This window comes from Daucus carota, chromosome 1, assembly GCF_001625215.2.
Source record: "Daucus carota subsp. sativus chromosome 1, DH1 v3.0, whole genome shotgun sequence".
NCBI lineage: Eukaryota > Viridiplantae > Streptophyta > Magnoliopsida > Apiales > Apiaceae > Daucus > Daucus carota.
This window is the reverse complement of record NC_030381.2, coordinates 26,409,260-26,470,207: the sequence shown is the minus strand read 5'-3', so window position 1 is coordinate 26,470,207 and position 60,948 is coordinate 26,409,260. Positions and strand designations below refer to the sequence as shown.

General features: G+C 33.5%; 11 protein-coding genes and 1 long non-coding RNA gene across 14 annotated transcripts in view; 9 read left to right on the top strand and 3 right to left on the bottom strand.

The window, feature by feature from the left end:
• Positions 1 to 562: 562 nt before the first annotated feature.
• LOC108198205 (uncharacterized) lies at positions 563 to 3,615 on the top strand. The gene is made up of 7 exons (XM_017365971.2): positions 563 to 623; positions 768 to 943; positions 1,482 to 1,612; positions 1,708 to 1,804; positions 2,064 to 2,280; positions 2,416 to 2,522; positions 2,879 to 3,615. Exons 1-7 carry the CDS (start codon positions 620 to 622, stop codon positions 3,320 to 3,322), a joined length of 1,176 nt encoding a protein of 391 aa, XP_017221460.2. The 5' UTR covers positions 563 to 619; the 3' UTR covers positions 3,323 to 3,615.
• A 130-nt stretch (positions 3,616 to 3,745) lies between these two features.
• On the bottom strand, positions 3,746 to 8,172 carry LOC108208584 (dicarboxylate transporter 2.1, chloroplastic). Its single transcript, XM_017379118.2, has 4 exons — positions 7,292 to 8,172; positions 6,571 to 6,884; positions 4,381 to 4,829; positions 3,746 to 4,083 (listed from the first exon to the last, which is right to left on the bottom strand). Exons 1-4 carry the CDS (start codon positions 8,072 to 8,074, stop codon positions 3,968 to 3,970), a joined length of 1,662 nt encoding a protein of 553 aa, XP_017234607.1. The 5' UTR covers positions 8,075 to 8,172; the 3' UTR covers positions 3,746 to 3,967.
• Positions 8,173 to 13,773: 5,601 nt separating this feature from the next.
• On the top strand, positions 13,774 to 21,126 carry LOC108205355 (bifunctional riboflavin biosynthesis protein RIBA 1, chloroplastic). The gene is made up of 7 exons (XM_017375290.2): positions 13,774 to 14,091; positions 16,570 to 16,951; positions 17,386 to 17,607; positions 17,821 to 18,143; positions 18,936 to 19,065; positions 19,240 to 19,536; positions 20,396 to 21,126. Exons 1-7 carry the CDS (start codon positions 14,042 to 14,044, stop codon positions 20,651 to 20,653), a joined length of 1,662 nt encoding a protein of 553 aa, XP_017230779.1. The 5' UTR covers positions 13,774 to 14,041; the 3' UTR covers positions 20,654 to 21,126.
• A 2,003-nt stretch (positions 21,127 to 23,129) lies between these two features.
• Positions 23,130 to 23,534, top strand: LOC108220042 (anther-specific proline-rich protein APG). The gene has a single exon (XM_017393686.1). The coding sequence runs from the start codon at positions 23,130 to 23,132 to the stop codon at positions 23,532 to 23,534; it is 405 nt and encodes a 134-aa protein (XP_017249175.1).
• A 273-nt stretch (positions 23,535 to 23,807) lies between these two features.
• On the bottom strand, positions 23,808 to 28,231 carry LOC108206272 (serine carboxypeptidase-like 12). Its single transcript, XM_017376554.2, has 14 exons — positions 28,007 to 28,231; positions 27,791 to 27,936; positions 27,281 to 27,357; positions 26,389 to 26,511; positions 26,187 to 26,289; positions 26,063 to 26,100; positions 25,697 to 25,795; positions 25,523 to 25,609; positions 25,292 to 25,435; positions 24,695 to 24,766; positions 24,511 to 24,632; positions 24,326 to 24,439; positions 24,175 to 24,220; positions 23,808 to 24,058 (listed from the first exon to the last, which is right to left on the bottom strand). The coding sequence occupies exons 1-14, from the start codon at positions 28,150 to 28,152 to the stop codon at positions 23,975 to 23,977; spliced, it is 1,401 nt and encodes a 466-aa protein (XP_017232043.1). The 5' UTR covers positions 28,153 to 28,231; the 3' UTR covers positions 23,808 to 23,974.
• Positions 28,232 to 29,415: 1,184 nt separating this feature from the next.
• On the top strand, positions 29,416 to 31,682 carry LOC108220032 (purine permease 3-like). The gene is made up of 3 exons (XM_017393674.2): positions 29,416 to 29,641; positions 29,983 to 30,758; positions 31,101 to 31,682. The coding sequence occupies exons 2-3, from the start codon at positions 30,009 to 30,011 to the stop codon at positions 31,500 to 31,502; spliced, it is 1,152 nt and encodes a 383-aa protein (XP_017249163.1). The 5' UTR covers positions 29,416 to 29,641; positions 29,983 to 30,008; the 3' UTR covers positions 31,503 to 31,682.
• A 1,270-nt stretch (positions 31,683 to 32,952) lies between these two features.
• LOC108220025 (purine permease 3-like) lies at positions 32,953 to 34,355 on the top strand. Its single transcript, XM_017393661.1, has 2 exons — positions 32,953 to 33,666; positions 33,859 to 34,355. The coding sequence occupies exons 1-2, from the start codon at positions 32,953 to 32,955 to the stop codon at positions 34,246 to 34,248; spliced, it is 1,104 nt and encodes a 367-aa protein (XP_017249150.1). The 3' UTR covers positions 34,249 to 34,355.
• A 904-nt stretch (positions 34,356 to 35,259) lies between these two features.
• On the top strand, positions 35,260 to 37,118 carry LOC108207444 (purine permease 3). The gene is made up of 3 exons (XM_017377894.2): positions 35,260 to 35,413; positions 35,610 to 36,387; positions 36,569 to 37,118. Exons 2-3 carry the CDS (start codon positions 35,644 to 35,646, stop codon positions 36,893 to 36,895), a joined length of 1,071 nt encoding a protein of 356 aa, XP_017233383.1. The 5' UTR covers positions 35,260 to 35,413; positions 35,610 to 35,643; the 3' UTR covers positions 36,896 to 37,118.
• A 644-nt stretch (positions 37,119 to 37,762) lies between these two features.
• LOC108207454 (purine permease 3) lies at positions 37,763 to 39,855 on the top strand. The gene is made up of 2 exons (XM_017377901.2): positions 37,763 to 38,324; positions 38,518 to 39,855. Exons 1-2 carry the CDS (start codon positions 38,118 to 38,120, stop codon positions 38,905 to 38,907), a joined length of 597 nt encoding a protein of 198 aa, XP_017233390.1. The 5' UTR covers positions 37,763 to 38,117; the 3' UTR covers positions 38,908 to 39,855.
• A 2,970-nt stretch (positions 39,856 to 42,825) lies between these two features.
• Positions 42,826 to 45,608, bottom strand: LOC108205814 (protein NSP-INTERACTING KINASE 1). Of its 2 annotated transcripts, XR_001804021.2 has the most exons (4): positions 45,249 to 45,608; positions 45,074 to 45,144; positions 43,343 to 43,475; positions 42,826 to 43,155 (listed from the first exon to the last, which is right to left on the bottom strand). XR_001804021.2 is itself a non-coding variant. In XM_017375902.2 (3 exons), the coding sequence occupies exons 1-3, from the start codon at positions 43,657 to 43,659 to the stop codon at positions 43,020 to 43,022; spliced, it is 417 nt and encodes a 138-aa protein (XP_017231391.1). In that variant the 5' UTR covers positions 43,660 to 45,061; the 3' UTR covers positions 42,826 to 43,019. The 2 variants fall into 2 exon arrangements, 1 of the variants encoding a protein (XP_017231391.1); XM_017375902.2 differs by lacking the exons at positions 45,074 to 45,144; positions 45,249 to 45,608 and adding an exon at positions 43,512 to 45,061.
• A 5,656-nt stretch (positions 45,609 to 51,264) lies between these two features.
• LOC108220015 (uncharacterized) lies at positions 51,265 to 52,473 on the top strand. Its single transcript, XM_017393650.1, has one exon. It carries the CDS (start codon positions 51,265 to 51,267, stop codon positions 52,471 to 52,473), a length of 1,209 nt encoding a protein of 402 aa, XP_017249139.1.
• Positions 52,474 to 55,549: 3,076 nt separating this feature from the next.
• LOC135152918 (uncharacterized) overlaps positions 55,550 to 60,948 on the top strand; it is a 13,580-nt gene continuing 8,181 nt past the window's right edge. The window contains exons 1-2 of one of the 2 annotated variants that reach the window (XR_010292206.1): positions 55,550 to 56,687; positions 58,013 to 58,271. This is a non-coding gene — a long non-coding RNA (uncharacterized LOC135152918). Of the gene's footprint in view, positions 56,688 to 58,012; positions 60,457 to 60,948 lie in introns of both variants that reach the window. The other variant, XR_010292205.1, reaches the window with a different exon arrangement.

Below are 60,948 nucleotides of genomic sequence, written 5' to 3'. Positions count from 1 at the left end.
GTATGTGCTATCTGAAGTGATCAACTAGTTTTGTGGTTGCATACACTCTTATCCTTTTAGTTACTTCTCTACTAACTCGCATAACAATTTACTTAAGTCTTGTATGTGTGTTCTTATCACGTTACAATTTACTTATTCTTGGAATCATTTGTTCACAGCGAATACATAAGTTCTGTAACAGAAGCTCTTGAGCTGGAAGACACTTTAAAGAATTATGAACACCGTGATTCAACTGGATGGTTTGCTCTTAACCCAGTCATTTCTTTTTCGTTTTATGGGTATTACCTAATTACTGTAATTATGAATCATTCATGGAGGGACTTTTAATTTTCCAACAAATAAATCTTCCGCAAATGTGAATATTTTCTTTTTACATCCCTACACTTTTGGCCCAATTAAACATTACACATGTTCGAATTATTTGGAAAATATTCTGAATTTTGTAAGCATCTCAAAATCTTCGACTTGTGCTTGCAATGTTAGCCAGTAATGTGTCTAATTATCTTTATTTTATTGTATTATTTGGTTTCTAAGTCGATTATCATCATAAATTTTCAGGAAATACGTTTCAAGCTTTAGGGTTCAGAGATCTGGAACCTTTGGGTCTTTCTTAGATATTATGGGTATCTTAAACTACGCATTTTTTTCCTACTACATTTGTGACAGATTAATTCTAAAAAAATAAATGAAATATTAAGTTTGCAATTTAACCAGGAAATTGCATATATGACCAATGTGTAAAAAATCATTGTGGTAATTTGGTGCAGAGTTGGTCTGGCGGTGCATCCTGCAAAAACAACTTGATAGACTTTTCTCTATCATTCTTGGCTTCTTGTCAGCTTCTATTCTTTTAGCCGAGGCCACTATACTGCCTAGCGGAGTAGACTTGTCTCTGTTTTCGAATCTTATAAAATTGGTTGGGAAACATGAGGTGCTTGTGCAGGTAATTCTTCCCACAATATGTTGATTAAGGCTACAGTTTTTATAAGTTCTATTAAGGCTTTAGTTCTCCTTAAGTCGACTAACCAAATGCCTAACTACGAGCTTAGTACCTAAACAACCTGCCGTAGCAGTTTATCATGATCGACCCTATAAATTTTGGTCCTTTTAAAGAATATAAAACAGAGAAATATGAGGATTTGTCTTTTATTTTAAGCCTCGCTTTTTCTACATGATCATTTTCTGGTGTCTGGGGCTATATATTTAACGTAATTTTCTTCCATTTTATACTATGTTTCATATCGGTAGTAACTACTAAAATGTCACCGCAGTAGCACTGGCTAAAATCATCGAATTGAAAATTGTCTTAGTTTAAGTACTTGTGTAGATTCAAATATTCACATTTGAACATTTTGCTGATATCATGATTGGTTAGACGTAAAATTAGTCCTTCGAAGCTTCTTACTTGGGGAGTTGGCATATTATGAATTTATGACTGGAATCTTAAAAATTGTCTCCTCATTTTGCTTTTACTTTTGCAGGGGTTTGCTTTTACTCCTCTCGTGTATATGTGTGTCTGCACATACTACTCTCTGTTCAAATTTGGAACATTAACGTTTTTCTCATTTACACCGAGACAAACAAGCTCAGTTAGCTTGCTTAGGATATGTGGGTAGGTATATTCCTTGTTGCATTTTGTCCAATACAGTACTCAGATTGCTACTTATTCTGTGCTTTTTTTACCATCTCACTCCATATGAATACCAGGCAGGTTGCAAGATATGCAGCTCCTATTTCATACAATTTTCTCAATCTTATCCGGCTTCCTAAAAGTGTCAAAACCCGCAAGACAGTTTTTGAAAAGGTTATATGTTCTTGTAGTTTCTAATTTCCGCATATATAACTGTTCTTATTTTTATTTCTTTTGGAAACATCAGCATGTCTCTTTTAATTTTGCTTCAACTGCTGGTACTTAACAAAGGCAAATTAATGTTGATATTATTACATAATATATAAGGTTCTCAGAATCATGTCATTTACAAGGTCATTGACATTCTTTCATCTAGGTACTGATTATAACATTTGGTATGTGAATACTGATTAAAATCTTATAACAAGCACAGAGAATGGGGAACATCGATGATGCTGTGCCCTTCTTTGGTAGACGATTCAATAAAATATATCCGCTTATCATGGTTACGTACACCATATTGATCACCAGCAACTTTTTTGACCGCATTGTGAGTTATCTTGGAAATTGGAAAATATTTAGTTACCAAAGTGAAGCTGCTGAAATTTTAGACGGGTATGATCCCTCTGGAGTAATCATATTGAGGAAAGGTTAGTTTTAATTTCTGAGCTTTCTCTGCAGAAGTACTGTGGTACAACTGCATATCCAAGCTACTTAAATTTGGATATGCTTATTTCTCTCAAGTCGACATATTGTCAAATTGAAACATTTCCCTGTCTTCTCAGAACGGACTTGGCTTCAGCAAGGACATAAAGTTGGCGAGCTTGTCATTCCATTGGCAAGGATCATTTACGACGCAAATTCAGATATTGAATCTGCCAGTAACAGCACGGTATATACCAACTTATCTGCGAAAAATTGTTATATATGTTTAACAAACCAAGTACTTTCACTTAGTTGTACACTGCAACCACCATATTTGAAATTCCAATTATCTTTCTGGAACATTTTATATGCCTCATCTGGGGATGAATTAAATCTGTTAGTAATCAACATCATAACTATTTGTGTGTGTGTGTGTGGACTCTTGCAGTTTTCTCAGGATGTTTATGCCTATTGCAGAAGCAGTGTTTTATTGCATTGTTCAATTTGCTTCTTTTTTTTTTTTTGCTCTTTGCCCATATTGATCAGAAGAGAAGGTGAACTGGGTAATTTATCTCACTGACATGTTATCCATGTCTTGACAAGGTTGCGGTTGATAAGAAATCAAATGCCAGTTCGAGTGGGGATGGCGAAATCATTGGAAAGAAGTATAAAGCTGTAAGATCACATCAGAAGGAAGATGAGATGGACCCAAGTTCATCAGTGAACAGACCTTCTGTAGAAAGTTCAAATGATGGAGGTGACACTAGTAACACCACAAGCACATCGCAGTCTAGGGTTACAGCAACCTGGGAAACCATGAAGACAGGTTTCCAAAGTATTAAGACCAATATTGAAGCCAAAAAATTCCTATATCTACGTGAATCGGATGAAAATAACCTCAAAGAGTCCCCAGAGGCCTCCAAAACTGAGTCCCTGGATGAAATATTTGATAATCTGAAACGGCCTGCTCGAGACCGTAGAAAGTATAGCAGTCACATTGATTTTGATGATTATGGAATGGATATCGACAAACAAATTCCAAGATAGTGATAGCCTAAAACCAATCAGACACATACATATGTATGACTATGAGCACTAGTAAACTAATTGTAAATATATCAAATACAGATGAACAGAGATCAGAGTGCCACTATGCGTTAAATATCAAGACTGAAGTGCATGAGGATTATCAGCATTTGATCAACATACAGACAGATTACACAGAAATATGTCAGTCAAGAATCGGGATGAGTTGAAATTTTTTCTTATGCACCTGCTAGAAATGCTATCGCGAAATTATCATGATCTTTTGTACTACATAAAAACTGGTGATCAATTGGCATTGATGAAAACCAGTGTTGTATTGTAAAAATGCCTTCCATATAATGTAATTTTTGCCCTATAGGACACAAGCATTTCAAAGATTGATATTGCAGAAAAGGAAAAACAATGGCCTCGGCCTCACAACAATGAGTGTATCAGATCTTTATACCAGAGGCAGCAAATACTTCACTATATCTTCATAAAATATAGTTATACAAAATTTACAAATTAGTGGAACTTCCTACTACACCAGACTAATGACTTAGAGAGCTCGGATCAATATAAAAAAGCTAAAACTGTGACAGTTTTCCGAGCTTTAGGATTCCACACAGGTCTACAAAAGAATATTTACTGCTGTGCAACTTGAAATTAATATAAACCCAAAAATTTCCACCAAAAGGTCCCAACACCACCCCAAATCAAGACATTAACAAGGGCCATTAGCAGACCTATCTTGAATATATCAGGGAGCTCTATATAGCCAGCTGTTGACAACAAAATATAGACATAATAATTAGACTAAATAAAAGAACATAACACAGAATATTTTTAAAGTATCAATCACAAACAAATCATGCAAATGACAGAATCGACTGATACTTTGGTGGCTGCAAGATAGAATGGGCTCATTTATTATGAAGAAAATGTTTTTATACATGCTATCCTCTAGCCTTTAGGACTTGAGAGATTAATATTTATCATTTATGTATGTACTTTAAAAGTACTGAGAAGAATCAAAGTGTCCAAAGAGAATGATATGAGGAGGTTAACCGTTAACATACCTCCAAAGTAAACAGCAGCCTGACCACTGCTATAATGTGTTATAGCGCCGAATAGACTAGTGTTAAAAGCTAAAGCAAGAGCTGACAACATCCCAGGTGCCCCAGATGCCAAGTGCATAGCGAGGAAAGCAGAGTATAAAGCTCCCACATGACCAGTTTGACTCGCAAATAAATAGTGAATCACGAAGTAAGCTGTCTGAAGAATCACAAATGCCACAGGCCAGCTCAAAGAAAGAGCTTGAAGTGATTGTGATACACTACCAGACATCCAGGCCACAATTCCAAGATCTGTCAATTGACCTGCCATTCCTACAAGTACTGCAAACCAAGCCAAAGTATCCCAGGCTGATTTTTCGCTTAAACAGTCATCCCAATCAAGCACCCGCAAGAACAAAAGTATAGACAAGGCAATCATAGCAGCAACAACACTTGATATACCTATAGCTTCACTAAATAATAAATATTAGTTTATGAACTGGTATTACAAATAAAATAAAACAGTAGTCATGCAAGTCTTGAATTACTTTTGTGCTCAGACAATAAACTCTGCTTTGAAAAAATAGTTTAATCATTTGAAGCAATGTTTTATATTAGTTCACAAAACAACGAATCCCCAAAAATTTATAGCACACTTTCACAATGTAATGTCTCATAATATGATACTGTAAATTTTTTGGGTCTTGACTTGGATTGATGAGCTAAAGTAATAATTTTGCTACATGCATTAAGCAATAAAACCAATTGAATACTTAATTACTCAATAAAAATCTAATAAGATTTCATTGGAACTAAGACCAAAATCTTTTGGTCAGTTAACAATGCCTCTAAATATCCATACAAACTTTGCATGCAACAACGTTGTGGATTTTTGGCCTACGTGGATTCTCTTCCACTCAGGTGCGGTGCGGATCTAGTAAGGGGGCGGATCTGGTAAGGGACATTTGTGGGGGGGGGGGGGGGGGGGTGTTCCCCTTTAAAAAAAAATTCATTCATTGTTATAAATCTTATAAAATTATAGAAGTGCCCCTGTAATATTTGAAATTATAAGGGCGAATTCCGAAAATTTGCCTAGTGCCCCCTCAAATAATCATTTTAGATCCGCCCCTGCTCCCACTCATGTGCATTTCTCGTTCTATCTAGTTAAAATTGATTTTTACTTTATCCATTCAATAAGTACTTGTTTTCAAAATGTGACTTCCTAACATCTTCTTCAAAATTACTAAACACTTTCATTTATTACATACTCGAACTTTATTGTTATAGACATCAAGTTTTAGTTAACTTTTTGACTCTACCTAGATTTTAAACATGATTTCATCTACCACTTAAAACATATAAATTTTAAATCAAAACCTTTATCTAAACTAATAAAAACATTATACGAGAAACAAACATACTATTCATTTACTAAAAAATAAATAACCTCGCTATTGTATATTTGTTTCTTGTCCCTAGTAAGAATGTTTAACTGCATAAAATAAAAATTCATTTAATTTTGGTTTATGACCTCCATCCCGCCACTAATATATGCCTGGATCTACCCTCATTGGATTAATATTTACTGGTCACACAGCTATCCAAGAATTTGTGCTCAATCTCTCCATTACAGTGGGATTGAGAATTAAAACGTCACATGTTTTAACTTTTTCTCAAGATATCTTACTTAGAAGATCTTTTCTACTAAAGCATCAGATGTAAATTAGTTAGTCCGCTAATACAAGATAATTGTCAGGTCCTCCGGTCTAGCCGATAGAATTTATATAAACATTTGGGACTCTTATCAAACTTAATTTTTGATTATATGGGTATTTTTGTTTTGGTTTATAGAACTCTATTGTTGTGTTTGGTTGGGGAGAATGAAATGGAATGGAATGAAATGACTAAAAATAAATGAAAATAATAGAGGTAGGAGGGAAAGTTTGGAAAAAAATTGAGTGAGTGCAAAATTGTTATGATGTGATTTAAAAAGAAATTGAGAATAGTCGGGAATGCAGCATTCCTTCCCAAATTGGGGGTGTGATATCTAATATTGGGTGGAAGGAATGGAATGGAGGAAGGAATGAAATTTATAAACAAATGTACAAAACATAGTTCAAATATCATTCCATTCCTTCCATATTCATTCACCCCAACCAAATACAACATAAAGCATCAAATGAAAATTAATGTGAAGTGAGAAATATTACATACCCAAATATCCACAAGGAGACTGCAAGAGCCATTGTACCAATCATAACCCATTCGTTCTTTGAGACTGGACCCATAAGCTCCAGCTTCGTAGTTGCCATAGCAGGGGCCTCTGGCGTATCTTTTATTTCAGGAGGATAAAGTTTGTACAAGATCAAAGGAGTTGCTAAAAGAGATACAAATGCGGGCAAGCTAGCAGCCTCGAACCAAGCAACCCATGGATTTGAAACAATCACGCCAAGTTCCTCGGCTAGTTTGAGGCATAATAAGTTTTGAGCCGCAGCAGTCAGGAAAAGTGCACTAGAATTACCAGAAGACTGTTATCCATCAGAAACGGTGGATTATAAGCCTCAAATATACTAGCAATTACAGAACTGAATACTTTCGAACCAACAGCCATTACTTGCTATATATACTCTATGATCCTTTTCTATACCGCCAAAAGCAATTAGATAATAACTACTATACCAATGATTATAATGGCTTGCAAATACATTTCAGTACCAACAAATTTCAACATCCATCAAAAAATCTAGTATTATATATGTTAGAACAATAGACTCAACCAAATTTACAACACTTCTACATCATATGATTTTATAAACAAAAATCCGTGGCATCGTTCACTCACACGGATGGGCACTATGACAAAGGCTTAAATTTTGCAAAAATAAATAAAAGAATTCAATGTTTAACCACAAATTCAGACACCTGAAAAGCTCACCTGAAACTGAGACTGCACAAGGTAAGACCCCAGCTTTCTCGCAGAAGGATCATTAGGCTTACTCCCCGCGGACAACGACAACGACTTAATAATAGGCAAAAACACCCCTCCGGCTCTCGCAGTAGTACTAGGCATAGCAGGAGCAATCAAAGCCTCGCTCAATGTCAAACCATAAGACAATCCCAGAGTACTTTTCCCCAACCACTTAACAAAATAAGTAGCAACCCTGTCTCCTAATCCAGTCTTTACGAAACCTCGAGCAAAAAAGAATGAGATCACAATCAACCAGATAACTTCATTAGTAAAAGCATGAAATGCAGTAGAAAAAGTAGTGGTTTTTGTAACAATGCTGGTAGTTAAGCCCAAAAAAGCCCATGCTCCAACAGGCAAAGGGCTTAAGACTAAGCCAGCAATAGTGGATACAAAGATTGAGAGTAGTTGCCATGCTTGTAATGTAAGTTCATGGGGTTTTGGGATCAAGAACCTTAAGAATAACCCAACTGAGATTGAGAAAATCAAGGGTATTAGCTTGGATTGTTCTTGAGGGGTTGGATCAGTGAGTTGGTTCTGCTCAGGGGATGATGAAATGGGTCGGATCCGGGTCTGGGTTTTTGTGGGTTTGGGCTGGGAGCAACAGAGAGTGTGGGGAGAGATTGAGTGGATGGTTGATATTGAGTGTGGGGAGATATTGAGTGAATGGGGAGTTGGTCGGAGATGCGTTGGGATGCGTGAGGAGTGGAATAAGACGGCGGCGGTGGTGGAGGAATTTGTGAGGGTGTGCATTGTAGTTGAGTTTGGTCTGTGTTCATGCAGAGAGACGGGTGAATCTTGGAGAGGACATGGACATGTGTCAGAGTATGATTGTTTGGAATCTGTGGGGAAGATATGGTTCATACATTCTTGAAAAATATTATTAATATTTATTTATCAGAAAAATATCTAAACAATAATAAAGAATCTCTACTTAAACACCGACAATTTAAAATCTCAAGATGTTAGAAAAAATTTCAAATGAATATTATGTTATATTTTAAGAGGAAAGTTCCATGGAGATCACAATTTCATCAGAGACCACGTATGTTCTGCAATCAAAACACTATAAAATACATTTTTTGTGAAGTATGTTCTACAAATATCATGTATTTATGAAATTGTTGAAGATCGTCTATGTTTAATAAGTAAATAATGTATGTTTTGCAAATTCAACAAATGTTCCGCCAGCTAAACATATTTTGTAGAATAAAACATTTTGTAATGTTCTACATGTAAAATTTATATGATATTCAAGATTTAAAATGAAATAATAATTTTGTACAACATGATTTGTAATAATATACGTTTTGCAATATTTTTATGCAATGTTTTACTTGCTGAACATAAGTGATCTCCACGGTCTTTAAAAAAAAGTGATCTTCATAGAACTTAACTCTATATTTCAATAAGATAAATTTAAAAAAGTTTTTTAATAGAGATGTTTCTCAAAGTAAGTTCAATAGTGTTATATTTCTTTTGGAAATGTTAAAATAGATTTCACAAATATGTCCTCAATAGCGTTATCTTTCTTTCATAACCCTTGTGATAAATTTTACAAATGAGCCACTTAAAAATATTACATGTCATTGTTATTGCCGACCAAACAGGTTGTTCAAACTTATCATGCCGGTTTACGGTTCAGATGCGATGGGCCCAACTCTCATCCATTTTTTTCAAAACCAAGACTTCTATTATAACACAAATAACTATTTATTGTATTTATTATAAGAAGGTATAACATGTGGCGCTTCCATCAAAAGGAGTGCTTTGACCTGTAGAAAGATGATACGAGGTAAAGTAGCTTTCGTCTCTCAGCGTCAGTGTCGGCCGAACCGAGCCATACATGTTTCATCCGGGCAAGGAACCACTATTACTGGAAGGCGTGTCAGGTCATACCGGGTTACGAGGGACGGATCTAGAAATTCACTTAAATGGGGGCAAGAATTACACGAAAAAACTCTTTTTTGAGGTCAAACTTTAACTCAATCAAAAGTGACTTAAATTAATTGATTATATCAATATATAAGTTTGTGATAAGAAATATACAATATATCAAAACAAAACTACTGAGATTTGAACCCACACTCAAATGATTATGAACGACATGCATTAATCATGAAAGTAAGAATAGAATATTAAATTATAAAATATACCAAAATTTTGAAACAAGTGGGGGCAACTGCCCCTAAAAGCTATAAGGTACCTCCGTCCCACCGGGTTACTAACCAAAAAATGATAATTCGTGACCGACACGACGAGTCAAGCGGTGCGGATTAACGGGTTAACATTGTATGCACAATATTATTGGGCAAAGTTGACCATGATGATATTAGTACCAGTACTAGCGGTATAGAGGTTAATGATGTTATTTGTTATGTTAGAGCACTTCTGGCACATGGACATTTTGCTTGATGGAAACTGTTCACCAACCACAGATGGATATGTTTTGTTTTGTTATCTAACCAATCCATCTTTCACCCTTGAAATAGATAATCAACGGTCAGATTAAAACTAAAAAAATTCTGAACCTACGCTATATTATAGAGAGTAAGTACAGAATTTGTGCTTAGTTTGTACTTAGTTTTTTGTTTAAAACTAAAAATTTCTGAACTTACTCTATATAATATAGGGTAAGTTCGGAACCAAAATTGATGAACTATCAACATATAATACGACCATCTCCTAAATTTCAAGAAGCCAACAACTTTCAAAATACTGACAAACTTGACCACATAAATCTGCAATCGAGTTCATAGTAAATTAATTGAAAAAATAGGTTTGTTCATACATATTGAATCAAAGCTCTATAACATACAAATCAAACTCCATATACTCGGTCACATATAAATTAAAATACATACACTTTATAAAACACATCAAATTGAACAAGAGTTTTTCAAGACATATAGAATATAGATACATATGTACACAATAATACATACATATACACACACAAGCTTCGAATTTCAAGTTGCAAACAATAATTGATTTATGTATGACAAAGATTTATGTATGGTGTTGTGTTTGAGATTGATTTATGTTGGATAAAGATTTATTGAGTGTGCTGGGTTCGTAAACTCTGAATATGATGTGCAGAATGTGGTAGTCTTGTTTTGTCTTGGGAGATATATAATATAGCGTAAGTCTTCTTGAGGTAGACGCTTACTCTCTATTATATAGCGTACGTACGCTATATAATACAGAGTAAGCATAATTGTTTTTCAATTCCTACCCGTTGATTACTATTTTGAATGGTTAAACATGAGTTGGTTGGATAAGCCAACATATCCAACTATGGTTGTAGAACAGCTCCCTTGCTGGATTAGGCCTTGTAAAGTAACCTTGTTATGCTTTTTCTTGTATGTGTTGCATTGTATAAACATGATACAAAGTGAATCCGTTAATGATGTTATTTGTTATGTTAGAGCATGTCCAATGCATGACCATTTTATTATCCAGACCTTGCAAAGCGACCTAGGCATACTTTTACTTATATATGTAATATTGTGCATGATATAAAGTGGGTTTGGCAGGCTTGCTGGTCGTGTCCACTTGCTTTTTTTTCATTTTTTAATCATAAGTTTTAATTTTGTGCTGCATCATTCTACTATTAAATATTAGTAAACCATATATAGCTAAACATTGAAATTGTACTTAATCTACCGTTTAACAAATATTTAGTGGGAAGAATTTCTTAATGTATATTACATAAGAAAAAAAATAATTTTTGGATGAATCTTTTGACAATCAAATGATTCTCCAAATAGTAGAGTTTGGGAATCTATAAGAACATGTTGAATTTAATATTGTCGAGCATCTGTATGTGGAGAATATATTCTAGCCTAAAATTCATTACAAATTATCAACCCATCTCAATGTTATAGTCGAGAATGAATTCTCTAATTCTTCCAACTTTAATAAATCATATTATTTCAATTCTCTTGACATATATCCGACTAGTTGTCACTAGGTTGCCACATGCTCAAGAAATTTTTATCAGTTCTTGTTTTACTTTTGAGATTAGATATAAAATAAATGATCTTATTGATTTGGAATCACTATTTTGTATTTGACCGTGACAACATCATTAGATTTTTTTTTTTAAATTTAAAGAGCATCTTTATTCATAAATAATATACCCACCTTCATTTCACTTGTGCGTGTGTATTATAATATTTATATTTTATAATTGTATTCTTCACGTCTCTTGATTAATTGTTTGGACACCTATTAAGACACTTGAATGATGATTATCATTCGGTTCTGTAGGTCTCAATAAATAGTTTGTTCATCCCATAAGAAGCATGATATGTAAACTAGCGTTTTACCCGTGCTACGCACCGAACGATTATTTAAAATTACTTAAAGTAAATCTCAAATTCTATTATGATCTATTTAGATGATTTCTAATTAGATAATGAAAAGAAGTCTAGTTATATGAGTTATAATCATATAACGAAAAGGAGTTGATTAATTATATTGTATAATAAAAAATTATATTGGTTAAAATAATTCTTATTTTTTGATTGGTTAACTACGTAAGGTGGTAGAAGGAAAGTTGAAGAATGATTATGATTGGTCTAAAATTTAGGAATGGTTTCTGATTAGTCCTTGGAAAATTTCTATTTTCTGATTGGTTTACTGCATAAGGCGATCGAATGAAAGTTGAAAAATTAATATGATTGGTCTAAAATTTAGGAATGGCTTCTGATTGGTTTTAGAATAATTTTTAATTTCTGATTGGTTAACTGCATACTGTGGTGGACTGGAAAGTTGATAAATGAATATGATTGGTCTAAAATTTATGAATGACTTCTGATTGATCCTAAAATAATTCTTCTTTTCTGATTGGTTATAATTAAAAGGAGTTAGATTAATTATATTGTATAATAAAAAATTGTATTGGTTAAAACAATTCTTATTTTCTGAATGGTTAACTAGATGAGGTGGTAGAAGGAAAGTTGAAGAATGATTATGATTGGACTAAAATTTAGGAATGATTTCTGATTGGTCCTTGGAAAATTCCTATTTTCTGATTGGTTAACTGCATTAGGTGATAGAAGGAAAGTTGAAGAATAAATATGATTGATTCTAAAATTTAGTAATGGTTTCTGATTCGTCCCAGAATAATTTCTATTTTCTGATTGGTTAACTGTGTGGTAGACTGGAAAGTTGATAAATGAATATGATTGGTCTAAAATTTAGGAATGACTTCTGATTGGCCCTAAAATAATTCCTCTTTTCTGATTGGTTAACTGGATAGTGTAGTAGACTCAGGTATTATAATAAAGGATATTTGATATGATACGTGTACAATAATGTTATTTAAGAGTTATTTAATAATTAAACGGTGTTTTTGTTTTTTGTCCTTCTATCATTCTACTAATAAAACTCTAATACATTTACAATCCATTTGTAATCTTAAAATTTCACAAAATCGATGATAATTATTATGCTCCATTTATTGTTTCTACTACTTAGACTTTTATTTCATATAAATAATTCTCTTATTAAAATTTGAACACATAACTTTTCGTATTTTCAACTTATTTTTCGGATATGACTGTCTTTCTAATAAGAAATTATATTGGATATTTCTCAAATTATTTTTTTTTGATACAAATAAATTATGTGAAATAAAAAAATATGATAAGTTGTTCGAATATATTTGGACAGATAATAGCACTTATTCTAGAGTCTATAAATTATAAGTTCTTTTTTTGATAAATCTATAAATTATAAGTTATAACACATTTTCAAATTATCTTTTCATGTTAATTATTACATTTATTGTGAAGTGTACAAAATTTATTCAAACGCTAATATTTTAGATGAGAATTCTAATTCTATTTTTATTTGATTCATTACATATCTTTTTGTATTTAATTTTATTATTAATAAATACTATATATTCAAAATAATATTAGAGATAGAGTACTGGCATACGTTTAGTATCACAAAAATTAATAACCGATGCTAATTAATGAAATAATTTTGTAACAGTTGAACTGAACATGATCAATAAAATATCATAATAATTATCGACTAATCGAATATTAATATTTAGTATATTAAACTTACTTAGATAATTTATTTCTAATGTCTATGCGTTCAACTACCAACTGTCTACATTACTAATTTGGCTTGCTGTGATGAATAAGCTTTGTTGTGATTTGTTGTGATGGAGAAGATGAGTCACAGGTGTTGTACATAAAGTTTGCTGGCTAACTGCATGGTACTGTATTATGTATTATAACGTCAACCGTTAGTATCTTAACGGAGAAACACAGCTGGGGTGTATGTTGTTTAATATTTATAAGCTGAGGGGGGCATAGTGCCAACATTATAAATACGTTACCAAATCGCCAAAACCACCTAAGTTAGGGGATGCAAACTGTGAATTACTCAATAAATAATAATATTTCAAAAAATGAAGAGTATTTTATGTTGCTGATCAAAAGATTTTTTTATTTAGAAATGAGTTTCTTTTTCAGGGATGAATTGTTATTGCTTTTCATTTCCCCAATCTGAATAGACAAGGGGGTAGATTGGATAAAATTGGTTGGTGGCGCGGCTGCATGACCCACAAGTTTCTTCCTCCAGTTTGTGGGCTGTTCCAAACTCTTCTTCCTTGTACACAGAGAAATCCTTAAAAAACCAGTCAACTGTTTTTACAATCCACCAAGATTCTGAAACCTCAAAATTAATATCAATAAAATGGCTTCTCTCAACATGTCCTGCCCATCACCATCTTTGCCCAGATTACAGTAAGCTCATTTTCCCATCTTTTATTGTTGCAAATGCTTATGTTGTCTTTGTGTAATAATCCCTTTTGTTCATTTTGACAATCTTCATTTTGGGTTCTCGAATTTGTGATAAGTGCCTTGATTCTCATCCTCTTGTTTTGTTTAATTGGATTTATGAATATTAGATTGGTGTTTAATGTATGGTTTTCGATAGAATGTGCTGTAGTTTAGATTTCAGCTGGGGAAATTGTTGTATTAGTTTGTTGCGGATAACATATAGGTGAGAGTTTGGGAATCAGAGGTTCTGCTAAACAAAATTTGCAGAACCACTATACTCGAGGAAGACAGCTAATTACCTGTGTTTTTCTGGAAAAAATGTAGAATCGTCGGTTCTGGGGTTCTCACCTGAGTTTTAACTAGTATATCCTGATTGTTTTATGTGTTAAAAGCTATTAGACAATGTGAGTAGTGAAAAAGCCAAAAAGGTGTGTGGAGGAATACAAAAAGTGAGAGTCTTGTATCAGAGGGAGGTGATTGTATTCGATAGTGCTGAGTCGGAGAGCGCCTCCATTATTGAATTAAATTCATATTTAAGGGATTTGTGGTTTTTCCCTTCATTTAGAAGTTTTGAATTAAAGTTTATGTTATTTAACTTTGTGTTTGTCATTGTGATTTATCATAAATTTGAGACGTATTACTCACTCCCTCCATCCCCCTAGTTGTTTACATTGGTGGACAGAGACTCGACACACACTTTAAGACTCTTATAAAATATAGTTTGATAAATTATTTTAAACTCTTTTTTCTTGTGAATAAAATTTTAATGTTTAAATTTTTATACAGAACAAGAATAATTTAAAAAAATTGTAAACCTATACTTTATATGCACCTTAAAATGTGTGTCTAAGCAGTTGAAAAAAGTGTAAAGAAATGAGAGGGACAGAGAGAGAATTATTTATGTATGTCGTTTTTACCTGTATTTACATTATAATTTCTACTAGCTTATGACCCATGCAAAGCACAAGTTAAATTTTTTATTTTTAAAATATACAGTATTATTTATCATAATTATAACGTCTTTTTATTTGATTAATTATCATCTTCTTAATATATGTATTTACATTATCATCGTTTAGATATAAAACTTTCTATGTATTGACATTTGATCAAATTTTAAATTTTGATTTTTTTCCTGAAAAATTCATTGTCAAATACATGTTATGATATGATTTATTTTAGAATGATATGTTTTATTTTGGTAAAATCATTATATTGTTTATGATTTCTAAAGAGATGAAAAAAATATCCAGCAACAACAAATTTTAAATTGGCTTGTAAGGTCTTTAATCTTTTGTAAAATTTTAATATTTTAGTTTATAATTGTTTTAGAAGTCTAATAGGTAAATGTAATGTGTAATGCTAGTTGGAATTCTTGTAGGTGTAGTAATGGTAGTAGTTTCAATAGTAGTTTGACAAATTAATCTGGAAGTATAACATAGCTTTAGGTTAAATAACTTTAATTTAAAACTAATTTGTTATAAAAAAATTTTAATGATGTCTTGTGTTTCGATCTTTTTACTATATGTTGTAACATGAACAATTGTTCTAATGGTTATAGTGACATCACATCATTATCGAGGGAGTTTGCGTTTTAATGATAATGTTACCACCACGGCACCACCTTCTTCTTCTTTATCGCAATCTTGTGAATGACGGACTTGAAGTAAATTTTGTATTAATATGGACTTTGCTAATAATTCAATATGGACTACTTTTTATTTTATAACTAAAACATGATATGAATTCTATTGAGTTTTTCATATATTAAATTGTTTGAGTTTTAAAGGTCAAAACGAATAGTTTTATTAGCAATATAATTCTGTTGGTGGGATAGTCATTACATTACTAAATTCTGATCAACATGGAAGTCTTTTTATAGTACTGTAATAATAATTATTATTAAATAGAAAACATTATATGATGATGACCAAATTTTGTTTTTTTGGCATTCGGACTTCTGATGTTCCATTGAAAGGGGGTTTCGCTTGATAATAAAGGGTATAGATTAGTTGTGCTGGCTTGTGAAAGGTTAACTATTTTCTTTCAATTGCTTTAAGGTTCAAGTGGAGACTTGAACATGTATTATTCAAGCAATTTTAGGTATAAATTTATCTCTGTTCATCTGTTGTTGCCGTGTAATTCATGACTGTAGTTTTAGTTGGATATTTGAGGTAATAAACCTAGAATACCACTTTTTCTATGCAGAATACTTCAGGTGGATGTTGTTTGTTCCAAATTGACCCCATAAATGGTCAGAATCATTTGCTTTTTTATTCATAGGTAGAAGTCCACCCATATAAGGCTGTCAGAATTCGTTTGTTTTCTTATTTTAATAATTAGCTGTAATAATATTATTCACCACCGTTTTAACATGCTTGATCAACGAGTCGTCATCCATTGTTGTACTATCATATGTTCTGATAAGTATTTCATGTACAGGACAGTAAATGGCCTGTCTTTGTCCAATGGTGTTCAGTTAGTGAATCTGTTTAATTCAAATGGATTTACATCAGAATCTTCTTGTCGGATGGGTGGTAGATTGGGCTTTAGTATGAAAGCTGATGGCAAAGTCAAATCAACATTACTGCCTGTAAATGGAAGCTTATTTCTTGTGAAGAAAAGCAGGAAAAATGCTCTCCATAGTTCATCCTCATCTGGTATTAAGGTACAGTCTGATGCAGTATCTCTAGGAACACTCTCAGCAGAAACTACTCCGTCTGGCACCAATTTCCCTACTGATAGTGATGAGTATGACTTGGATCATCCCACAGCGGGGTTCTCGTCCATTCCAGAGGCCATTGAAGACATACGTCAAGGAAAGGTTGGTTCTTTTACACTTGCCCTTTTGGGCACTTGTTTTACTATATATTTATATATAGGCTCGAATAGGAACCAATTGAATGAGAGATGAATTGGAATCAATAAGATTCCTCGTATCAAAGATATGGCATCTCTATTAGTATGATTATTCTTCTCAAGGGCCACCATCTTAACCTTGGGTACAAATTATTTTTATATTTCACCTTGTTAATATACTAACTTCACTTAAGGGTGCATAAAACTAAAATAGGGAATGGTAACTCTTGTTTATACAAAGATTTGAATGTTCAACCTATTAGATCTCTGTGTTTCCTATTCTTTCTTTTTTTTTTTTGAAAAATCAGGGGTTCCTATTTAGTTCTCATCTAGTGGTTTGTACCAGAGTATGTCCCGACTCACGAACACATATATATCCTTTATTATGATATATTGCAGATGGTGGTGGTCGTAGATGATGAAGACCGAGAAAATGAAGGGGATCTAATTATGGCGGCATCAAAGGTTACGCCCGAGGCTATGGCTTTCATTGTGAAGCACGGAACTGGAATTGTTTGTGTGAGCATGAAAGAGCAAGACTTGGAGAGATTGCAGCTTCCTCAGATGGTTACTCATAAAGATAACGAGGAGAAACTTACTACTGCATTTACAGTGTCCGTTGTATGTAATCCCTTTTTTCTGTGTCTATAACTAATATTAGATTGCCATAAGTAGTTTGAATTTTCTATTATGATGCTTCACAAAATATTAACATTATACTTGAAGTCACATCCACTTTGAACCTTGACACATGATGATCAATCGTAACAAATATATTGAAGTCAAGATTAATGCTGCTTAGACTTATTTACCTGTATCAATATAATCCTGTAGGATGCAAAAAGGGGTACAACTACAGGGGTGTCAGCTCGTGATAGGGCAACAACAATACTAACTCTTGCATCCAAAGATTCAAAACCACAGGATTTTAATCGCCCAGGACATATATTTCCATTGAGATACAGAGAGGGAGGTGTTTTGAAACGAGCAGGTCACACAGAAGCATCAGTTGATCTCACTATGCTGGCTGGACTTGAGCCGGTTTCTGTTTTATGTGAGATTGTGGATGAAGATGGATCAATGGCTCGATTACCAAAGCTTCGGGAATTTGCAAAAGCGGAGAACTTAAAAATTGTTTCCATCGCTGATCTTATCAGGTAGGACTTGAAATTTGTCATAGCACAAGAACATGCTCGTATATATTTTTATTATTGCATTTTTTTGAGTCTATGTATTAAATTTTCATGAATATGATATCCTCTTTAGTTGATGTCTTAAAATTATCTTGTATGATTTCAATTTGTCTGCCTTTATCATTTATGTAGAATCCAGTAATTTTGTAGAATCTGGTAGTCCGTCCCTATGTATAACCATCAGAACAGCATTTGAGTATCACCAATGTAAGTAGATTGATCGGCTATCTACCTCCATAAGTTAAGTAAGTGTTTTTACCTTGGTTTTCATTTTCTAAAAATGGTAATCGTTAGATATGAAATAGTGCTAACATGAGAGGCAGAGCACTTAATGTCCACAAAATTTATTACTTAAGATGAACCCATATCACTTTTTCATCTTATAAAAGAAAATTACATTTGCTATGTGCTTTTTCTACAGGATAGGAGTAGATTAGTAGAATCATATTTATTCATAGAGGAAGGGATGTCTCTAAACCACATTTTTGTTATTAGTTAGATTGTTACATCTCTCTTTTGATTTCTTTATGTTTTTTTTTATGGTTGAATTTTTTTAGCCTAAAATTATAAGCCAGATCAAGTGTGTACCCTGATGAACTTCTAGTTCTTTTGGTATTACTATCTGGTCTTTTTGCATCTTCAGCTTCTCCATATCTACCTTGAGAAGATACTTTTTTTTTTTCTGTGACAACCTTGGTGCATGTAATTGCATTAGGTTGCATTATATTAACACAAGTCATGTTTAATAATTTGCAGATATAGAAGGAAGAGGGATCACCTAGTGGAACGTTCTTCAGCTGCAAGAATACCTACCATGTGGGGACCCTTTACAGCCTACTGTTATCGGTCAATCATCGATGGGATTGAACATATCGCAATGGTCAAGGTGGGTTATATTCAAGATTTCCAGGAGTTTCTCTAATTTCTTTAACGCACTTTTATGTAATGCACACAGCTCTTTCACATTTTAAATACTATAATTAGGATAATTATTTCCATTTTGTTTCCAGTAATTTTAATTTTTAATTTTGGGTCTATTTACAATGTTTGTTTTGAACAGGGTGAAGTAGGGGAGGGGTTAGATATTCTTGTCAGGGTACACTCAGAATGCCTCACAGGAGATATATTTGGTTCGGCAAGATGCGATTGCGGAAATCAGCTCGGGCTGGCAATGAAACAGATTGAAGCGGCAGGAAAGGGTGTACTTGTATACCTCCGTGGTCATGAAGGAAGAGGAATTGGTTTGGGACACAAGCTTCGTGCTTATAACCTGCAAGATGATGGACGTGACACTGTGGAGGCCAACGAAGAATTGGGTTTGCCTGTTGATTCAAGAGAGTATGGTATTGGTGCTCAGGTATTTCCTAATAATTTGCTTCATTATATTAACTAAACGGGTTAATTATCTAGTTGGTCACTGAAGTGGGCTTAATGTATCAAATTGGTCACTGAACTCGAAACGGTATCAAGATGGTCACTGAAGTGTACATAAATATCAAACAAGTACCTTCAAATATAAATTCAAGCAGTAAAAATATTATTTATAAAGTTTCACACATTATTTTTGAATTTTACCAAAACCAAGTAAAAGGTTATGACTTCTAGTATTTAAAATAATATATTTATATTTTATCAATTTTATTTATTATTTATATTTTATTATATAGTTATTTTTTTTGTTTTAATTAAAAATAAATAATAAATAAGCTTGATAAAATCTAAATATATTATCATAAATATTAGAAGTCATAACTTTTTTGTTGGTTGTGGTAACATTTAAAAATAATGTGTAAAACTTTATAAATAATATTTTTACTGTTTGAACTTATATTTCAAGGTACCTGTTTGATATTTATGGCCACTTCAGTGACCATCTTGACACTGTTTTGAGTTTAGTGACCAACTTGATACATTAAGCCCACTTCAGTGACAACTTGATAATTAACTCTTAACTAAACTAAACCCGGCTGTGGTTGTTACTGGAGACTAATTGAAATTGGAATAGATGTTCACATTTGAATATAAAACAGAATCACAATTGAAAATTTAGTTACATAATTTCTTAACTTCAAATGTTACAAGTTCAGAATTTAATCTTTAAGAGGACCATGATTGATCTTAATATGTGAAATCATCCAATTGTTGCCATTGATTTCTCTTCTCACAGATTCTGTACTGTTAATTATATGAGATATTTACCTCCGTGATAATGGCAGATACTAAGAGATCTTGGGGTCCGAACGATGAAACTGATGACAAACAACCCTTCAAAATATGTGGGACTCAAGGGTTATGGTTTAGCAGTGTCAGGAAGAGTTCCTCTGGTAACCCTTATTACAAAGGAAAACAAGAGATATTTAGAAACAAAACGGGCAAAAATGGGTCATGTTTATGGCCAAGGGTATAATAGCAATGCCAGCAATATCATCCCTGAAAATGGTAAACCAAGTACAGAAGAGACATCAGAGTCATAGTGTGCTTGCTCCTCATTCAGAAAATGGCCACGACTGAGATGTTTAGATAGTGTTTTCTGCAATGTCTATCCAAAGGTAATATAATCTCAATTTCATTGATTAAACTCAATAAGATCGTATTCATGAGAGGAGAATTTTTTTACGATATAATGCCCAGAAACATCATTGTTTTACCCAAAGGGGACATTATTGTTTTTCACAGAGGAGATCTTGTCCATGACATATTGGCATGGATTTATGGTTGTAACTGAATTTGGACGACAGTGTGAAACCTAGTACAACTGACCTTACTATCTTTAGCTACATGAAATTCCCATTTCTGACGTGGAATCTGTAAGATGTGTATGTTCAGGGGATAGAATGGCTTACACAGTTAAGCTGTGTAAGCGGCATGACTTAGAATTCCATACGGGAAAAACTTGCGTTGTTCCAACTTCTCAGGATTTATGGGTATAGTATCGTTATTTGTAGTTTATGCTGCTTTAGAAATTTTTGTAGTTATATTTCTTGCTTAGCTAAGGTAATGGATATTAAGTTGAAAGATGTATTTTGTGTAAAAAGTCAGACTTAGACCGAAAAAAATAGCCGGAGGCAGAAGTTAGCATGTTCAAGTAGGTGATCACTCAAATAAATCTTTACTATTACATTCTTACACTACACAACTATGAATCTATTGAATCTGGTTTTACTATGTTACTATTTTATAGTCACCGGTATTCTATCTCCTGGGGCAACTTCAACAGTGGCTTATTCCAAATTTGGACTTATTTTGCTATCGCCTAACGTATTGTTTGTGTTGTTTTTGCAGACAACAATATATTTTTTCCTGAAAAACAGGCCTAAAATTGTATGGTGAATCGAAGCAGCTTTTAGCTGAAAAACTGATTTTTAGAAAAAGTAGGCCCTTTTGGAAAAAGCTATTTTTCAACTTTTGTAGAAAGTTGTCATAGATTTCATTATCAAACTTCGTCAAAAACATTATTTTTTATATTATAACTCAAAATAAGCAAATATCAAAAATTACCAAACAATTATTTAACTTTTAAAAAATATACTTTTTGTGACAGTACAATCATTTTTAACAGCACACCACCCTAAATTTAGACTTGCAATGTTCACCAACCTATATCACCAGAGCCAATTGAAATGTTAAATTCTAAAAGATTTCAACAATTTCTTAGATGATATCAAAAAATAAAAAAGCTCATATATTTTGAGATGTATTAATCGAGCATGGGAACAATATTTATTCGGAATAGTTTTGATTATTTATAATTTTTATTTTAGTTGATTAAATAAATTGTTAAATTTTCTTTTATTTTCTTTGTTTCAATGTAATGTTTTTCTGATTAATAAATTTATTAAGTTTATATTAATAAGAAATCTTATAGTTTGAAGAATAAAATATTGATGTATGAATTTTGACCAAAATTTAGATCAAACTCTTAGAATGAAAAGATGATTTTAATTTAAACTAAAATTTAAATCAAAAATTACTTCTATTATTGGACATAGGCACATAGCCTTAAAAAAGTGCGAGGGAACCAAAATTATCAAAACTGTCTTAATACTTCATCGGAATAATTTTTCTAATAATATAATGGAGATAATAATTATTTCCCCTTTGTATGCAAGTGTGTATAAATTACAATAATTTGTCATAGAAAACTAATTTTAGAATGTTTTTAATATTCGTCAAGTAACTTAATTGTAAGGAATGATTTAACAGCTATATGTTTACGCGTTTATTTAGTTTTGATTATAAGTGTGGATGCAATATGATTTTTAATAATAAATTATTAATTTCTTTTTTTAAAAAAAACATTATTTTTGGGACACATAGTGGGAGGATAATCTTCAATTTCTTGGATTTTCAGATATATATGTTGCATTCCTTTTGAATTTTAAACATGCGTATCAAAATCTTATAGTATCATATGTGATATTCAATAATGATTTCATAATCACTTAATAATTATTTTATATTATAATAAACATCTAATTTTTATATAAAATCCTTCATAATTTGAAGCATCTCAGTAGTATATCATATGTTGTAATCGGCAAAATTTGGTTAAAATCTCCGAGATTTTGAAAAATCTATAATGAATATTACTCCATAAAAATCTGATAACCAGCTGGCATCTAGTTCTTATGACTTTATTAGCAAAATTTGCCTAATCTTTTATTCCATAAGATCCCACCATACACATTTCTTCTAAAATACAGTATCTTTTTTCTGCTTTTCGAAAAAAGATAAAATTACAATAATAATATACCAGCATACAAGATTTTATGAGGATACTGATAAGTATCTAAAATACCAGTTTTCATCATAAATCTCAAAATCTGTTGAAAACACTAACAAATTCCCAATCAATACTTATCAAATTGTTATTTATAGGCTGCTAATCCTGACAACTCATATCTTATAGAGTCCATAACATTCTCTGCATTCTGTGAAATTCTTCTGAAAATGGCAGCCTACAACAATGTGATCATCCTGATGCTGGCCTCACTCCTGTTAAGATCAGTGGTCTCCGATTCTCCGGCCCCATCGCCTTTCTCTCCGGTGCCTCAGCCGCCTTCGAGTATCGATAGTCCAGCCCCCTCTCCAGGTGACAAGGCTCCTGCTGAGGCTCCAGTGCCAGCAGTTAAATCTCCGCCTCCTGCACCAGGACCAGGCCCTGTTCAGCATCTGGCTCCAACCCCTGCTGAATCTCCGAAAGCAAGTGCACCAGGGGCGCAGTCTCCTGAGCCTTCACCGTCGATATGGACCCCGCCTGCTGAAGCCCCGGCCCCGGAAAGCAATGATGGAGTGAAGAGAGTGGCTGGTGGATTGGTCTGTTTTGGGGCTTTTGTTGTTGGTTTTATGGCTTAGGTCTGTTTTGCATGCTAGTGTTTCTCAGTCAATTACATGAAGTTTTTTTAATTCCTTACTTGTTATTTAGACGAATTTGATTGAGATTTTTTTAATTATCTGCGATTTTGATAAACATTTGATCATTTTTCGTTAAAGCAGTCAATTTTTAATGATTTTGAGGAGTTATTTGCTTGTTTAAGGTTGATAGTTCAGAGTTCTGGTTAACAGAGAGCCCAATTTTATTATTTCTGAAAACTCGTTGAATTATTAAAGATTCATTGTTACAAAATGGAATGGAAAAATACGAATCAACATAGTAAATCTTACACATATTTAGTACATAGAGCATTTCATGTTTAGTAGGAGAATTATTAGAATATGATCTGATACAATGAACATGGAGACATTCCTTATCAGCATATCTGAGTTATTGAAACAAACTTGTATCGGAAGAGTGTTTACAGAGATTGGTCTGATATCCATCTTTCAAAGAGAACATAAGTTTCTAGAGGATTGTATTGTGAAGTTGTGTGACCTCCTCCCTGGAAACAAGAAAAAATAGACAATATAATAATCAAAAACGATAAGAGAAAGTAATTCTCAACTGAGAAGAATCTGAAGTATTGATTGAATGGACTAATGCAGAGTAGTGTTTTACCTTCACAGTAACAAATGTCATTTTGTTGGAGTAAGTCCTTGTGTAACTGCAAAGCCAAAAAGAAAGAAAGACAGGTATAGAGGATGAATTATATTTTTGAGGTGTCCTCAGTATTGATGCATAGAATATTGTATGTACAAGTGAAACTCACCCGGCATATTGGCCATCTACAATCCACGGCCGCCAGTCATCGATGATAGAGTAGTTTAGATTTCTTATCCAAGCTTGGGTGGATTGAAATGGAATTATAAAATCATGGTCACCACTGTGATCACCAAAAGTCGAGGTTCACTTTAGTTTTTGGTCTATTTTGTGCTATATATCGTGTGAAGTTACCTGAATATGAGAGATTTATAACCCTTTGTGCTGAGATTTGCATGATATGGTTTAACGTCCGTAATTAGAATTTCATATGCCAAATTGTCCTGGTTGCATCTTACCCAGGTGCCTATGGTTCCCTGTATAGAAGTTGCTGTTTACACTTTATCTTCTTTCACTGGAAATGTACTATGGTAAATACCTTTCTGATACGCAGTGCTTCTTGTACACTCTCATCATTAAACCAGTAACCATAAAGCGAGAGTGCAGCAACCTGCAATATCATTGTTTATGCAAAATTTTAATGTCTTCATTTTCTGCTAGATGGCAGATGGAAGTAAGTGAATTTTCATCAGTTGTGAGAAAAATCTTAAATGGATCCGCTATAATAAAAATATATGCTACAATGTACATAGATATAATTCTTTTCGCCTCATTTTGTTGGTTGTTATATTTCAGTTGCAATAGTTTTGATCTTCAACTAGTTTATAAAAGCTTGCTGCAGAATGAACCGACGATTATTTAATGAGATAATAGCTTCTAAAATATTTGTTCACCAGTTTACTGGTTTAGGTTTACCCTATCACCCATGACTTACATCTTCTTTCTTCCCAGGTGCTATTTGAAAGGGCTAATGAGATAGACTTGCAGCTTTTATAACACTGGTTCATGTCCACTACTTATGGTTTACGAATCATAATAATTCCTTTTACTTGAATCCAACTCAGTTGCCCAGTCATTCTTTACAAATTAAATTTGAAAAAAAGCCAACGGAAAATACAAATCAAGGAGGACATACAGGACATTCCAACGCAGAAAGTGATGACTCTCCAGATCTATCTATAGCAGCTCTTTTGTCAACAGACAGTGATCTGCGCAGCTGAGGTTCATGTCGGTCACATTTTTTCTCCAAAATATTGTACTGATTAAGTCCACTGGTGCACTGAGAATATATAATGAATATTGAATAACCAAGTAAAATTGAAAATCAAAAAAAGGAAATATCTACAAAACTTGCATGAATAGCAACCTGCTCGTAAACCTCTAGACTTTGTGAACATTCAGCACTGTCAGGATCTGATTTCTGATGATAGAGCCCACAACTTCTCCTCAGTGACTGATAAACCAATCAGTAAAACTGTTAAAAGGCTCTTGACACTGTTAGTTATCCAAGAATTTAGAGATCATGTAAAATAGAACTGACCTCGTATAGTTCATCTGATATAATTCCCATTCCATGTGAAAATAGGATTGAAAAGTTTGAGTCAGCATAAGATGTTAAAGGATTTCCAGCTAGGTAACCCTGAAATTGCATTCCCTTAGTACATGTTGGGAAGTTTGTGGATGGGTTCCAGTTAAAACTACAAATTTGAGGCTTAATTTTCTTCACATCCATTAGAGAACTTTTATATTTATGAAAACCTACTAATTTTAAGGAATATACAAAGTGGATAAATATCAGCTACAACTCTAAGTTCTAAGTCACAAATTTTTAGTTATTAACCACAGCTGGTCTCATCAGTTCTATAAACAGATTAATATATCATAATATATTTTAATATCGACAAACCTTAAGATTAATAGACGGTTCAATAGCTGCTTCATTTTCTGCATTAACATAGTTACATAATTTATTAGAAAATATTCCTGAATTCATACGACCCTTTTAAGTAAGCATAAAGCAGCTGGCTTACCATTTGAGATGATTTGAGTGACAATTGGAACAAATATTCCCGCGTAAGAGTCTCCACCAACGTAGAAGGGATTTGAAAGGAATTTAGGATGACTAAGTAACCACTGTGAACTATTTCTATCAGGAAGCATACTTTGTAAATGAAGTTTTCATATACTCTTTAATAAGAGAAGACTCAAGCTTTCCACAAATAGATTCCTTACCTTCCTTAAGAACTGGACAGCTTGAGCACAAGCTTGGCTGTCATTGGAGCTAGAAGCTACAGATGTCCTTCCGTAAGAGAAACCAGTACCGACTGGCAAGTCCAAAAATATCATACTAGCTATCTACAAACAATGTGCATTGCCAGTCTCATATCATTAAAAAATTAAAAAAGCATGTATACTATTAGGCATTAGTTATAACATTTCAATTTTATTTATAATATTTGTAAATTCAATATCAACATTGTAAAATGCAATCTTGAAAGAAAGAAGGTTTTATGACTTATTTGAATGTCAGTGCACAATGCTTTTTCCAGGCTTGCATAAATAAACAAGGATATTTCCAGGATTTGAATCCTGCGCTTCTCAGGGTCATCTGAGGTTAGAGCAACTCCATCTAACAAAAGACTCCTGCTACTGTGATTTGGCGGATAGAAAGTGCACCAAGCATGACTATGAAAACTTAATGTGTTTGGTTGGGGTGATTGAAAATGGAGGGAAGGGAATGAGATTTGAACTATTCCATTCCTATCACCCTTAACCATTCCATTCCTATCACCCTTAACCAAAGCTCAAACCCTCCATTTTGTGAAGGAATGCTCCATTCCTTATCATACCTATTTTCAACCCAAATCTTATCATACAAAATTTGCACTCACTCATTTTTTTCAAAGTCCTCCCTCCTACACTCATTCTTTTATTTATACTCATTCCATTCCATTCAACCCAACCAAACACAACATTAAATTACTAAATCCTGTAAATTAACAACGTGAATTAAAAACATTATCAGAAATTTAATTCACAAACCAAAAGTTTTATTATTCCCCCCCAAGTTCATGTCACTAGATTTTGAGGAAGAAAATATAAACTATTACATAAAGAGACACACCTTTGTCCATGTGTTATGATTTGAATACAGGGTAGGCAAAGTCCCATTGTACCTCTCTTCCCTAAAATATAGTGGACCTGCAATTATGCATTATCCGAACATAATAATATCAGGCACTACGCATTATAAGCTAGATTGATATAACAGAACAAGAGTGTTGGGCGCACAAGCAATTTGAAACTCCTAGTTTAGGATAGCATTAATTTAATGTCATGTGTTGTTTGTGTTGAGTGGGTGTCAACCCAAGTCCCGCATCGAAAAGATAAAAGAAGATTTATCTTGTATATAAGCAGCCGAACAACTCCATAAGTATGAGGCCTTTTGGGAAGAGCCCAGAAACAAATCCGTGGAGTTAAATGTGGTACAGTCAAATGCAAATGTAGTTCACATAATCATTGGAGCATGAGTTCTATTTTAGTACCAAAAACTACTTTTTGGTGTCAAATTATAACAATAGACTTGCCATCTTAACAAGTCATACATTTCAAATAATAAGCCATAGACACATACCTATTCCATTAGCAAGAGCAGTGAAGCCAGAACAACCAGGGCCTCCTGTCAACCACAGAATAAGAGGATCCACCATCGGATTTCTCTCCGACTCAACAAAATAATAGAACAACTGCACATCCTCTGATTCATCTACCCCCACATACCTGTCAATACAAAAAATACCTCTGTCATACACAGCAGCATGCAAGCCAAAAAACACACACAGTACCTTACCCAGTCTGAAGATTAAAAGGAAGGGGTCCTCTGAAACCAGGGAGGAATTTAACTGCTGAATGAGAGTCTTCAACCACCTGGTTTGACACAAAGGCCAGGACTCCAATAAGAAGCAGCAGAAAATACATTTTATACACACTGCCCATTCCACTTGGATTTGGCTGCTGCTATTTTCATAAAACAATATTCTAACTTCCCTATCTGTCTCTCCATATAATAGTGGCTGTGCTTTGCCCTCATATTCTAAATATTGCAACTTTATCAGCCCCAGATATTTTTGTGGGTTACATTCAATGTTTTCCTCAAGGTTAAATAAGATTTTTAAGCAAACTATATAATGGAAACAAATAAATAAATATTGGCAAAAAATGTAAAAGATAAATAGTAAAATACTGAACTTTAGAAACAATATTACATCTTAAGTATTTATATATATGTAATAAATGGAAAGGTATTTTTGAATCCACAATAATACTTGTGAAATTAAAAAAATTGTAGTGGGAGATAGTGATAGGAAAAAATGTTAAGAAGAGAGAATTAATCGAAAAAATATAATTATATCTATTTATACTATGTATTATATATATTATAATATGGTAATTGAAATCAAAATTTTGATGCATACTATTATATTATAATATAATAATTGAGGGTTATAATTACACATACAGTGGTATAACAATTGAAACCTCTATTTATGATAACCGTTTGTACCATAACAATAGAATCATCGGTCTTTTTCGTTGTTGTTTTTTGTGTGTTTGTGTGTCTCGCTTTGTTCGATGAATTTTGCTTTATGCGATGTGTTGGTTATGTTGAAAATGAGTTTTACGGTGTATGGGAAATTTGTAAATATCGCATCAACGACACTTTTGGTGTATCTATATTTGGTATGCAGCAGGTTGATATTTAAGGTGCGTTTGGAACGGTAGTGAAAGTCACATGCTCACTTCTCACAAAATAATATGTTTATAACTTAAAGCCTATAACCTCAGTTTTTGTAAGTGGATCCTCTATCCATGAAATTACTGCAAAGGTCAATTGTGAATTTGTTATTTTCAGGAGTGATGAAGCCTAGATAGCTCGGAAAATCATTATCTTCATTTTTATTTTTAATTTTCAGAATATTTGTATTCAGTTAGTTCAGCAATCCTGAAATAAAGTTACTAATTATTTAGTTTTGTTCATTTATTTTTCAATCTGGTTGCAAATCGACTAGGGGTTGTCTAGATTGAGTTTCTTTCAAAATATTAATGAAATTCGCTCTAAATTTGACGAAGAATAAAAATAAAAATAGCTGTAGAATCATCTATTCAAATATTAACCCGTAAAATTGAGATAATTTGGCCAGGAACAAGATTAGGACGTATCAAAGTTACAAGAAAAGTGGTTTGTTTAAAAAAAAGCACATCCATTCAAAAAACACAAAAAGTGGGAACATTACAGGAAATCATCTGTAGTATCTGTAACCTGTGTTTGCTTCTGTTACATACATATGTTTGAATCAAATTTCATGCTTAAGAAATAAAGAGTACAAAATTCTTCTTCTGACAAGCATTTTTTTCAGCATTTCTATTCGTAAATGGAAGGAAGTTGATAACTTTTCGAATCTTGATTAGTCTTCGATTCTGAAATGTGGGTTTCTAACCATTGACATAAATTTCTCGCCTCATAATTTATAAATGTCTGTATATAGGAATGCATGGATGTGTTAATATATCTGTTTGTCAATAGATTTTTTCCTTTTAGTTTCTTGTTTGGATCTTGTCTATTCTGCAGGTAAAATATTCGCAACATTTCAGAATTTTTATTGAGGACGTTTGTGTTCTATGAACATTGATTTATTAAATTTATAAAATTATTGCCGACTCTTGTAAAGAAATTATTCAATTTCTTGCTTCTTCAATATCTGATGATCTTGTAGCAAATTTATGGATCCCTTGTGCTAATTAATCCATTTTATACTGCTGATTTAGCAAGTGAATTAACTAGCCTTACCTGGATGGAGGAAGGTGTAGTTTCAGGCACCCGGTCGCCTCGACCAGAGGCAGAAGGCATGAGCAAAAGAATGAAAAAGTTTCTGCTAGTGTCAAACTGTGTGATGTTAGGCATAGGCAACTGCCTTGCTCCTATGACGAACCGCCTCTATTCTATCAAAGGTGGAGACAGAATTTGGTTAATGTGTGCTCTGGAAACCGCGGGTTTCCCATTTCTCTTGATTCCAATGACAATTTCTTACCTTTATCGTCGAAGAGAGGGAGGTCCAGAAACTAAATTCATTTCAATGTCACCTGCCCTCGTTCTTCCTTGTATAGTCATTGGTATTCTCACTGGTGCAGATGATTATATGGACTCTGCTGGTGTTTCGCGTCTTCCTGTCTCTACTTATTCGCTTGTATTAGCCAGCCAATTAGGATTTACGGCTTTCTTTGCCTGGGTTCTCGTCAAGCAGAAGTTCACTTTTTTACATATTAATGCCATCTTATTATTGACTGCTGGAGCTGTAGTCCTAGCATTTCATTCTGGTTCGGATATGCCAGAGGGTGAATCCAGAGGAGACTACATTTTGGGATTTCTAATGACGCTTGGAGCTGCAATTCTTTACGGATTTGTTTTGCCAATAATAGAGCTCTTGTACCAAAAGGCTAAGCAAGCTATCACTTACTCTCTTGTCATGGAGATGCAGTTTGTTATGGCTTTGGCTGCTACTGTCTTTTGTGTTATTGGGATGCTAATTAATAAAGATTTTCAGGTCAGAATCTCTTCTAAACTCTTTACCACCACGATATAAGTAACTTTTATCAGTACGATATAAGTAACTTTTTTAGGATTTAGATAACTAAAAAGTAGAAAACAGAAAATAATGTTGTAGTTTCTAAAAACAAAAAAAATATACTTATATTACCCGGACTCTTCAATTTCCTTTAAGTGTCCTTGTCAGACGCTTACATGGTCATGAACACTTTGACACTTATATTAAGTCAAAAATATGTAAAAAAATTAAAATATTGGCAAGTCTGACAATTGAACACGTATCATCTGATACTTTTAGCTGAGTGTGGGTAAGGTATCATGATACTTGTTAAATATGCAGGCGATGGGCAGAGAGGCAGATAATTTCGAGATTGGCAAAGCCATGTACTACTTAGTACTAATAGCAGATGCATTTCTTTGGCAACTATTTTTCCTGGGGGCCGTTGGAGTCATATTTTGTCACAGCTCTTTGCTCTCCGGTATACTAATATCGGGTCTGCTACCTGTCACGGAAATCTTGGCTGTATTTTTCTTCGACGAGTCGTTCACAGTTGAAAAGGGAATGTCACTGTTTCTTGCATGCTGGGGCTCTATATCTTACTTCTTTGAAGAGATTCAAATAGAAAAGAAAAAGAAGCTCGCTGCTGAAAGCAGAGATCAGCCCGGAGAAATATTGCAAGATGTGAAGCAGAAGTGTGTCGCCCCAGAAGATGAGTTCATGGAGGTAAAGCTTGATAAATAGTGTTCCAGCATTACAGTAACAAAAATAAGGTAGGGTTGTTAGTCGGCTCTCTCATTTTTCAAAAAATCGGATAAATACATTGTTGTCAGATTGTTGTATTTTATTTTATTTTTACTTTGTAAAGGTTTATAAATTTTGGAGTAAATCATACTTTGCACAACTATCTTTGGGTCGTTTTGCGATTTGGGTCTTATTGGTTAGAACTTTTGCAGGTTGCATTCAGAAGTTTTAATTTGTAACGTTTTGCACCCACTTAACGGATCATTTATAGTGGTCAATTTTAACCTGGTCGGTTTTGACAGTTTGATCGTGTTTAAGGCATAGAACCGACCACCAACATGGTCAGTTTTACCAGTTGCAAAAACTCGCTAAAACGGCCGCTACGTTGCCACGTGGTTGCTAGTGCCACGTGTGAAAGTATAACCGACCGTCGACATATGATTAAGATTTAAAGTGTTGGTTAGAATTTTTATAGAAAGATAGTAAAAGAGTAAATATAATTGATTTAAATTTAAATTCTGAAAGAATAAATATGAGTGGAGTAAAATTAACTTGTTTTCTCTAAATATGACTGGTCTAAAATTAAGTTGTCAAAGAATTAATATGATTGGTTTGTAATTTAGTTGCGAAAGAATTAATATGGTTGATTTAAATTTTAGGTACTTTTAATTGGTTAAAAATAAATTAAAATTCACTGGGTACATTGATTATACTTCTTGAGTCAAATAATAAATATATGGGAAATGTTATGTACCCAAAAAGTTATTTCAAATTTTTTCTCCAAACCATGAAGTCTGATTGGCTTCATTTACTCCAATATTAATGAGACTCCTTTATATACATTAAGCACCCAATCACAATTCACTTATCTGCCACGTCATATAAATTTAGAAAAAGAATTTGAGTGCGTTAAAAATTTAGCATTGATATGTGATTGGTCAAAACTAGTTCGGAAATCATTGATGGGTTAATTCCATGGCAATGATGCCATAATGCTTAGGTGGTAGAATTCATAATCACTCTCGGATTTGTGACTAGAGAGCGGGAACATAGTATTCTAGTTCGAATACAAGTCCAAGTCCCCTTCTCCATGCACATATATAATGTTGATGCCATGCAATCGTTGTTACTTCAACATCTCTTCATATCTCGTGTTTTTATAACAAGGTCTGAATAACAGTAATCTGTACTTCCTATTATCATCCATTGAGGTACTATCTCGATCTCAATCTGTTCTATGGTTTAGTGTGTTACATTGTTATGTTAACTTTGTTGCATCGAATTCGAACTTGTTTGGTTTTTTTGTCGAGGTGTATTTTGCTGTAATTCGGAAGATTTATCGTTGTTTGTTTTTCCGCAATTTGTTCTTATTCTGCTCTGCAGCAAATTCAGTATGCTGAACTCTATTATTTTCGATTAGTGAGTACGCTAGCTGATCGGCCTTTCAAGGATGGAGGAAAAGGCAATGAGCAAAAACATGAAACTACTAGTACTCGTGATCAACTGCTTGATGCTGGGAATAGGCAATTGTATTGCTCCTATTACGAACCGCCTCTATTCTGTCAAGGGTGGGAAGAGAATCTGGTTAATGTGTGCTTTAGAAACAGCTGGTTTCCCTTTTCTCTTCATTCCATATTTAGTCTATTACATCTATCGTCGAAGGAAGTATGGTCCGGAGACTAAACTTCTGACAATGTCGTCGTGGAAGATTGCCTTTTACTGTGTGGTCATTGGCATTCTCACTGGCCTAGATGATTTAATGGATGCTGCTGGTGTTTCTAAACTTCCTGTCTCCACTTACTCTCTTGTATTGGCCAGCCAGTTGGGGTTTACCGCCTTGTTTGCCCGAATTCTAGTGAAGCAGAAGTTCACTTTCTTACACATTAATGCTATTATTCTGTTGACTGCTGGAGCTGCAGTTCTTGCATTTAATTCGGGTTCTGATGTTCCGACAAATGAATCTAGAGGGACTTATGTGATTGGATTCCTGATGACCCTAGGAGTTGCAGTTTTGTATGGATTTGTCTTGCCATCGGTTGAGCTCATATATAAGAAAGCGAAACAGACCATCACTTATTCTTTAGTCATCGAGATGCAGATCATTATATCTCTTTCTGCTACAATCCTCTGCGTCGTTGGGATGGTAATCAATAATGATTTCCAGGTCAGTATCTAGCACGACTAAATATTTTCTTCACTTGCACGTATTTAGTAGATTATGGACTTGAAAAAGTTTGTGAAGTATTTTTCTAAAGGTTCAGATTTCCTAAATTCACTGTTATAGGCTATTTAAATCAGATGTAAATCAAGAATTGGAGAGCTACTTGTTACTAATTGCATTGACTTATTCTTGCAGGCGATCCCTAGAGAAGCTGCGAGTTTTGAGCTTGGACAAACGATGTATTATTTAGTACTAGCAGCAGATGCATTTCTTTGGCAGCTGTTTTTCTTGGGAGCCATTGGAGTGATTTTCTGCAACAACTCAATACTCTCTGGTATACTAATTTCGGCTCTGCTACCTGTTTCTGAGATCCTGGCTGTATTTATGTTCGGTGAGAAATTTACACCTGAAAAGGGAATATCTCTTTTTCTTGCTCTTTGGGGCTCTGTATCCTACTTCTATGAAGAGGCTAAACAAGACAAGGAAAAGAAACGCATTGCAGAACACGAAGAAAAGGAACTGGAGCGTATTGCACAAGATGAATATCAGTTTACGGATATTACTCAGATAGTATTGCAGAAGTAAAACTAGCGAAAACAATGTAGTCTTGTTAGTTTTTTATTTTTCTAGTAGCTGTAGCTAATTATGAGTTATGAAAATTTCTGGAATCTATTGAAATTATGGTTCATGAATTCGAGAGCATAAACTGTTACGACACCCCCCCCCCCCCCCAAAAAAAAAAAAAAAAAAAACACCAGTGGCAAAGAGGTTATTGGTGTCACCAGAAACTTATCAGAGTTATTGGTGTCACCAGAACCTTATCAGAGATGAAACTTATTTTCATTAGAAAATTTACCAACCTAGTAATGATTATTATGGAAAAAAAAGTAAGCGCATTACAAAAAGCAATGAAACTACATCCGTTTGGTAAACATTTACATCAAACTTTTAGATCATCTCGAGTTGAGTTCCTTTCAAAGTGCTTGAATTCTCTATTTGAGTTTGGGGTTTGGTAGGAAACAATTGCTCACTAACTTTTGCAGATTGATTGGGGCTTAGAATAACTTTCTTATGAATATCGAATGTAAATCATTTTCTGGTGCAAACAATTCTACATTCAAACTCTACGAGCCAGTAACTGTAATTCCTTATTCATGTACAAATCACAGATATTCTCATTTAAAAGGTTTTTCTTGCTAATTTCAAAAAGTTTGATGCTTTCTTTTTTCCGATGGGTAACAGGTGGTTGGCAATTAAAGAGATTTTGATCCTAATTTTTTTGTTGCAGTATCAATCTGAGTGTTTATGCAGCAGGTACTATCTAAACTTTTAACCAGACACATCTCGAGTACTTGACCACCAGTTAGTTAGAAAGATCTCTTACATCCAAAATTATAAGCTTCCAATTTTTATTTTACATCCTACGCGAATAGATAATTAAAAGGGAAACTCCTTAAAGTTGTACTTCAACTGCCCCTGCAACAAAGCAGGACTCAAAGTGCGCTGATAACAACAATCTTATCAGGTTTATGTGGGGCTAAGGATATTGCAGTCTCCACCTCTGCTTTCCGCTGTAGCTGATTTAGTTGCGCGAATACCTTTTAATTAGTGGTAGGATGATTAGTACCACTATGAGTAGACATTTTCATGTCTCCAAAGAATAACAAAACAGAGGTGCAGTACATATAGTTAAACCGTAGAGACGTAGATGTTACCTTCTGAGGATATTGAGTTTGTGACAGCCTGACAGGTAGGCTTTCGGAGTCCTGTAGAATTATCTTGATCAAGCTCTGGTATACGATGCACTCTTCACATTTGTTTGTGAAGACTGTGGCACCAAGTATACTGTGATTGAAATAATTACTAGTTATGTTTACTTCAGCATTAAGTTTTTGCGAGTCCAGCTCCATATGTACTAAACATATATAATTCTCTGTGTATTGCAGGTTTTGCGAGTTGACAGGATAATCAGTTAATGCAATGGCTATTCCAGTTGCAAACGATATACTAGACTATAATGAGCACGGAATGAGCAAATCCATGAAGAGGCTCCTCCTCGTCTTAAATTGCATGATGTTAGGCTTAGGGAATTGCGGTGGTCCTCAAGTGCAGCGATTGTACTTTGTCAAAGGGGGGAAGCGAGTTTGGTTGTCAAGCTGTCTAGAAACCGCTGGCTGGCCTTTTCTCTTTTTTCCAATCATAATCTCTTATCTGTATCGTCGGAGGAAGGGAAGTCCAGGGAACAAGCTCGTATCCATCAAACCGGCTCTCATCATTCCGTGTGCAATTATTGGCATTCTCACCGGGGCTGATGACTACATGTATTCCTATGGTGTGGCTCGCCTTCCTGTATCAACCTCTGCTCTTATAATTGCTACTCAGTTGGCTTTTACGGCTGGATTTGCATTTCTTCTGGTTAGGCAAAAGTTTACAAGCTTCACCATCAATGCTGTCTTTTTGTTATGTATTGGAGCTGTAGTTCTTGCATTTCATACTAGCTCTGATCGTCCTGCTGATGAGTCCAACAAGCAATACTTTTTAGGCTTCTTTATGACTCTTGGAGCAGCCGCATTGTATGGATTTATACTACCAGCGATTGAGTTGATGTGCAAGAAGGCTAAACAGCCCATAAACTATTCTGTGGTCATGGAGATGCAGGTGGTTATGTCATTCTTCGCCACCGTTGTTTGTGCAATAGGCATGCTGGTAAACCATGACTTCACGGTAAATCTCATTCACTAGTAGACAAGCACTGCTGAAATATATCATAAGATCCATTTGAGACCTTCCTCTGATACCATGTTGAGAGAACAGTCCATCTAAAAACGCCAAATGGATCTTATGTTATATTTCAACATTAACATATTTAATATTTCTGTCCACTTGATGCACCGCAACATTGCAGGCTATTTCAAGAGAATCAAGGGAGTTTGAGCTTGGAATCACGGTATATTATTTAACTCTGATCCTTAACGCGATCCTCTGGCAGTTGTTCTTCCTGGGAGCAACAGGAGTCATTTTCTGTGCCTCTTCTTTGCTCTCTGGCATTATAATCGCGACGCTTCTGCCAGTGACAGAGACCTTGGCAATACTGTTCTTTCACGACAAGTTCCAAGTAGAGAAGGCCATTTCCCTAACTCTATCTCTCTGGGGTTTCATATCCTACTTCTATGGAGAGTTCCAGAATAAAAAGATCCACAAGAAAGCTTCAAATCTTGATCCACCACAGTAACAGAGTGCAACTTTACCTTGATCTTACATTGTGTACTTGTGTTGGTGTAGCATCTTGAAAAACAAACACTCTGTCAAGCCTGTAAAAACGTTGTATGATTTTATTTGCTCATTCCTCTAGCAAGTCTGATCTCGCTGTAAATTGTTGCAAGAGGCCGTTTGAAAATATGTATTTCATTTCAAATGTTGGATTTCAAATAATAAGATTTGAGTTATCATTTTAAGTTTGCGTATTTATCAATATTTAAATATCAGGATTTTAATTGAAATCCAAATCTAACTTTCTAAACAAATACAGATTACTTGATGAAATCCAGAATATCATTTGAAATTATCGGGATATTACTCATCAAGTTATGTCTGTTTCATCATCCTCCTTGGAGCCCATCTACGATATTAGTTCGGCTCGGTCCAAAACATTAAAAAATTTGATCGGATTCGAATTTTGGTTGGTACGGAAATTAATTTTCTCTATGACAGAATTGGTTAATACTAACTTCATCCCAAATTAGATGAGCTAGTTGACTTTGGCACATAATTTTAGATGCATTGACAGTCTACTTTCGAAATTTATTTTTTGTTTTTTTTTTGTAAATGAAAATTTCATATTTTAATTTTTATTTACAAAAATAAAATTCCAAAAATAAGTCATGTAGCTATGCGGTTAATGAACCTTAAATTGTGTGCCCAAAGTCAACGAGTTCATCTAATTTGGGATGGAGGGAATATTAAGAAATAATTATTGACATAATTAATATGTTTATTATTTTAATGGGCTATGGGCCCAATTTGGTGGATTGGAAAGGGATAAACACAAAAGATGAGTTTGAAGTTTACCCTAGTTAGGCTCCCTACGTGTATATAAACAAGTTAAAGGTTCGTAGCCGCTGCAAAACACACATCTCTCTCTTCTACTTCCTCCTCACGGGAGCCAGTTTTCAGTCACAGAAGTGTGACCTGTCTTGCATAAGCCAATTGATTTCTACTTGTACCTTGTTATCTATGGATTTTGCAAGGCAGGACACCTTCTATGTCTGATCTCTCTCCCTCTCTCTCGATCTCTCTCTCTCTCCCACCTCTCTCTGTATAATTCAGAGCAGTTTATCTGTTATAGAAGTGTGACCTGTCTTGCATAAGCCAGTTGATTCCTTCGTGTGACTGTAATTTATGGTCTCTGCAAGGCAGGACGCCTTCTATGGTTGATCCCGCTCTCTATTGCCGATATGTATCTTCACGTGCTCTTGATTGGATTCCTGATGACCCTGGGAGTTGCAGTTTTGTATGGATTTGTCTTGCCATCTGTTGAGCTCATATACAAGAAAGCGAAACAGACCGTCACTTATTCTTTAGTCATCGAGATGCAGATCATCATATCTCTTTCTGCTACAATCCTCTGCGTCGTTGGGATGGTAATCAATAATGATTTCCAGGTCCGTATCTAGCACGACTAAAATATTTCCTTCACTTGCACGTATTTAGTAGATTATGGACTTGAAAAAGTTTGTGAAGTATTTTTCTAAAGGTTCAGATTTTCTAAATTCACTGTTATAGGCTATTTAAATCAGATGTAAATCAAGAATTGGAGAGCTACTTGTTACTAATTGCATTGACTTATTCTTGCAGGCGATCCCTAGAGAAGCTGCGAGTTTTGAGCTTGGACAAACGATGTATTATTTAGTACTAGCAGCAGATGCATTTCTTTGGCAGCTGTTTTTCTTGGGAGCCATTGGAGTGATTTTCTGCAACAACTCAATACTCTCTGGTATACTAATTTCGGCTCTGCTACCTGTTTCGGAGATCCTGGCTGTATTTATGTTCGGTGAGAAATTTACACCTGAAAAGGGAATATCTCTTTTTCTTGCTCTTTGGGGCTCTGTATCCTACTTCTATGAAGAGGCTAAACAAGACAAGGAAAAGAAACGCATTGCAGAACACGAAGAAAAGGAACTGGAGCGTATTGCACAAGATGAATATCAGTTTACGGATATTACTCAGATAGTATTGCAGAAGTAAAACTAGCGAAAACAATGTAGTCTTGTTAGTTTTTTATTTTTCTAGTAGCTGTAGCTAATTATGAGTTATGAAAATTTCTGGAATCTATTGAAATTATGGTTCATGAATTCGAGAGCATAAACTGAGTAGCTAATTATTGCTACTCAGTTGGCTTTTACGGCTGGATTTGCGTTTCTTCTGGTTAGGCAAAAGTTTACCAGCTTCACCATCAATGCTGTCTTTTTGTTATGTATTGGAGCTGTAGTTCTTGCATTTCATACTAGCTCTGATCGTCCTGCTGATGAGTCCAACAAGCAATACTTTTTAGGCTTCTTTATGACTCTTGGAGCAGCCGCATTGTATGGATTTATACTACCAGCGATTGAGTTAATGTGCAAGAAGGCTAAACAGCCCATAAACTATTCTGTGGTCATGGAGATGCAGGTGGTTATGTCATTCTTCGCCACCGTTGTTTGTGCAATAGGCATGCTGGTAAACCATGACTTCACGGTAAATCTCATCACTAGTAGATAAGTACTACTGAAATATATCATAAAAATATATCATAAGATCCATTCGAGATCTCTCTCCCTCTCTCTCGCGATCTCTCTCCCTCTCTCTCTCTCGATCTCTCTCTCTGTGTATAATTCAGAGCAGGTTATCAGTTATAGAAGTGTGACCTGTCTTGCATAAGCTAGCTGATTCCTTCGTGTGACTGTAATCTATGGTCTCTGCAAGGCAGGACGCCTTCTATGGTTGATCCCGTTGCCGATATGTATCTTCACGTGCTCGTGTTCTTAATTATATTTTAAAATAATATCAAATTCGAAAAATCAACGATTTGTTTTCGATTTTCCAAGAAACCAATATTAACTTTAAAGAAACGGTGATTTTATTGTAATTTATCTCGGTTATGGAATTGCATTCTGGTATCCAGTACACGTTTTGCATGTACAGTCTTTAAGAAAATGTGTGTTGCATGTAAACTTTTCCACTACTTTAAATTATGTGTTGATGCATCTAATGAAATTTTATGATTTATTAGTAAACTCGGATTTACGGACCTTTTTTACTTATATTTCGTCAAGTTGAAATTAAAATTGATGTGCTCGTCGAATCTCAGAAATATATATATACCAATATTAAGGGGTCGTTTGGTTCGATCAGGGGAAACGGAATAGAATCCAGAAAGGGAAACGCGGAGAAAGGAAAAGAATGATCCTGAATTGTTTTACATGTTTGGTTTTGTTGCAGATTAATTTTATATTCGATTTTTTAATATAATATCATTTTAAAAGAGTTAAATGTATTCATATCTATAACAAGATAATTTATTTACATTCTAATAAATTAATATAATTTATTTAACATTAATTTTTTAAATAAATTAACATGTAAATTATGTCACAATTATATTTAATTAAAAAAACTAAATTAAAAATTATTTTTAATTCTTAAAATACTTTATATGATAATCTTTTATTTTAATTGTTTAAAATATGAATTATAACTCAAAATAGAAAAAAAGTGAGGAAAGGGAATCCAAATAATGAGTTAGGAGCAATATTGGGTAAACCAACTACTAAAAAAAGAGAAAGGGAATGATGATTTTTACAAAACAAACACAAAGAATACCCAAAAGAGAAAGGGAATGATGATTTTTACAAAACAAACACGTACAAAGGGAATCAATCGGGCTGATTATCTTTCCCTTTCCAGAATACCCCTAACCAAACGGCCCCTAAATGGTTTAATCTATTTAAAAGGGTAATCAAATTATTTAATTATAATATTGAGCTTTAAATATAAAATCAAGATTAATAATTATGATTGCAATCAAATTCTGCGAAGGATTAAATTTCTTCTCTTTAAAATCATGGGATTTGGGTACGAATTTATTTGGTGTGTGGTTAAAATTTTTTTTCTTATGAAATTCTTCTTACTTTTATTTGCCAATATTTGTTTTGTTTCTTTCACATTAACAATAATAAGACCTTTTTTTTTTCATATTTTATGTCTGACAATTTATTATATTTTAATATACTATAACATCCTATTCATCCGTAAACTATACAAATAAAACTTATGATTGTGGAGAATGCCCTATTCCTGTTTTGAGTTTATTTTAAAACTTCCGTCTTAGGTAACACAATCACTATTGTTGTGTTTGGTTGGGAGGAATGAAATTTGTTAAGAATGGAATGAGATTAGGAATGGAATGGTGAGAGAATGGAAAGAAGGTTGAATGGAATGATCAATTCAAAGCTCTTGTTTGGTTATTTTTTTATGATTGGAATGGAATGAATCATTCCATTCATTTGAGTTGTTTGGTTACTCAAAGGAATGGAATGATAATTAATTAATATTTTATTACAAATTTTTCCATGTAAAATCTTAACTTTAAGAATATATAAATTAAATACACAAATTAATTAATTTCATGTCAATAGCATACTTCCCAATTCATTACACAGTCAGTAGTACCTAAATCAACTATGATAAATATTAAAAATTCACAAATAAAATCCAAACTTTGGCCACAGCCAGTTCTTCATAATCAATATACTTATATAAAGGAGAAGCATGAGGCGTTTAGGTGGCGCCTCTCGCATCGCTCTGTTCTATTTTCTAATTTTCTGGAATTTTTGGATGAAAAATATCAAAAATTAGAAGTACTCTTTTTAGTTTCAGATGTATTGGAAGCAAGTTTCGAATCTGATTTTATTTCAGATTATTTATGAAATATAGCAGCTTGAAAATTTTAATCTAATTTTGTTTCAGATTATTTAATTATGGGAAAAAGTAGCACACAAGTCTCTCTGCACCTATATAAAGGAGAAGCATGGGGCGTTTAGGTGGCGCCTCTCACATCGTTTCGTTCTATTTTTCTAATTTTCTCGAATTTTTGGATGAAAAATATCAAAAATTAGAACTATCTTTTTTAGTTTCGGATGTATTGGAAGCAAGTTTCAGAATCTGATTTTGTTTCAGATTATTTATGGAATATAGCAGCTTGAAAGTTTTAATCTGATTTTGTTACAGATTATTTAATTATGAGAAAGAGTAGCACACAAGTCTCTCTGCATCTATAAATATCCCTATAGGTTGTAGGGTTTTGGATCATCTAAACACAACCTATTCTCTCTCAATACCACAACCCTACCTCTCTCTGGTGATAGTTCTCTTGCTCGATTTCTAACTCGATGGTGCCGTTCTTCTACAACAATAAGTGAAGGCTGTTTCTAACTCGATGGTGCCGTTCTTCTACAACAATAAGTGAAGGCTGTTTATACGATATTAAAAAACATAAAGGTTGTTAAAAGCAATGGTAGTCATAGACCGCTATGTGAGAGTCGACAAATCCAAAACACGGGAGAAAAATATAGTCTTGACATGATATTGATGGATAATATCAATAAATTAACTATTAGTGATGTATGTTTGTTGGTTATTCTTTTATAATATTTGTTTTGTTCATCGGACATGTTTGTTGTTAATTTTTATATGATTTACTTTGTACACAGGAAAATATTATTCATGCATTATTTGTTTGCTCCGTTCAAACAACTTTTAAGTGAAGACTGTTCATATAGTATTAAAAAGTAAAGGTTGTTACAAGCAATGGTAGTTATAGATCGCTATCTCGCGGATTTAAGTTAGACGTTTTTGTGCACAATCAATCCAAAAAAATTGGAGGAAGGTGACAATGTAAGAACATGATTACTTTTCAAAAAAAACACAAATAAAATTAAGATTCGTCGTGTTTTAAATTGTTAATTACATGCACAAATTTATTTTTATTTTTTTAACGTGAATTATAGTCCAATTTTGCAATTTTATATAGTAGTATTGGTATTACATCAAGATTTTTATGATATAAAATTTATCTTAACCTACAAATATTAATATTTAATCATTGACAACCACAAAATTATTACATTCGACAAATATTAATATTGAATCATTAATATAATTTTTATAGGCCGCCGCAACGCGCGGCTTCTCAACTAGTTTACAAATAAAATACAAAATTTGTGAAGTGAATACGAGAACACCGGAGAACCACAACACCTCTAGGCATTATCCATATGTAGAGCTTATCCTCTAGCCTGGCCACAGGAGGTAGCGGCAGATCATTTACCAGATAAACTCTGGCTTGAAGTTCCTCTGCAGATAAATTTGCGATTGAGCACTTGCACTGTCTGAAGATTTGTCAAGTTACCAATGCTTGGAGAAAGAATACCAGATAAAGTCTGGCTTGGAGTTCCTCTGCAGATGATAATAACCAAAAAAAAATATTTACCCCATTGTACTAACATTACTATCTACACAATCTGTCACAGGATGAATAATGACTACCATTCAGAACTACAAGAAAATTTTCATGCATTTAACAAGCATTAAGTTTGCTGAATTTCATGAAACTGAAAGCAAGCAGAATTAAGGAATAACATACAGGCCAACGACAAGATAATCAGGTGAACAGGTGACCATTGTCCAGCTACATGGATCAGCTGCATCAGAATCCCACTTTGCTAAAACCCCATGAGGATCCTTCAAAGCAGCTTTAATACTCATCAAAGCTTGCACTGCAGTAAATGTATAATAAAAAAGAAATTAATTACCTTCAAGATTGACTCCTTTAGCAGTAAGCAAGGAGTTAACAGAAGTCCATAAGCTCAGGTAAATCACAAAACAGAACACATAAGATAAAGGTAATATACATTCTGAACTTCCTCTAAGATAAAGGAATATGTTACCTCGGTCAGACATCACCAGAATCTTATAACCTTCCTCATTGGATATATCTTAACATTGTAATTATCATAACAAGAATAATATAGACACTAATGAGTGAAAGCTGCCTACATTATCCAATATAGACACTAATCAGTGAAAGCTGCCTACAGAGTAGATTAAAGTACTCCCTTACCTGGCCAAACTGGGGATGGGACAGTCAATTAAAATATTCCGAGTTCTTTAGTCATGAATCAACACAAAGAAAGATGAGATCTTTACCTACATTATCTCTCAGTTTTAACAACAAGATTCATTTGCAAATATGCGCGTAAATATTTAACAGTTTCTGTGAAGTACCAACCAGGTATTTAAGAAGATAAGATAAAGTACATTCTGACTTCTAGTAAAGCATATCTTTCCTGGCCTTGAACATAAACCTGGACCTGAATGTTGGACGATAGACATCGAAGAATAGACGATATTGCAGTTTACAAAATAAGTAAACAGGCACTCCAGCTAAACAACTGACTAGAATAGCAATCCACCTGCCCTTTGAATAAAAAAGAAAGAAGCTGGAGCTAAAAGCAATCATCATGGCAGTAACACTATAGACTAATTCAAGATTTTATCAATAATATTGTAACACTGTAGACTAATTCAAGATTTTATCAATAATATTAAAACTGGAGTAAAATAATCTCGTGTTGATATTATTAATCCAACAACTCAACTCATCAATTTTGGCTGACAAGCACCATTCTCTGTTAAGATCAATTATTCATGCCCTTGACAACCAACAAGAAGAATCTTATCATATAGATGATCTAAATAACATATAGATGAGCAATAATGTCACAGCATGATCTAAATAACATATGGTTGGCTATCTTATCATGGACTGGGATGTTGCCTCAAGTACACAAGAACCTACAGCAATGCGTACTACAGCTACAAGAGAGATTGTAGAATACTAAAAAACACGCTCTCAAACTAAAAAATAGCAATAGACGAAGATTCTACTTGGCAAAGATCAATATGATTTCTGCTTGAATTGTTTATGCAAAATAAAACCAATAAAAAGACACGCTCTCAAATAAACAGAATTGCCGATTATTCCATCTCTAGCAGGCCTGAAGACTATATATTGAACCGTACACAGTAGGCCTGTTTCCATAAACCTTTTTCTAATTGAACAATAAGAATCAATCTACCCATCACATTACTAGAGCAGCAAAAGTTGACAAGTACAGAAAAGTTAGTTATGTGATAGATCCAGGATCATCTTGAAATCTAAAATTAATTTGCAATTATCAAGTTCCACAGTTTACTTTCAGCATACAAAATAATTTACTCAACATGATTATAAATTATGATGACTAGCCAATTTTGACAGTTTTTAAAATCATTGATAAAAACAAACAAAAAGTATATAGTTAGAAAAACAGACCTTACTGATCTCGAATTGCCATAAGCCATGGCTGCACTCTGGATTTCCCCGAGCTTCGGTTAGAACTTAAACTGCAGTTTCAGCAAAAGTTATGTTCTGTAAATTTAAGTGAAACCAGAATTTAAGTGAAACCATAAATCTGATAAAATTTTATCTAAATCGATAGATTTAAAACCTGTTTGGATAGATCAATCGAAACTCCAAAATATCTGATTGAGTCTTAAACTTCGTCTTCAATGGAGATGAATTATGGATTCACAAAATTTTCAGTCGAAAAGAGAAAGAGAGAGTGTAGAGAGGGGGAGAGGCAGAAAAGGGAGAGAGAGATGCGAGGAAGAGAGAGATTCCGGGAAGAGACAGAGAGATGAGAGAGAGATGCGAGGAAGAGATGCGAGAGAGAGAGAGAGGCGGAGAGAGAGGCGAGAGAGAGGCGGAGAGGGAGGTTTGTGAGAGAGGCGGAAAGGGAGGTGCGTGAGAGGCGGAAAGCGTGAGTGAATGGAATGGGCTTAACCCGCACTTTCAAAAATGAATCGAGTGTTGGATTAACTGATGGATAGAAATGAATAAAATAATGGGCTATTCCATTCCTTGGGCCAATCAAATAGAATTTTTATTTTTTGGAATGGAATGGCCCATTCCATTCTGGGCTAAAGTCATTCCATTCTGGCCAACCAAACAGAGTGTATATATATAACTCATATAAATAAAAAGTTTAGAAATTATAGAGGGAGCATGTGTTGAGAACTTGATTGAAATATTAGTTTTGTACTTTTTTTTTACTAAAAATCCTTCTCTGTATATCGACTACTTCATAACATATTCCACCTTTTTTATTTTGTCTGCCCTATTTCCACATATATGTAGGTCATATCACGTTTATTAATATAACTCTTACATTAGTAATCCTTAATTAAATTATAACTCAATATCTATAACTCTCAATTTAAATCATATATATTATATATTGTTTTTTATAATTAATATACATTATAACTTCATGAAATCAATATATTTTATTTTCATTTTCTATTGTGAAATTAAGTCAATGTTACAAGTTCCAACATCTCCCACTTCACTGATTTCATAAATTTCTATACAACTCTACTTTTCTCGTACTCCCACTGTTTTGAAATATAGATCGCTTAGACTATTTTTGCACGTATTTCTAAATTTTTTGACCGCATGTTAAAAATCATTATTTTTGAAATTTTCTTTTTCTCAATAAAAATATATATCGCATATTTTTATTCTAAAAAAGAGAATTTTAAAAATAATGTTTTTTAGCATGCGGTCAAAGCACTTAGAATTGCGTGCAAAAAAGTCAAGCGACCTATATTTCAAAATGGAGGGAGTATATTTAAATTTGGTGTTTCTATGGTGTGCCCATGGGCACACAATAAGCACAAAATTTGATAACTTTCTTTTGTTTTAATTGGCTTACACCCTTTTAATAATGATGTCCACTTCATTCACACCAACCACACCAATGAAAACACACCAAATTTATGAGTTTTCGTGCTTAGCATGTGCCCATGGGCACACACTAGACAAACCCAAATTCCTGCTTCTCTTACCAACACATCTCTAATAATAACACATTTCGCTTTCATCTTTCCGTAACAGATTAAACTATCATGTAGATAAATTTACAAAACCTTGATCATTTTTCTCAAGAACAACAAGATTGATGTGGGACTACAATTTTGTATTCGAAACGATTAAACACTTCAAAAAACTAGAACTTCTTGCCCATTAATAACTTGAACTTCTTGATTGCTGAAAACTTTCTTGCAGGCAATAATTCATTTTCTTTGATTTCTAAAACTGAACTTGATATAAAAATATTATGTACATACACATAACATAACCCAAAACAATTGTCAACACGATTTTGGTGCAGTGGTTGACTTTCGGAACCCCTTGGCCCTTGTGGGAGGTTAGGACTTAGGAGTTCGACTCCCGGGTGTGCGTGTGTAAATTAATTGGCAAAAAAAAATAACCCAAAACAATTAATCAAGAAAACTATTTATTGATCAAGTTTGATATACCTTCAAACATCTCATGGGCTTATATATTCCATTATTGTCATACTAAAATTTCAATTTAAAACTCAAAACAACTCTTGATAGGCTAACATTGGCCATTATTGATAAATTTAAATGACAACTTACAACCGAAAAACATCTCATAACCGGACTTGTACTTGTTTAATTGAAATTTTTTTACAAAATAATTCAAAATTTAAACAAGTCATGGTCAGTCTCATACTTTCCCATAACATAGATCTTCTTATCATTTCTAGTCGAAACTCAATTATTATAAACACTTCCAATCCGTTCTTAAGTAGTAGTTGAGAATCAAAAAAAAGATTTCGCCTCATTTCAAGAGCAAACATCATATTTTTAAGGAGGTTTAAATGGCTTAAACATAATTAAAATCTTAGCTAACTTGCAAGTGGGTCACTAAACTGAAAAAGTTTGGAGTCAACTAACAGTTCTATCTAAATCTTGCAATCGAGTGATCGCCGTCAACTTTTTTAACGAAACTGACGGAATGCTTAGTTGGCGTGCTGACCTGTTTAAAATCAGACACGTTGGCTGCTGACCTGGCCAATCAAGTGAATCCGCCCCAAATCGACTGTTTACCTGTATTTTATCTCTCAAAACATATCCCTTTCACCTGTTTCGTTTACCAACTACAAAACTCACATTCCCATGCTTTCTTTCTTAAAACAATCTAACCCATCCGCTGTTTTGTTTGACTCGCCGAGTCACCAACATCAAATTTGTGAGCTTTTGAGTCCGAGTTGTTGCGATCTGATTTAGGTTTAATCTGTCCTCTTTTCAGTTTCGAGTCGACACACTGAGTCAAAACGATTCATTACTGTTTGAGTAGTTTGTTTGCTGGTTTTGTGTGAGTTGCTGGTTCCGTCTATTTCGAGTTCACCGAGTTGGTTTTCTGATTCACTGGAGAATTGTCCTTTCGTTTTACTCCGATTTCTGTCACCGAATCGAGTTTCTGTGAATTGTAGTTGTCAGCTGGGTTCCGCTCGAGTTGTGGTTTTGCTATGTTGCTGAGCTTTGGATTTGATTTAAACCAAGTCTGCAGCAAAGTTTTTTGATTAGTTTGTTTTTGCAATCGCCGAGTTTGAGTTTGTTAGACTGTTCTTTGAGTATTTTTTCTGCAAAGTTGTGTGTGAGTCGAGATGCTGAGTAATTGTTTTGTAGCAAGTCATTTTCATAACGTCGCCGGCGAGCTGAGGACGATATGGTGTTATATGATTCAGCTAAAATGATTTAACCCGATTATAGTTAGATTGGTTTAGCTTGGGTTATATCGGTAGGTTGTGTTTAAACAATGGGTAATATTGGTGGATCGGGTCAGGTTTATTAGTAATTTGAGTTGTTTTTAATACGTGGCAGTACAGGTGGCACAAACTAATGGTGTTCCACTAAAAGTCAACCCTACTTTTTTTTTTTTGACAGAATAGTCAACCCTACTTAATAGACATGCAAATAAAGTTTAGTGTAGTAACTGAAAATCAAGTTCCAGTGACTTGTCTTAGGCGAACGCAAGCTTTTTTAGTTCAGTGACCCACTTGCAAGTTAGCTACGAGTTTAATTATGTTTAAGTCATTTAACCCTTTTTAAGGACCATCACAATGTCTTCAAGATTCATCCTATAAGTACGAATGCCTACCACATCCAAGTAGGTGTTATTTCCCATAAATGTTCTTTGCTCATCTTTTTTCAGCTCTTCAAACTTGGTAACCCTTGCTTAGTTTTCGCGATATGATGGGTCGCTCTAGAGTCAATCCACCATCCAATAATGTATGTGACTACATGACCAGTATTGCACTTAATAACTCCAACAAATACACGTTTATTTTGTCTTTTTGTTCTTCGCCCTTTTCATCATCTCCTTCTTGATTTTCGGGACACTCCTTCTTAAAATGTCCATACTTTTCACAAGTAAAACAACGTCCAATAGAAATTTTTTTCTTTTGTTGGTTTGTATTAAAAATTCTTTGTTTTAATAGACCTAACCTTCCTTGGCCCTTGTTTTGATAATTTGGTCTAAATTATGCTTGAGCCAAGTGATACTGCTCCTCTTGAGCCAAGTTCAACTCTAACTGTTTGTGGCTGTTCACTAAATCATGTTCCATAATCGAAGTTGCCGAAAGTTGCGATGCACTTTTAATTGTTTCATTCAACCTCAAAGTTGTTACAACCATGTTTAGTAAGCTCTATAAACTATTAAAAAATTCAGCAATTTGCATATTTTCTGAAAGCTCACTTCCCGTTGCAGCCAAATCCTTAGTCATCACCAGCATCTTGTTGCAATGATCAACCACGTTATCACTCTCACTCATCTTGCAATTGTTATATTTGTACAATAAAAGTTGCATATTTACATCAGAAATTGCATCATACTTTTCTGAATATTATATTAATTGTACTTATTGCACTCGCTAACTATTATGTAAATTAAATAATCACTGATGTTTAATATTCTAAGTGTAATATGCATATTAATTACTGATATTTTGTAATAATGAATTTATTGGTGGTGTATTTAACTTATCACAGCCAATTTCTCGGCTCTTCTTACCCTTGATTATAATTTAATATATATAAGTAGATAAGTAGATTGACAATGATTGATTTGTAAATAATTATATAATAGAATATTCTATACAAATTAGAGTATTTTTATTTTTAAGTTACTTTTATGTTATTTTTAATTTTTATATTATTAACCATCTATAAAAATGAAGTAAACATGTCATATAGAATGACTATAATATATACCAATCGTGTTATATTGAAAATTTAACTATATTTTAAGAAATATATTACTCTAGCCGTTTCAGTTTGTGTAAGTCTTATATACTAGCACGTTTTTTAAGAATTGGATACTTAATTTGATTTTAACCATAAAAAAAGTTGGTGAGTGTTAAATAAGTGAAGTTTATAAATATATAATTATAATAATTTTAAACAAATATTACAAATTAATTTATAAAAATGGGATCAAGAAAGTATTTCATAAATTATCACACCATATAGAATCACTTAAAATAAGAGAACGACAATTGAGTTCAAAATTTTTAGTTCTAAACGAGCATATATACAAGGAGAGGGAAGTATTAATTAATTTTTTTTCGCCAAGAGAGGGAAGTATTAATTAATTGAAGTTTGCTTTTATCATATTTGATCAACAAAAAAGTATTAACCTCAGTTAAAGTAGCAAAAACCATACTTAAACTCCAACCTTAAATTCCCTATAAATCCAGAATCCCGTATTAACTTACCCTTCTTTTCCGTACCAATGAATTATATACATCTGGGATCGAACACAAAGACCAAGAAAATATGGAAGAAACGAGTAAAGTTAGATGGAAAGTGGGTAAAATGGTGAGACAGAGACTCACATATTTTTTAATAATAAATTTGAGATAGTGGAGTAAAATAGTGAATGTAATAATATTTTTATTATTATATAATGGAGATAGTCACATGGTGGGAGAATGTAGTTGATATAGTAGTGTTTTAAAAGTTGTTATTTTAAAGATGTTAGAAATGATGAGACATGCTAAAAAAAAGCCATATAAAATTGATTGGGACGCAGGGAGTAAATTTTCACCATCAATCTCAATCACATGCTCCTGTCATCTTTGTATTTCTTCCAACTCAAATTATACTTTTAAACACAAATAACTTTTTATTTCTTTGTGTATATATAATTCTATCTCTTTGTTTCCCTTTCCTCTTTTCCTGCACCTTCTCTATTCCTCTCTCTTTTCTCTTCATCTTGATTAATGGTGATTTTGGTCTCATTCTATGATGATTTGCATGGTTAAACTAGATGGGTAATAAATAAATTTTGATGCCATTGATTAGATACTGAGAAAAGAGAGAGTGATACGAAAGGGGATATGGAGTTTATTAGGATTAGAGAATTAATGGACCTTTGGTTTGAAATTCGAAGCTCTCGTGTTGCTCTTATTGGTGGGAATCACACTTCTGCCAGGTTCTGCTCTCGTTAAGGTTCTTGATTCTTACCCGTTGGTATTTTATTTTTCTTGATCTTTGAAAAATTTGATCTTGTGGGTAGTTGTTAATTAGGCCAATTCTACAATTAGTAGTGTTTTCTTGAGGAAATCTTGATTGGAGCTTGGTTATTTGGTGATGGATTTGGCTCGAGGAGTTCGAGCTAAGAGCAAGATGAATCCGAAAGGTTTGAATGGTGGTGAAGATATTGGTCATTATGATAGCTTTGTGATTATCAATTTGCCTGATTCGGTTGTTTTGCGGGTTGTGTCAAGGTCATTGTTGTTGGCCATTTTCATTCTCACATTGCCTTTGATTGGTTATATTTCGGGGAGGTTGTCCAGTGAGAATGTGTTTGATATCACGGGTTTTGAATCTTTTCCTGAGATCTTTCAAGATTTGGCTAATGAGGGCCTTGTTAAGATGGGACAGAAGGGTTTGATTTTGAGTTCTGGCGTTGGTCGTCCTGTGGAGAATTTGCAGTTCTTGTATAATAATGACATTGAGTTGGTTGTCGAATCTGATTTGGATGGCAAGAGCTCGTTCCCGGATGAGTCTTTTGACATTGTTTTCTCGTTGAGCTTGAAGGACTCTAAAAAGTTGGTTGATAGGATTCTGAGGGTTGATGGCATTGTTGTAATGGGATTGGACAATGGTTCTGCACATGAATTTCAACGCGACTCAAATTACAAAGTAATGTATCTTCGGAGATTTGATGTCACTGTGCTGGCAATGAGAAAGACTGATCATATGAATCAGGCACAATATTTTGGAGTAACGCGCAAGCTTTTTGAGTGGATGCCTGAGTCTAAGAAAGATGCATTGAGCGGTCTAGAAAATGTGTGGCTCGAGCCCCCACGAAAAGAATTGGCAAAATCTAACAAGCTGAGGAAATTCAGATATCTTCCTGATTTAACAGGGGACTCACTTGAAAATTACCCCCGCAGAATATTCATCACTGATGAAAGCACTAGATCTGTTGAATGGTTCGAGAAGAATTATCCGACAAAGAATCAGGATTTCCAGATCTACAATTTGGACACTAACATGAACAATGAGGAGACCAAAAGAAAAGGAGTGAAAAATGAAGCTCCTTCTACTACTGAGGCATCAGACTGGATGGTAAATAATGTGAAGGACGAAGACTACGTGGTGATGAAAGCAGAGGCAGAAATTGTCGAGAAGATGATGATTAAGAAGACAATAAGTCTGGTCGACGAACTCTTTCTCGAGTGTAAGAACCAATGGCAAGATGGTAGTAAAAGCAAGAGAGCTTATTGGCAGTGCTTGACCCTGTACGGACAATTAAGAGACAAGGGTATCGCAGTTCATCAATGGCTGAATTAATCGTGAGAAATAAAGAGGCAGTTTATGTGTAATCTTGTTATTGCAAAAATAATAATAATGCATCATGCAAGAGTCATAAAGACTTTTTATTTCTAAGCCTTTTCATCATATCAGTGTGCTATATAATTACATGTAATTCTTCTCTCAATGTGTGTGGTATGAGAGGAGATCCTCCACAGAACCCGGCGAAATCTGTTCCAGCTTTAGCCCTTGTAGTTCTTTGAGGTTTATGTTGACTAATAAAAAATGTTGCTGCTGTTATACTTGTGTAAAAACTCCAGAGTCTATTATTTGTTCATTATCTGTTGGAGTTCATGCATGGTTATAAATTACAATGATGTAATTTATCCATCAAGGTACTGTTGTATCTATCTTCATCTCATTTTTTAATATCAACCCAAACATAATGTATCGAGGGAAAATGACAGAATCAAATAAGAAAGTGTAACTAGGTCTCATATGTCACCTTCCAAAGGGGAAAAGGACATGGCTCAAATATCACTTCGAAACGTGACTTCATCCGATGTTTTATGAAAAGGCAACTCCGTCTTGTATTTATTTTTATTTATTTTTTTAAAATAATCAAAACGCAACTTCAATTTGTACTTTAAGATGTCGAGACGCAATTTCAAATTGTGTTAGTGTTTTTAAATGTCAAAATGCAACTTCGTCCAGTGTTCTGCTTAATAGAATATTTTTTTATTTTTTTTTCAAATTTCTTGTAAACATAACTTGAAGCTCTGTTTTGGAGGAAAACGTAACTTCGTGTTGCGTCTTGATTAGAAATGAAAAAGCAATTTGAAGTTGTGTTTTGAAGGGACAGTGGAGACCTTATTTTTATATAATGACATTTGAAACATCTGTTATATATCTAATAGAACAATTTTGAATAAATTAATTCAATATGACTAATATACCCTTTGTTTATTACACATATTTTAATATATATATAAAGGTTATTATTGACATTTAATACTAACGTATTTATTATACATTAATGTCTAAGCAATGTATTTATTATACATTAATGTCTAAGCATTAATATACATTAATCATAACATGATCATTATTTGGAATTATTTTAATATTATACATATAAATAATATATATCTAATCATTTTTAAAATTTTAAATTTTCCCCACAAAATTTGTAAATTTTAATATTCTGCCTGATTTTTGACTGATTAATCCAGTTTTGATCAATTAATTATCAATTTAATCAAATTTTACCAAATCGTATTAAAAATTCGTCTGGTTATCGATTATTCAGTTAATCGGCCGATTTGTAGAATCTTTAATTATTGTGATTTAATAAAATTATATATATGATTTTTTAACTATACGACAAAGACTCTGATTCGACAAGAATCTTATTTTTTTATCAAATTTTCAATAATTTTAGGTGAATGATAATTAAATTATATAATAAAATTTAAATAGTGTATATTTTTTTTATATTTGTATTTTAATAATTATCATCATAGTGAGGTTATATGTACATTTATACATCAAGATAATATGATTTAAAATACAAGTAAATATAAAATTTAAATTATTTTTATAATACAAATAATCTCAATTTTCAAAAAAATGAAGAAAGGATATAACAATATTTCAAAAAAATAATTTAAAACTACCAGTGCAAAACACGGGTTAGGAAGCTACTTATGTATTAAAATAGTGACATTGAGGACCTTTTCTAGATTGAAAACAGAGATACTAAACTATATAGAAGAATCTCCAAGAGATTAACTATATAATACTCGAAGTTATAATTTTTGATGAATATATTATAAAAATTCACATCAATAGATTTTCATTTTTTAATCATCCCATTCTAAACACAATTTGAAATAAAAATCTAACCCACATGTTTTGGTGTTTTGGAAGAATTGCTCATTTTACTTATTCATCATAGTTTTCATGTATCTTCTTATATAAAATTTAGGCGAACTCATATTTAGTAATTATTATCTCATACTTTATTTTTTACATAAAACTTTCTTATGATTTTTCATTCTATTCTCTTGTAATTCTATCCATTCAAGTGAATACAACCATTCCTCCCATAAATAGGTCATGACTAACCATTTCTTATTTTGTTTTTAATAATTAAGTACTCATCACTTTTCATATTTTTTAAATGGAATAATTGGGTAAAAAGTCACTCAACCCATGACCCACCAACATGCAGTTGAGTCATTGAACTAGAATAGCTGGTAAATGAATCACATAACTAGATTTAATATGCTATTTAGTCATTAAACATTAAAAAGTTTGCACAACCGTTCAATTTTATTTGACTTAAACAAAAAATGTTAGTATAGTTGGGTTTTTACGGTTATGCAATTTTTTACTAGTTCAGTGACCCAACGCCAAGCGGGGTCAGTTCGATTATGTATTAGCTTATTAACCTGTTTTATATTCTTTATTTAGTACAAATATGTACTTATTTTCAAAAAATTTATATATTGTCATTTTTTTTTCTAATGATATGGACTTATTTGTGAGTAATAAGATAAGTCAAACGAAGTCGTTTGAATCAGATATCCATTTAAATAAAATGCCCTATTTAGTTCAAACCCAATCTTTTTGATAAAATAATCATCATATTTTTACGAAATTATAATAGCGACCTCATGAATTCAAAATTGTGAAGGTATTTTTTCAAAAAACTGACATTTTTTTCACTATTATAAATTTTAAAAAATTATAGAAGCACACCCATGAGATTTAAAAATATGAAAGTAGTTTTTAAAAAAAGTGACAATTTTCACCATTATAAATTTTACGAAATTTTAAAAATGTCCCCTCAAAATTTAAAAATATGAAGGTACCTTTACAAAAAACCGATGTTTTTTCACTATTGTAAATTTTATGAAATTATAGAATTTCACCCATAAAATTTGAATTTTACAAAATTATAAAAGTGCCCCCCATAAAGTTTGAAAATAATGATATTTTTTAAAAATTTGACATTTTCATCTGTTTCGTCCATCTTATTAACGTAACTAAAGGCAGTTATCTATGTAATATCTGAAGTTTGAAATTTTGTCATAATTATTATAGACCTAATTTGTCTATATATTATTGTTGGTTTTAGTTAAATATTGTGTGATAGTCGGTATGTGAGTACATTTGTTTCGTAGATTATGTGTCCTTCTTTCTGTGATTCCGAGGACGGAATCCGTTTAAGGAGGGTAGATTGTAATGACTCGGATTTTTTTTTAAAATCTATTTATTATTATAAAAGTGATTTTCTTCAAGGAAGGGAATAAGATTTAATATTTTATTCCAGTTTAATTAAATCAAAATTTTATATTTTAAACTCCGAGTTATTGTGTTGTTGGTATATAATTGTTTCCAAAAAAAAAAAAAAAATGAGTTTCATATATTATTTTGAAAAATTCTAAATGATTATTATGTGATTATATTCTCGAGAGTCGGTGTATTTTATTTCTATTGGATTGTTGAGTTGTGTTATCGATTTGCATTTGTTATGGATTTTATACTGATTTAATTATATAAAATAGTGTATTGCATATAAAATCATTTTTATCGCTTTATAATTCTATTAAATATTTTTAGAGGTATATAGAATTCATAAAACGATATTTTGATAATTCTCCAGCTCTAAATAATTTTCCGTATAGATTAAAGTGGGGTCTTTCTATTTATTTCAAAAATGATTCAAAAATCATGAAAATCATATTTTATTAGTTTTTAATTATTTTAAGATTTTAAAAATTATTTTGGTATTTATCTGGATTATTTTATCTGCGAGTTGTTCGTTAATTTGTTAAATTCGGTTCGGTACCAGGCCAGCCAGCAGAGGGACACGTATCCTTTACTCCGATACGTGTCATCACAGGATGAATCAGTTTATATAAACTGAATTATTTTGTTTTTCTTTTAAATCTCTCTGCTCTCTCCCTTTCTCACTGTTTCTCTCATTTTTCTCTCTCTCGACCACTCTCTCCCCAGGTTCCCTCTCTCGCTCATCTCCCACTCTCATCTCTCTTTCTCTCTAATCTCTCTCACCCTCACACACCTCTCGCCTGAATCTCCCTCCACTGGCCAAGTCTCTCTCTCGCCGTCTCTCTCCGCGCGGCTCTTACTCCGGCGAACCACCACTTCCTCAGCCGTTCTTCACCTCTCCCTGGGTCTCTCTCGCCGCCGTCAGCCACCAGACTCGGCATCTCTCTCTTGCTCTGGTTTCTCTCCCTCGATTTCCCTGTTTTTTCCCCCTTGTTTCGCTGCTGTGTTGCGTGTATATACGCGTGTATTTTGTGCGTGTAAGAGTGTGTGCAGCGTGTGTATACTGTGTATTCGAGTGTGTGTGTCGGGTGAGTTCGTGTGGGGCCGAGTTGGCCGTGTGTTGATTGCTGGGCTGTGTAAATTATGCGGGTGGCTCGAGTCTTGATATGGATTTCTCGATACGCTTTTATTTATTATTTCGGTTGTTGGGTCATTTGATTGAGTATCGAGTTTAATTATTAGTTGTAAAGTAAGTTGTTTGGATTGATTGCAGGCTTGATTGTGACTGTCGGTGTCGATATGATATCGACTGGTAGTCCGACAAATAGAGGAGGTGCTGCCCGATTTTCAAATAAAATTTAGATTTTTAAATTATACGGGAGTGTATCCTATAATTATCGGACTATTAATCGAATTTATATAGTTACTGATTCGTGATATTTCTATAAAATCTATAAATAATATTTATGTGATTTGTTAGTAATAGCAGTAATACATAGCATTATTATTGATCTTAATGTGTGAAACTGTGTTTACTTGGTAATTTTAGGATGTCGAATATTAATAAATATTAGTATTATTCTTTATTATTATTATTACTTGCACTAGTAGTAATAATAGTAAATAATAATATTAATAATATAAATATGCGATATCTTAAATAGTTATAGTGCTATGCTTATTTAATTCAACTTGTATATATTTGATTTGAATAGTATCTAAATTGAGTATTATGATAAGTGGTAAGTAAATGTATGGAAATATGTGATACCTGCTAAGTGCTACGTGTTAAATGTCAGAGTGTTATTCTTGATAGTATAATGTATTAATATTGAATTACTTTCTGTTTTAAAGGTAAGCTGTTAGTTTCTTTCAATCATTATGTGTTTAGGTGCCGCATGTCTGGGCGGATTATTTATCATTATGTGTTAGGTGCCGCATGTCGGGGCGGGTACTTTTCTTATGTGATTTACTGCATGTCGAGGCAGATTTTCTTTATGTTAGTATTTTATTTGGTTAAAGAGCTTGATTGGATTGATTTGAAAACAGGGGGATAGTCCTATTTACGAATAGGTCATGCCGAATTTTCCGTAGAAATATTAACTTAAGACGTGTTCTCGTGTTAAATAATATTCTGAGTGGGTTTTAAGTTATAAAACTATAATGTGTGCAACTTGTTATGTGCTATATAATGTGCCGTGTATATATATATCGCGAAAGGGTAGAAATAGGATAGTCGTTTCGGAAGGATACTAAAGTAGTATCTTTTTGCTTATAATAGGATCGAGCATTGAAGGCGTGATACCAAGCAAAGGCAAGAAAAGGGGAGAGTTGTATAGCGGTTCTGTAGTTACGGATTGTTCGAGACGAGTAGAACCAGACGTTGGGGATCAAGACTGAAGTTAGATAAGATTTCGTATCAAGCTGCAGCAACCGCATGAGCGCCATAACAGAAAATCAGGAATAGTTGAGGGTGATGTCTTGAGAAAGCAGAATAAGATAAGAATGTTAGCTAAGAGTGTATAAGCTAAGGACCAAAGGCAAGTATTCACATTCCTCTCTTGTATATTTGAAAGTGCAAGTATCCCTATCTTCACTTATTGTTCAAGTGAAATTTTCTTCAAATCCTATTATGCAAGTATCTTGAAACCTTCTTTTAGATATATTGCAAGTACTCTGGAACTTCCTTGATATATTGCAAGTACCCCTGACAATACTCTTGCTGGTTCAGATTACATATATGGATAATGTAGAGCAAGAATGCATGTCTTTGTCAAATGATTCAGATACTAAATGTTTTAAGTACGTATTCCCCTGTTTCTATGGATTTAATATCTTTTAAATTGTTTTAGGGGAATAGTAACTTGTGAATATCTATCCCGGATGAGATTCAAATTCTGAAAATGTTTACTGATTATCATTGCTAAACCTGTGATATAATACTTTGAGACATGGTATTGATTCATGAATACCATGTAATGATTTTGAGAATGGGATGGATACAAATCAAATTGGAAACTGGAAATGGATCAGATATTCTTTTGGAGCTGCGTAAGAGGTCCGTTATTCGGTAACGGCCCAGCATGGTGGCGTAAGAGGCTAGTGTGGTTGTGTACACTGTGAAACCACCTAGTCCAGCGTCTAAAGACCTAGCTAGTCTTTAGGTTCCGGAACATTATTTCGTGATGGCCGACTAGAGCCGTCCGGTGTTGATAGACTGATCAGCTATCTTCACCTGTTAGCGTCCAATATATCTGATATTCGTTTTAAGATAAAAACCTGTTATGGCATGCTAGTGATGAAATTTTGAAACTAAAACTTATGATTATCACATTTTTGAGCATGCTAATAAAAGTTGATTTCCAGTTTTCTTATATCAATGATGGTTACTGCTTTATACTCAAAGCATGCATGATTGCTATGCTCTTGCTCTTATAAACTGTTTTACGATCATATATCTTGTTTATTCATATTGGTACTGCTGAGCATTTGATAACTTACCCTTGCAAACTACCTTCATACAACTATTTTACTACAAGAACTTGCTGAGCATCTGAAGTTTGAAATTTTGTCATAATTATTATAGACCTAATTTGTCTATATATTATTGTTGGTTTTAGTTAAATATTGTGTGATAGTCGGTATGTGAGTACATTTGTTTCGTAGATTATGTGTCCTTCTTTCTGTGATTCCGAGGACGGAATCCGTTTAAGGAGGGTAGATTGTAATGACTCGGATTTTTTTTAAAATCTATTTATTATTATAAAAGTGATTTTCTTCAAGGAAGGGAATAAGATTTAATATTTTATTCCAGTTTAATTAAATCAAAATTTTATATTTTAAACTCCGAGTTATTGTGTTGTTGGTATATAATTGTTTCCTCAAAAAAAAATGAGTTTCATATATTATTTTGAAAAATTCTAAATGATTATTATGTGATTATATTCTCGAGAGTCGGTGTATTTTATTTCTATTGGATTGTTGAGTTGTGTTATCGATTTGCATTTGTTATGGATTTTATACTGATTTAATTATATAAAATAGTGTATTGCATATAAAATCATTTTTATCGCTTTATAATTCTATTAAATATTTTTAGAGGTTTATAGAATTCATAAAACGATATTTTGATAATTCTTCAGCTCTAAATAATTTTCCGTATAGATTAAAGTGGGGTCTTTCTATTTATTTCAAAAATGATTCAAAAATCATGAAAATCATATTTTATTAGTTTTTAATTATTTTAAGATTTTAAAAATTATTTTGGTATTTATCTGGATTATTTTATCTGCGAGTTGTTCGTTAATTTGTTAAATTCGGTTCGGTACCAGGCCAGCCAGCAGAGGGACACGTATCCTTTACTCCGATACGTGTCATCACAGGACGAATCAGTTTATATAAACTGAATTATTTTGTTTTTCTTTTAAATCTCTCTGCTCTCTCCCTTTCTCACTGTTTCTCTCATTTTTCTCTCTCTCGACCACTCTCTCCCCAGGTTCCCTCTCTCGCTCATCTCCCACTCTCATCTCTCTTTCTCTCTAATCTCTCTCACCCTCACACACCTCTCGCCTGAATCTCCCTCCACTGGCCAAGTCTCTCTCTCGCCGTCTCTCTCCGCGCGGCTCTTACTCCGGCGAACCACCACTTCCTCAGCCGTTCTTCACCTCTCCCTGGGTCTCTCTCGCCGCCGTCAGCCACCAGACTCGGCATCTCTCTCTTGCTCTGGTTTCTCTCCCTCGATTTCCCTGTTTTTTCCCCCTTGTTTCGCTGCTGTGTTGCGTGTATATACGCGTGTATTTTGTGCGTGTAAGAGTGTGTGCAGCGTGTGTATACTGTGTATTCGAGTGTGTGTGTCGGGTGAGTTCGTGTGGGGCCGAGTTGGCCGTGTGTTGATTGCTGGGCTGTGTAAATTATGCGGGTGGCTCGAGTCTTGATATGGATTTCTCGATACGCTTTTATTTATTATTTCGGTTGTTGGGTCATTTGATTGAGTATCGAGTTTAATTATTAGTTGTAAAGTAAGTTGTTTGGATTGATTGCAGGCTTGATTGTGACTGTTGGTGTCGATATGATATCGACTGGTAGTCCGACAAATAGAGGAGGTGCTGCCCGATTTTCAAATAAAATTTAGATTTTTAAATTATACGGGAGTGTATCCTATAATTATCGGACTATTAATCGAATTTATATAGTTACTGATTCGTGATATTTCTATAA

Excerpts from the sequence above, each read along its gene's own strand:
- LOC108198205 (XM_017365971.2), top strand. Across the intron at positions 944-1,481 it reads AACATGAGGTGCTTGTGCAG|GGGTTTGCTTTTACTCCTCT; the intron begins GTAATTCTTCCC and ends TTACTTTTGCAG. Across the intron at positions 2,281-2,415 it reads AGTAATCATATTGAGGAAAG|AACGGACTTGGCTTCAGCAA; the intron begins GTTAGTTTTAAT and ends CTGTCTTCTCAG.
- LOC108208584 (XM_017379118.2), bottom strand. The coding sequence starts at position 8,074 with ATGCACACCCTCACAAATTCCTCCACCACCGCCGCCGTCTTATTCCAC. Across the intron at positions 6,885-7,291 it reads TTGTGCAGTCTCAGTTTCAG|TCTTCTGGTAATTCTAGTGC; the intron begins GTGAGCTTTTCA and ends GATGGATAACAG. Across the intron at positions 4,830-6,570 it reads GTCTCCTTGTGGATATTTGG|TGAAGCTATAGGTATATCAA; the intron begins GTATGTAATATT and ends TTTATTATTTAG.
- LOC108205355 (XM_017375290.2), top strand. The coding sequence starts at position 14,042 with ATGGCTTCTCTCAACATGTCCTGCCCATCACCATCTTTGCCCAGATTA. Across the intron at positions 17,608-17,820 it reads CTGCATTTACAGTGTCCGTT|GATGCAAAAAGGGGTACAAC; the intron begins GTATGTAATCCC and ends ATAATCCTGTAG. Across the intron at positions 19,537-20,395 it reads AGTATGGTATTGGTGCTCAG|ATACTAAGAGATCTTGGGGT; the intron begins GTATTTCCTAAT and ends TGATAATGGCAG.
- LOC108220042 (XM_017393686.1), top strand. The coding sequence starts at position 23,130 with ATGGCAGCCTACAACAATGTGATCATCCTGATGCTGGCCTCACTCCTG.
- LOC108206272 (XM_017376554.2), bottom strand. The coding sequence starts at position 28,152 with ATGGGCAGTGTGTATAAAATGTATTTTCTGCTGCTTCTTATTGGAGTC. Across the intron at positions 26,512-27,280 it reads ATCATAACACATGGACAAAG|ATAGCTAGTATGATATTTTT; the intron begins GTGTGTCTCTTT and ends CATTGTTTGTAG. Across the intron at positions 24,059-24,174 it reads TGACATTTGTTACTGTGAAG|GGAGGAGGTCACACAACTTC; the intron begins GTAAAACACTAC and ends TCTTGTTTCCAG.
- LOC108220032 (XM_017393674.2), top strand. The coding sequence starts at position 30,009 with ATGGAGGAAGGTGTAGTTTCAGGCACCCGGTCGCCTCGACCAGAGGCA. Across the intron at positions 30,759-31,100 it reads TAATTAATAAAGATTTTCAG|GCGATGGGCAGAGAGGCAGA; the intron begins GTCAGAATCTCT and ends TTAAATATGCAG.
- LOC108220025 (XM_017393661.1), top strand. The coding sequence starts at position 32,953 with ATGGAGGAAAAGGCAATGAGCAAAAACATGAAACTACTAGTACTCGTG. Across the intron at positions 33,667-33,858 it reads TAATCAATAATGATTTCCAG|GCGATCCCTAGAGAAGCTGC; the intron begins GTCAGTATCTAG and ends TTATTCTTGCAG.
- LOC108207444 (XM_017377894.2), top strand. The coding sequence starts at position 35,644 with ATGGCTATTCCAGTTGCAAACGATATACTAGACTATAATGAGCACGGA. Across the intron at positions 36,388-36,568 it reads TGGTAAACCATGACTTCACG|GCTATTTCAAGAGAATCAAG; the intron begins GTAAATCTCATT and ends GCAACATTGCAG.
- LOC108207454 (XM_017377901.2), top strand. The coding sequence starts at position 38,118 with ATGTATCTTCACGTGCTCTTGATTGGATTCCTGATGACCCTGGGAGTT. Across the intron at positions 38,325-38,517 it reads TAATCAATAATGATTTCCAG|GCGATCCCTAGAGAAGCTGC; the intron begins GTCCGTATCTAG and ends TTATTCTTGCAG.
- LOC108205814 (XM_017375902.2), bottom strand. The coding sequence starts at position 43,659 with ATGTCTGACCGAGGTAACATATTCCTTTATCTTAGAGGAAGTTCAGAA. Across the intron at positions 43,476-43,511 it reads TAAAGGAGTCAATCTTGAAG|TGCAAGCTTTGATGAGTATT; the intron begins GTAATTAATTTC and ends CATTTACTGCAG. Across the intron at positions 43,156-43,342 it reads GATTATCTTGTCGTTGGCCT|AGGAACTCCAAGCCAGACTT; the intron begins GTATGTTATTCC and ends TATCATCTGCAG.
- LOC108220015 (XM_017393650.1), top strand. The coding sequence starts at position 51,265 with ATGGATTTGGCTCGAGGAGTTCGAGCTAAGAGCAAGATGAATCCGAAA.